The 72089-nt window shown below is 37.4% G+C and overlaps 1 protein-coding gene, 1 long non-coding RNA gene and 9 other non-coding genes across 11 annotated transcripts; all 11 read right to left on the bottom strand.

The window, feature by feature from the left end:
- Positions 1 to 14176: 14176 nt before the first annotated feature.
- On the bottom strand, positions 14177 to 14250 carry TRNAT-AGU. Its single transcript has one exon. It is a non-coding gene; the product is annotated as a tRNA-Thr (tRNA).
- A 1331-nt stretch (positions 14251 to 15581) lies between these two features.
- TRNAT-AGU lies at positions 15582 to 15655 on the bottom strand. The gene has a single exon. It is a non-coding gene; the product is annotated as a tRNA-Thr (tRNA).
- Positions 15656 to 32895: 17240 nt separating this feature from the next.
- On the bottom strand, positions 32896 to 32969 carry TRNAI-AAU. The gene has a single exon. It is a non-coding gene; the product is annotated as a tRNA-Ile (tRNA).
- Positions 32970 to 34340: 1371 nt separating this feature from the next.
- Positions 34341 to 34414, bottom strand: TRNAM-CAU. Its single transcript has one exon. It is a non-coding gene; the product is annotated as a tRNA-Met (tRNA).
- A 2961-nt stretch (positions 34415 to 37375) lies between these two features.
- TRNAT-AGU lies at positions 37376 to 37449 on the bottom strand. Its single transcript has one exon. It is a non-coding gene; the product is annotated as a tRNA-Thr (tRNA).
- A 16089-nt stretch (positions 37450 to 53538) lies between these two features.
- On the bottom strand, positions 53539 to 53612 carry TRNAT-AGU. The gene has a single exon. It is a non-coding gene; the product is annotated as a tRNA-Thr (tRNA).
- Positions 53613 to 54955: 1343 nt separating this feature from the next.
- On the bottom strand, positions 54956 to 55029 carry TRNAT-AGU. The gene has a single exon. It is a non-coding gene; the product is annotated as a tRNA-Thr (tRNA).
- Positions 55030 to 56444: 1415 nt separating this feature from the next.
- TRNAT-AGU lies at positions 56445 to 56518 on the bottom strand. Its single transcript has one exon. It is a non-coding gene; the product is annotated as a tRNA-Thr (tRNA).
- Positions 56519 to 60707: 4189 nt separating this feature from the next.
- On the bottom strand, positions 60708 to 61068 carry LOC109149956. The gene is made up of 3 exons (XR_002049055.1): positions 61036 to 61068; positions 60847 to 60945; positions 60708 to 60757 (listed from the first exon to the last, which is right to left on the bottom strand). It is a non-coding gene; the product is annotated as an uncharacterized LOC109149956 (long non-coding RNA).
- Positions 61069 to 62724: 1656 nt separating this feature from the next.
- LOC109149923 lies at positions 62725 to 64377 on the bottom strand. The gene has a single exon (XM_019297914.1). The coding sequence runs from the start codon at positions 64375 to 64377 to the stop codon at positions 62725 to 62727; it is 1653 nt and encodes a 550-aa protein (XP_019153459.1).
- A 3033-nt stretch (positions 64378 to 67410) lies between these two features.
- On the bottom strand, positions 67411 to 67484 carry TRNAN-AUU. The gene has a single exon. It is a non-coding gene; the product is annotated as a tRNA-Asn (tRNA).
- Positions 67485 to 72089: the final 4605 nt, after the last annotated feature.

Here is a 72089-nt window from a genome sequence, read left to right as displayed (position 1 = left end):
AGTGGCTAAACTCATTCCATACTTACAAATAGCAACCTAGTACTTGCGCTTTCATTAGGCAACAATTTCTACAACATTTTTCTGTATAGTGAATAATACTTACAAAAAACAACTCATTATTCCTAGGTTATAATGTAATGCTCTTGTTAAGCATTGAACTCATGACATCTCACTTACTAAACAGGTGCCGTAACCAACTGAGCAACAAGAGCTAGATAACACTTTTTCTATAGGTGACAATTTTTCTAAAAAGAATTTTGGTTGTCTTAGTAATAAGATTCATGGGACCAAAGAATTAAAATAAAAACAGAGAAGTAGGGGCTAAACTCATTCCAGTTGCAACCTAGTACTTGCTAGGCTATAATGTAAATGCTCTTATTGAGAGTTCTACTCAAGACCTCCCACTTACTAAACGGGTGCTCTAACCAACTGAGCTACTAGAGCAAGATATCACTTTTTCCAAAAGTGACAATTTTTCTAAAAAGAATTTTGGTTGTCTTAGTAATAAGATTCATGGGACCAAAGAACTAAAATAACAACAGAGAAATGATCCAATAGTTATCAATTGGGAGTAAACCGCATGCCAGTTACAACCGTTATCAATTAGGGGAAAAACTCATGCCAGCTTCAACCTAGTACTTGCGTTCAGCTTTCATTAACTACAATTTTGACAACATTACTGTTAAACACTCTACTGTACAGTATTTATAAGATATATCAAGTTAATAGATATATAATTATTGTATAATTAATTATTAGAATTTAATTATGAACTATAATAAACAATCTTACGGGTAATATTCGAAATTAAAAGTAGTTTAAATCTAATTTCTAATCTAAAAAAATATGGAGTAATAATTTCTATATACTTAAAAAAAAAAAACAACAAGCTATTCTTGTGCTATAATGTAGTGCTCTTATTGAGAGTCCAATTCAAGACCTCGCTTACAAAACGGGTGCTCAAACCAACTGAGGTACAAGAGCTAAATAACACTTTTTTTTTTTTTTTTCAAAATTGACCATTTTTCTAAAATGAATTTTGGTTGTGTTTAATAGTAACATTCATGGGACCAAAGAAGTACCGGGAAATGTCCCCCATGTTACCAAGTTGTCATTTAGGGGTAAAACTCTCAACACCACTCTACTAATCATTCAAGGTACATCCGAAATTAAATGTTGTTATGTTGTAATTTATAATATGGAGTAAAACTTTCTATATACTAAATAGTACTTATAACTAGCAACTCACTAGACCTAGTATATAATTTAATGCTCTTGTTACAAGTCGAACTCAACACCTCTCGCTTTCTAATCCGATGTTCAATCCAACTGAGCAAATAAGCTAGATAACAATTTTTCAAAAAGTTTCAATTTCTCTAAAATGAATTTTTGTTGTCTTAGAAATAAGATTCGTGGGCCCAAAGAACTAAAATAAAAACAATAGTAACTAAACTCATTCCATACTTACAAATAGCAACCTAGTACTTGCGCTTTCATTAAGCTACAATTTCAACAACATTTGAACATTTTTCTATGTAGTGAATAATACTTACAAATAAAATCTCATTAATGCTAGGCTATATTATAATGCTCTTGTTGAGAGTTGAACTCAAAACCTCTCGCTCGCTTACTAAATAGGTGCTCTAACCAACTGAGCTACAAGAGCTAGATAACAGTTTTTCTATAAGTGACAATTTTTCTGAAAAGAATTTTGGTTTTCTTAGTAATAAGATTCATGGGACCAAACAATTAAAATAAAAAATAGAGATGTAGGGGCTAAACTCATTCCAGTTGCAACCTAGTACTTGCTAGGCTATAATGTAATGCTTTTGTTGAGAGTTCTACACAAAACCTCTCACTTACTAAACGGGTGCTCTAACCAACTGAGCTACTAGAGCGAGCAAGATATCACTTTTTCCAAATGAGACAATTTTTCTAAAAAGAATTTTCTTTGTCTTACTAATAAGATTCATGGGACCAAAGAACTAAAATAACAACAGAGAAATGATCCAATAGTTATGAATTAGGAGTAAACCTCATGCCAGTTACAACCGTTATCAATTAGGGGAAAAACTCATGCCAGCTTCAACCTAGTACTTGCATTAAGCTTTCATTAACTACAATTTCGACAATATTACTGTTAAACACTCTACTGTACAGTATTTATAAGATATATCAAGTAAATAGATATATAATTAACTATTAGAATTTAATTATGAACTATAATAAATAATCTTACGGGTAACATTCGAAATTAAAAGTAGTTTAAATCTAATTTCTAATCTAAAAAAATATGGAGTAATAATTTCTATATACTTAAAAAAAAAAAAAAAAAAAACTAACTATTCTTGTGCTATAATGTAGTGCTCTTATTGAGAGTCCAATTCAAGACCTCGTTTACTAAACGGATGCTGTAACCGATTGGGGTACAAGAGCTAAATAACACTTTTTTTTCTAAATTGACCATTTTTATAAAAAGAATTGTTTTTTGTGTTAATAGTAACATTTTTTGGACCAAAGAACTACCGGGATATGTCGACCAAGTTACCAAGTTGTCATTTAGGGGTAAAACTCTCAACACCACACTACTAATCATTCAAGGTACATCCAATATTAAATGTTGTTGAGTTCTAATTTATAATATGGAGTAATACTTTCTATATACTAAATAATACTTATAACTAGCAACTCACTAGACCTAGTATATAATTAAATGCTCTTGTTACATGTCAAACTCAACACCTCTCGCTTACTAATTGGGTGTTCAATCCAATTGAGCTACAAAGCCAGATAACACTTTTCCCAAAAGTTTATATTTTTCTAAAATGAATTTTGGTTGTCTTAGAAATAAGATTCATAGTCCCAAATAGCGACCTAGTACTTGCGCTTTCATTAAGCTACAATTTCAACAACATTTGAAAATTTTTCTATATAGTGAATAATACTTACAAATAAGTATCAACTCATTATTCCTATGCTATAATGTAATGCTCTTGTTGAGAGTTGGACACAAAACCTCCCACTTACTAAATGGGTGCTCTCACCAACTGAGCTACAAGAGCTAGATAACACTTTTTCTATAAGTGACAATTTTTAAAAAAAGAATTTGGGTTTTCTTAGTAATAAGATTCATGGGACCAAAAAGCTAAAATAAAAACAGAGAAATAGGGGCTAAACACATTCCAGTTGCAACCTAGTACTTGCTAGGCTATGATGTAATGCTCTTGTTGAGAGTTCACTCAACACCTCCGACCTACTAAACGGGTGCTCTAACCAACATAGCTACTAGAGCGAGCAAGATATCACTTTTTCCAAAAGTGACAATTTTTCAAAAAAGAATTTTGGTTGTCTTAGTAATAAGATTCATGGGACCAAAGAACTAAAATAACAACAGACAAATGATCCAATAGTTATCAATTAGGAGTAAACCTCATGCCAGTTACAACCGTTATCAATTAGGAGCAAAACTCAAGCCAGCTTCAACCTAGTACTTGCATTCAGCTTTCATTAACTACAATTTCGACAACATTACTGTTAAAGACTCTACTGTACAGTATTTATAAGATATATCAAGTCAATAGATATATAGTTATTGTATAATTAATTATTAGAATTTAATTATGACCCATAATAAATAATCTTACGGGTAACATCCCAAATGAAAAGTTGTTTAAATCTAATTTCTAATCTAAAAAAATATGGAGTAATAATTTCTATATACTTAAAAAAAAAAAAAAAAAAACTAACTATTCTTGTGCTGTAATGTAGTGCTCTTATTGAGAGTCTAATTCAAGACCTCGCTTACTAAACGAGTGCTCTAACCAACTGGGATACAAGAGCTATATAACACATTTTATTTCAAAATTGACCATTTTTCTAAAAAGAATTTTGGTTGCGTTAATAGTAACATTCATGGGACCAAAGAAGTACCGGGAAATGTCCCCCAAGTTACCAAGTTTTCATTTAGGGGTAAAACTCCCAACACCACTCTACTAATCATTCAAGGTACATCCGAAATTAAATGTTGTTGAGTTCTAATTTATAATATGGAGTAATACTTTCTATATACTAAATAATAATTATAACTAGCAACTCACTTGACCTAGTATATAATTCAATGCTCTTGTTACATGTCGAACTCCACCCCTCTCGCTTACTAATCGGGTGTTCAATCCAACTGAGCTACAAAGCTAGATAACACTTTTTGCAAAAGTTTCAATTTTTCTAAAATGAATTCTTGTTGTCTTAGAAATAAGATTCATGGTCCCAAAGAACTTAAAAACAGAGAAATAGTGGCTAAACTCATTCCTTACTTATAAATAGCAACCTAGTACTTGCGCTGTCATTAAGCTACAATTTCAACAACATTAGAACATTTTTCTATATAATGAATAATACTTACAAATAACAACTCATTATTCCTAGGCTATAATGTAATGCTCTAGTTTAGAGGTGGACTCAAGACCTACCACTTACTAAATGTGTGCTCTAATCAACTGAGCTACAGGAGCGAGATAACACTTTTTCAATAAGTGACAATTTTTATAAAAAGAATTTTGGTTTTCTTAGTAATAAGATTCATAGGACCAAAAAGCTAAAATAAAAACAGAGAAATAGGGGCTAAACTCATTCCAGTTGCAACCTAGTACTTGCTAGGCTATAATGTAATGCTCTTGTTGAGAGTTCTCATCACGACCTCCATCTTACTAAACGGGTGCTCTAACCAACTGAGCTACTAGAGCAAGATATCACTTTTTCCAAAAGTGACAATTTTTCTAAAAAGAATTTTTGTTGTCTTAGTAATAAGATTCATGGGACCAAAGAACAAAAATAACAACAGAGAAATGATCCAATAGTTATCAATTAGGAGTAAACCTCATGCCAGTTACAATCTTTATCAATTAGGGGCAAAACTCATGCAAGCTATAACCTAGTACTTGCATTCTGCTTTCATTAACTACAATTTCGACAACATTACTGTTAAACACTCTACAGTACAGTATTTATAAGATTTATCAAGTCAATAGATATATAATCTTTGTATAATTAAATATTAGAATTTAATTATGAACTATAATAAAGAATATTACGGGTTACATCCGAAATTAAAAGTTGTTTAAATCTAATTTCTAATCTAAAAAAAATATGGAGTAATAATTTGTATATACTTAAAAAAACAACTAACTATTCTTGTGCTATAATGTAGTGCTCTTATTGAGAGTCGAATTCAAGACCTCGCTTACTAACGGGTGCTCAAACCAACTGCTGTAGAAGAGCTAAATAACACTTTTTTTTCAAAATTCACCATTTTTCTAAAAAGAATTTTGGTTCTGTTAATAGTAACATTCATGGGACCAAAGAACTACAGGGAAATATTCCCCAAGTTACCAAGTTGTCATTTTGATGTAAAACTCTCAACACGAAATTAAAAGTTGTTGAGATCTAAGTTATAATACGGAGTAATACTTTCTATATACTAAATAATACTTATAACTAGCAACTCACTAGACCTAGTATATAATTTAATGCTCTTGTTACACGTCGAACTCAACAACTCTCACTTACTAATCGGGTGTACAATCCAACTGAGCTACAAAGCTAGATAACAATTTTTCCAAAAGTTTCAATTTCTCTAAAATGAATTTTTGTTGTCTTAGAAATAAGATTCATGGGCCCAAAGAACTAAAATAAAAACAATAGTAACTAAACTCATTCCATACTTACAAGTAGCAACATAGTACTTGCTCTTTCATTAAGAAACCATTTCAACAACATTTTTCTATATAGTGAATAATACTTACAAACAGCATCTCATTATAGCTACGCTATAATTTAATGCTCTTGTTGAGAATTGAACTCCAGACCTCCCACTTACTAAACATGTGCTCTAACCAACTGAGCTAAAAGAGCTAGATAAGACTTTTTCTATAAGTGACAATTTTTCTAAAAAGAATTTTGGTTGTCTTAGTAAGAAGATTCATGGGACCAATGAACTAAAATAACAACAGAGAAATGATCCAATAGTTATCAATTAGGAGTAAACCTCATGCCAGTTACAACCGTTATCAATTAGGGGCAAAACTCATGCCAACTTCAACCTAGTACTTGCATTCAACTTTCATTTACTACAATTTCGACAACATTACTGTTAAACACTCTACTGTACAGTATTTATAAGATATATCAAGTCAATAGATACATAATTATTGTAAAATTAATTATTAGAATTTAATTATGAACTATAATAAATAAACTTACGGGTAACATCCGAAATTAAAAGTTGTTTAAATCTAATTTCTAATCTAAAAAAATATGGAGTAATAATTTCTATATACTTAAAAAAACAAAAAAAAAACAACTAACTATTCTTGTGGTATAATGTAGTGCTCTTATTGAGAGTCCAATTCAAGACATCGCTTACTAAACGGGTGCTCTAAGCAACTGAGGTACAAGAGCTAAATAACACTTTTTTTCAAAATTAACCATTTTTCTAAAAAGAATTTCGGTTGTGTTAATAGTAACATTCATGGGACCAAAGAACTACCGGGAAATGTCCCCCATGTTACTAATCATTCAAGGTACATCCGAAATTAAATGTTGTTGAGTTCAAATTTATAATATGTAGTAATACTTTCTATATAATAAATAATACTTATAACTAGCAACTCACTAGACCTAGTATATAATTTAATGCTCTTTTTACATGTCGAACTCAACACCTCTTGCTTACTAATCGGGTGTTCAATCCAACTGAGCTACAAAGCTAAATAACACTTTTTCCAAAAGTTTCAATTTTTCTGAAATGAATTTTTGTTGTCTTAGAAATAAGATTCATGGTCCCAAAGAACTTAAAAACAGAGAAATAGTAACTAAACTCATTCCATACTTACAAATAGCACCATAGTACTTGTGTTTTCATTAAGCTACAATTTCAACAACATTTGAACATTTTTCTATATAGTGAATAATACTTACAAATAACAACTCATTATTCATAGGCTATAATATAATGTAATGCTCTTGTTGAGAGTTGGACTCAAGCCCTCCAACTTACTAAATGGGTGCTCTAACCAACTGTGATATAAGAGCTAGATAAAACTTTTTCTATAAGTGACAATTTTTCTTAAAAGAATTTTGGTTTTCTTAGTAATAAGATTCATGGGACCCAAAAGCTAAAATAAAAACAAAGAAATAGGGGCTAAACTCATTCCAGTTGCAACCTAGTACTTGCTAGGCTATAATCTAATGCTCTTGTTGAGAGTTCTCATCAAGACCTAAACGAGTGCTCTAACCAACTGAGCTACTAGAGCAAGATATCACTATTTCCAAAAGTGGCAATTTTTCTAAAAGGAATTTTTGTTGTCTTAGTAATAAGATTCATGGGACCGAAGAACTAAAATAACAACAGAGAAATGATCCAATAGTTATGAATTAGGAGTAAACCACATGCCAGTTACTGTGAGTGTTATTAATAATTATTGTTATTATTATTATAGTCTATGGTTGTTAGTTTGTGGTGTTAGATTAAGTCTAATTTAATAGCCTAGTAGATAGGAGAGTTTAGAGGTAGACTTTTATATACACTCCTGTAATCCTATCTACTAGTTACTGAATAGATTTTGAATTCCCATCTGGTGTCAGCCTAATCGATCCAAAACTCTTTTCTCTCTCCTCCAAAATCGAAAAACCACCGTACCCAAAATTCCCATGTCGTCGAACTCCTCCCAACGCTCTCCCATTCCCGCCGATGGTCCTTCCTCGGCCGGATCAAATCCATTAGCGGGAGCGCTCCACTTTATCTCAATGAAACTCAATTCCCGGAACTTCTTATTCTGGAAGACTCAGATCATTCTGTTCCTACGGGGGCAGGAATTGGAGGGTTTCATTGATGGAACCCACCCGTGTCCGCCGGCGATGATGACCACCACAGACGGCGACTCTGGTTCCGACGCGACAACCGCCACCCCGGCGCCGAATCCGGCGTACAAGCAATTGGTGCGCCAAGATCAATCCATTTTGTCCCTGCTGATCTCGGCGATGTCGGATGAGGTTCTCCACCTCGCAGTCGGCCGGTCCACCGCGGCGGAGGTGTGGCACTCGATGTGCACGGCTCTTGGATCTACGACTCAGGCGAGATGCCTGAACCTGCTTGGACAGTTCCAGGCTCTTCGACAAGGCAACGCCTCTCCCACGGAATATCTCGGCCGGGCAGAGCTGTTGGTAGAAGCTCTTGCACAAGCCGGACAGTCGCTCACCATGTCCGAACAGAATTTATATGTTCTCCGTGGATTGCGACCTGAGTATCGTTCGTACGCGGCTGCTCTCACCGCCAACGCCCCGGTGTCTTTGCCTCAATTAGCCGATTATTTACAGGCTGCTGATTTTATACTTGCAGATGAATTCAGCACTGGTGGTAGCAATGGAGGACCGCCACTACGTTTTATGCTGGCCGGAATTCGCAGCAGAACAGCCGCAACACTGCTGGGCAGAACGGTGATGGCGGAGGCCGGAATCACCGCGGCAGCCGGGGCGGGCGCAACCAGCGCGGAGGTCGAGGTGGTCGCGGTGTGCCGAAGTGCCAAATCTGCAGGGCTCAGGGGCATACTGCGGTGTATTGCTACAAAAGATACACCACGCAACCGCCGGCCCAGGTGCATGTCGCGGTCTCGGGAGAACTGCCGACGTCCACCGCTCCACTGCCCGAAACATGGTACCCCGATACAGGCGCTACAGAACATGCGACTCCTGATGCAGGCATGCTGACCACCTCGGATGAATACAATGGCCCGGACACACTTCGGGTCGGGAATGGTACAGGTTTAGTAATCTCTCGGGTTGACCATGCATCAATCTCGTCCGAGTCCAAACAGTTGTTTCTGTCAAATGTGTTACATGTCTCTAATTTAACTGTCCCATTATTGTCTGTTCAGAAATTTGCCACTGAAAATCATGTGTTTTTTGAATTTCACTCAAATTGTTTCATTGTGAAGGATTCCAACACCAAGGCAATATTGCTTAAAGGTCCCACCTCCGGAGGTCTATACAAGTTACCCGTATCCCGGAGTCATTTTGCGTTCGTCACGTCTTGTGCTTCGCCAACGATATGGCATCGCAGGCTTGGTCATCCTCACCGTGTCGTCCAGAATAAAGTTCTAAAACACTGTCCAGTTCAGCACAATAATGTCAGTTTAGAGTCATGTACTGCTTGCCATCTTGGCAAATCTTGTCATTTTCCTTTGCATAGAATTGATAAATCAAGTGAAAATGTACTAGATTTAGTTTATATGGATATTTGGTGTCCTGCTCCAATTATCTCGTCTAGTGGCTTTCGGTACTTTTTGTTGTTCGTAGATGATTATTCTCAATTCACCTGGTTTTATCCATTAAGGGTAAAATCAGACATCTATAAAATATTTAATTTGTTTCGTGTCTTGGTAGAGCGGCAATTTTCGCGCTCTATCAAATCTATACAGTCCGATCTAGGGGGTGAGTATCGCAAATTGCATACCACCTTTGAGAGTCTCGGGATAAATCACCGTCAATCCTATGCATATACGCACAAACAAAATGGAAGGGTTGAGCGCCGCAACCGACACATTGTCGAAATGGGCTTGGCTCTTCTTGCTCAAGGGTCGGTCCCACAACAGTATTGGGATTTTGCCTTTGAGACTGCAACGTGCTTAATCAATTATCTACCCTCTTCTGCTATAAACTTTGAAAGCCCATACTATAAACTCTACAAAAAGCTCCCTCTATATCAATTCTGCATGCTCCGACTGTCGACCATTAGACGAAGGTTAAGCGGGTTCTCCGGTATATTAAGGGGATTCTACACTATGGGTTACATCTGACTACCTCTTCCACAGCTACTATTCATACTTATTCGGACTCCGACTGGGCCGGGTGTCCTATTGACAGAAAAAACACGAGTGGTTATGCGGTTTTTCTTGGGTCTAATCTCATATCCTGTCTATCCGGAAACAGCGCACTGTCGCCCGTTCTTCGACTGAAGCTGAGTATAAAGCCCTTGCCGATGTCGCTGCTGAGGTAACTTGGGTCGTTTCGCTGCTGCGTGAACTAGGACTGCACACCGGTGAGCCAGCTACGTTGTGGTGTGATAACTTAGGGGCTACGTATTTGTGTGCGAATCCTGTTTTCCATGCCAGGACGAAGCACGTGGAGATCGACTATCATTTCGTGCGTGACAAAGTTGCAACAGGGGACTTCAAGGTCAACTTCATATCAACCAAGGACCAGCCAGCTGATATCTTCACCAAACCGCTTACAGGTCCGAGGTTCACTGCATTACGGGACAAGCTTCATGTTGTTTCTCACCCTTCCGCTTGAGGGGGTGTGTGAGTGTTATTAATAATTATTGTTATTATTATTATAGTCTATGGTTGTTAGTTTGTGGTGTTAGATTAAGTCTAATGTAATAGCCTAGTAGATAGGAGAGTTTAGAGGTAGACTTTCATATACACTCCTGTAATCCTATCTACCAGTAACTGAATAGATTTTGAATTCTCATCGTTACAACCTTTATCAATTAGGGGCAAAACTCATGCCAGCTACAACCTAGTACTTGCATTCAGCTTTCATTAACTACAATTTCGACAACATTACTGTTAAACACTCTACTGTACAGTATTTATAAGATACATCAAGTCAATAGATATATAATCATTGTATAATTAAATATTAGAATTTAATTATGATCTATTATAAATAATCTTATGGGTTACATCCGAAATTAAAAGTTGTTTAAATCTAATTTCTAATCTAAAAAAATATGGAGTAATAATTTCTATATACTTAAAAAAACAACTAACTATTCTTGTGCTATAATGTAGTCCTATTATTGAGAGTCGAATTCAAGACCTCGCTTACTAAACGGGTGCTCCAACCAACTGATGTAGAAGAGCTAAATAACACTTTTTTTTTTCAAAATTGACCATTTTTCTAAAAAGAATTTTGGTTCTGTTAATAGTAACATTCATGGGACCAAAGAACTACAGGGAAATGTCCGCCAAGTTACCAAGTTGTCATTTAGATGTAAAACTCTCAACACGAAATTAAAAGTTGTTGAGATCTAAGTTATAATATGGAGTAATACTTTCTATATACTAAATAATACTTATAACTAGCAACTCACTAGACCTAGTATATAATTTAATGCTCTTGTTACATGTCGAACTCAACACCTCTCGCCTACTAATCGGGTGTTCAATTCAACTGAGCTACAAAGCTAGATAACAATTTTACCAAAAGTTTCAATTTCTCTAAAATGAATTTTTGTTGTCTTAGAAATAAGATTCATGGGCCCAAAGAACTAAAATAAAAACAATAGTAACTAAACTCATTCCATACTTACAAGTAGCAACCTAGTACTTGCTCACATTTTTCTATTTAGTGAATAATACTTACAAACAGCATCTCATTATAGCTAGGCTATAATTTAATGCTCTTGTTGAGAGTTGAACTCCAGACCTCCCACTTACTAAACAGGTGCTATAACCAACTGAGCTAAAAAAGCTAGATAACACTTTTTCTATAAGTGACAATTTTTCTAAAAAGAATTTTGGTTGTCTTAGTAATAAGATCCATGGGACCAATGAACTAAAATAACAACAGAGAAATGATCCAATAGTTATCAATTAGGAGTAAACCTCATGCCAGTTACAACCGTTATCAATTAGGGGCAAAACTCATGCCAACTTCAACCTAGTACTTGCATTCAGCTTTCATTAACTACAATTTCGACAACATTACTGTTAAACACTCTACTGTACAGTATTTATAAGATATATCAAGTCAATAGATACATAATTATTGTATAATTAATTATTAGAAATTAATTATGAACTATAATAAATTAACTTACGGGTAACATCCGAAATTAAAAGTTGTTTAAATCTAATTTCTAATCCAAAAAAAATATGGAGTAATAATTTCTATATACATAAAAAAAAAAAAAAAAAAAAAAAAAAACTAACTATTCTTGTGGTATAATGTAGTGCTCTTATTGAGAGTCCAATTCAAGACATCGCTTACTGAACGGGTGCTCTAAGCAACTGAGGTACAAGAGCTAAATAACACTTTTTTTTTTTTTCAAAATTAACCATTTTTCTAAAATGAATTTTGGTTGTGTTGATAGTAACATTCATGGGACCAAAGAACTACCGGGAAATGTCCCCCATGTTACCAAGTTGTCATTTAGGGGTAAAACTCTCAACACCACTCTACTAATCATTCAAGATACATCCGAAACTAAGTGTTGTTGAGTTCAAATTTATAATATGTAGTAATACTTTCTATATACTAAATAATACTTATAACTAGCAACTCACTAGACCTAGTATATAATTTAATGCGCTTTTTACATATCGAACTCAACACCTCTCGCTTACTAATCGGGTGTTCAATCCAACTGAGCTACAAAGCTAAATAACACTTTTTCCAAAAGTTTCAATTTTTCAAAAATGAATTTTTGTTGTCTTAGAAATAAGATTCATGGTCCCAAAGAACTTAAAAACAGAGAAATAGTAACTAAACTCATTCCATACTTACAAATAGCACCCTAGTACTTGTGCTTTCATTAAGCTACAATTTCAACAACATTTGAACATTTTTCTATATAGTGAATAATACTTACAAATAACAACTCATTATTCCTAGGCTATAATATAATGTAATGCTCTTGTTGAGAGTTGGACTCAAGCCCTCCAACTTACTAAATGGGTGCTCTAACCAACTGTGATACAAGAGCTAGATAACACTTTTTCTATAAGTGACAATTTTTCTAAAAAGAATTTTGGTTTTCTTAGTAATAAGATTCATGGGACCAAAAAGCTAAAATAAAAACAAAGAAATAGGGGCTAAACTCATTCCGGTTGCAACCTAGTACTTGCTAGGCTATAATGTAATGCTCTTGTAGAGAGTTCTCATCAAGACCTCACACCAACTGAGCTACTAGAGCAAGATATCACTTTTTCCAAAAGTGACAATTTTCTAAAATGAATTTTTGTTGTCTTAGTAATAAGATTCATGGGACCAAAGAACTAAAATAACAACAGAGAAATGATCCAATAGTTATCAATTAGGGGTAAACCACATGCCAGTTACAACCTTTATCAATTAGGGGCAAAACTCATGCCAGCTACAACCTAGTACTTGCATTCAGCTTTCATTAACTACAATTTCGACAACATTACTGTTAAACACTCTACTGTACAGTATTTATAAGATACATCAAGTCAATAGATATATAATCATTGTATAATTAAATATTTGAATTTAATTATGATCTATAATAAATAATCTTATGGGTTACATCCGAAATTAAAAGTTGTTTAAATCTAATTTCTAATCTAAAAAAATATGGAGTAATAATTTCTATATACTTAAAAAAAAAAAAACAAACTAACTATTCTTGTGCTATAATGTAGTGCTCTTATTGAGAGTCAAATTCAAGACTTCGCTAAAATAACGGGTGCTCTAACCAACTGGGGTACAAGAGCTAAATAACACACTTTTTTTTCAAAATTGACCATTTTTCTAGAAGTAATTTTGGTTGTGTTAACAGTAACATTCATGGGACCAAATAACTACAGGGAAATGTCCCCCAAGTTACCAAGTTGTCATTTAGGTGTAAAACTCTCACCACTCTACTAATCATTTACCAAGTTGTCATTTAGGTGTAAAACTCTCACCACTCTACTAATCATTTACCAAGTTGTCATTTAGGTGTAAAACTCTCACCACTCTACTAATCATTTAAGTTACATTCGAAATTAAATGTTGTTCAGATCTAATTTATAATATGGAGTAATACTTTCTATATACTATATAAGACATATAACTAGCAACTCACTAGACCTAGTATATAATATAATGCTCTTGTTACATGTCGAACTTACCTCTCGATTACTAATCGGGTGTTCAATCCAACTGAACCACAAAGAAAGATAACAATTTTTTCAAAAGTTTCAATTTCTCTAAAATGAATTTTTGTTGTCTTAGAAATAAGTTTCATGGGCCCAAAGAACTATTCCATACTTACAAATAGCAATCTAGTACTTGCGCTTTCACTAAGCTACAATTACAACAACATTTTCCTATATAGTAAATAATACTTACAAATAGCATCTCATTATTGCTAGGCTATAATCTAATGCCTATTTCTTGTTGAGAGTTGAACTCAAGACCTCCCGCTTACTAAACGGGTGCTCTAACCAACTGAGCTACAAGAGCTAGATAACACTTTTTCTATAAGTGACAATTTTTCTAAAAATAATTTTGGTTTTCTTAGTAATAAGATTCATCGGACCAAAGAATTAAAACAAAAACAGAGAAGTAGGGGCTAAACTCATTCTTGTTGCAACCTAGTACTTGCTAGGCTATAATGTAATGCTCATTGAGAGTTCTACTCAAGACCTCCCACTTACTAAACGGGTGCTATAACCAACTGAGCCACAAGAGCGAACAAGATATCACTTTTTCCAAACGTAACAATTTTTCTGAAAAGAATTTTAGTTGTCTTAGTAATAAGATTCATGGGACCAAAGAACAAAAATAAGAACTGAGAAATGATCCAATAGTTATCAATTAGGAGTAAACCTCATGCCAGTTACAACCGTTATCAATTAGGGGCAAAACTCATGGCAGCTTTAACCTAGTACTTGCACTCAGCTTTCATTAACTACAATTTCGACAACATTACTGTTAAACACTCTACTGTACAGTATTTATAAGATATATCAAATCAATAGATATATAATTATTGTATAATACATTATTTGAATTTAATTATGAACTATAATAAATAATCTTACGGGGAACATCCGAAATTAAAAGTTGTTTAAATCTAATTTCTAATCTAAAGAATTATGGAGTAATAATTTCTATATACTTAAAAAAAAACAACCACTAACTATTCATGTGCTATAATGTAGTGCTCTTATTGAGAGTCCAAATCACGACCTCGCTTACTAAACGGGTGCTCTAACAAACTGAGGTACAAGAGCTAAATAACACTTTTTTTTTCAAAATTGACCATTTTTCTAAAAATAATTTTGGTTGTGTTAATAGTAACATTCATGGGACCAAAGAACAACAGGGAAATGTCCCCCAAGTTACCAAGTTGTGATTTAGGGGTAAAACTCTCACCACTCTACAAATCATTAAAGTTACATCCGAAATTAAATGTTGTTGAGATCTAATTTATAATATGGAGTAATACTTTCTATATACTAAATAATACTTGTAACTAGCAACTCACTAGATCTAGTATATAATGTAATGCTCTTGTTACATGTCGAACTCACCTCTCGCTTACTAATCGGGTGTTCAATCCAACTGAACCACAAAGCTAGATAACAATTTTTCCAAAAGTTTCAATTTCTCTAAAATGAATTTTTGTTGTCTTAGAAATAAGATTCATGGGCCCAAAGAACTATTCCATACTTACAAATAGCAACCTAGTACTTGCGCTTTCACTAAGCAACAATTTCAACAACATTTTTCTATATAGTAAATAATACTTACAAATAGCATCTCATTATTGCTATGCTATAATAATCTAATGCTCTTGTTGTGAGTTGAACTCAAGACCTCCCGCTTACTAAATGGGTGCTCTAACCAACTGAGCTACAAGAGCCAGATAACACTTTTTCTATAAGTGACAATTTTTCTAAAAGGAATTTTGGTTTTCTTAGTAATAAGATTCATTGGACCAAGGAATTAAAATAAAAACAGAGAAGTAGGGGCTAAACTCATTCCAGTTGCAACCTAGTACTTGCTAGTATATAATGTAATGCTCTTGTTGAGAGTTCTACTCAAGACCTCCCACTTACTAAACGGGTGCTATAACTAACTGAGTGACTAGAGCGAGCAAGATATCACTTTTTTCAAAAGTGACAATTTTTTTCAAAAGAATTTTGGCTGTCTTAGTAATTAGATTCATGGGACCAAAGAACTAAAATAACAACAGAGAAATGATCCATAGTTATCAATTAGTAGTAAACCTCATACCAGTTACAACCGTTATCAATTATGGGCAAAACTCATGCCAGTTTCACCCTAGTACTTGCATTCAGCTTTCATTAACTACAATTTCGACAACATCCTTCTATATATTAAAGCCATATAGCCATGGCCAATCAAATTGCAGTATTTTCCCGCCTTGTGTGAACACATTTTTTTATAAATAGAAATAAATAAAGATAGAGATTTGTCCGATATCCTCTACTAAGGAAAGAATATTCTAGAAAGCAGTTTATTTATTAATAAGTTGTTTATATTTCCAAAGAAAAAATAATGACCAAATATTATTTTCAAGGAGTCTTTTCAGTTTTCAATGAGTCTTTTCAATTGTTTAGATAGTAATATATATAGCGCCATTTGGGTGTTCAGATTTTGAAGAGCTTTATATATATGAATGAATGGTGCAAGGCGGTGGCCAAACTCACGGAAGGGAGCTAAAGAATCTGAGACGGCTGCGAGCGTTAGAAGGACGACGCGGAGAGAAAGATAACAGAGACGAGCTATATGCTAGAACGAGGGAGCAGGTGGAGACGTTGGTGGTCGCCGGCCGCTTTGTTCTGGGCGTCTCACTTCTGGCAGTCAAGATTAGAGTATGGTGAGAGTCAGAGGCAAGAGGGTGAGAGACTGAGAGTGAGAGAGGTGAGAGGGTGAGAGTCTCCTCTGGCAGTGGTGTGAGAAGATGCGGTGATAGAAAGGCTGTTTCGATGCATGGCAAGGGGTGGTGGTCCAAGACGGCAAGGATGAACACTCAATGATTGTGCAGATTGGAAATACATAAAGGTTTAAAGGAAGTGGTTTTTTTTTTTTTTAATTGAAGCATAACAAATGAGAGCAAGGGAGATACATTTTCAACATTACCAAGATGAAAACAAATAGGTTCATGTACAAGTGGGGATTTGGCTGCAGCGTATGGCCATGGATAAATATGATAGAAGTTCTTCTCTAACTGCACTGGTTTGTTCAGGTATGATCATCTTGAATCTACAATAGACTCATCATCAAGGAAGATAATTTAGATGAGATATTTTATTTATTTATTTTTTTTTTAGGTAATCTGGAAAGTCATCTTCAAGAAAGGTAGTCTATTTTTATTTCACTGCTTTTTTTAAGATTCATGTTTATATGTATATTATATGTATATTAATAATGTTTGCTATAAGAATTTTTCCTTTGGTGTGTAGTTCCATAAAAAATCACAATGCTATTCCATCTCTTTTGAAGCCCTAGGGCCATTTATCTGATATTTATCCTAAAACTTGGTTTTATGTAGTTTATAATTTCATATTTTCTGTGATGGGTTACTGTTTTTGTTTTTTTTTTTTGTTTTTTTTGTTTTTTTTTTTTTTGAAAATGGGTTGCTGGTTTTTAGTTTTAGGTTTTATTATTATTTGTTTGGGTGTCTGCCTCTATCTCCTTTGTCTACCTTAAAGTGTGCAATCATGGAAGCCGAGCACCATAGATGAGAACCAGTTTTACGACTAAAAATGTTGTATATTAAAAATCTTTAATAATTTGTATTTTTTCAAAAATAATAATTTTACTTTCTTTATCGTTTTGATAATATTATTCATCTAGCTAATTTATTTTAATTTCGAATATTTTCAGTTGTATTTCTATAATTAGACTGATATTATATTAGTTTTATATTATGTCCTAATACAATTTATATTAATTAATTTTTGAAACTCTTCATTATTGTTTTCAAAAAAAGAAACTCTTCATTATTCAATGTGTATTGTTATTTGTATTACCAATGTATGTTAATAGCCGTGATTAATAGTGATGGCCTGATGGAAGAATCCCTAGGCTGCATCATTTAATTATACTACTTGATTATTCAGTCTCCAATAACAACCAATTAATGTATTCTCTTCAAATAGGATTTGAACTAAATATACAGACTGAAATCATTATAAATACATGTAAAGAGAATACTTTCAGGGTTTCGACTTGGTTTCATATTACAGTTGGGCAGAAAATATGATGTAATGGGTAAGAGTATTTAATTTGGATTATATATATATATATATATATATATATATATATATATATATATATATATATATATATACACACACGCATAAAATATTGATGTTACTCATTTAAAAAATAGATTTTGATACAAAATATGTTATATTTAAAGTTTAATCTGTTGAATATATTATATTTAACTGCATTAGAAAGATAATAGTGGTACTGGGTATTAATTGTATAGTATTAGCATGTATATAGTTTTATATTTTTTTTTTTAATGTTTTTTTTTTGTTTGTTTAAGTATTCTTCGTGTTTGTTATAACAATTGGGTTAATAATTTCTTTACTTTTTATACTCTAAACAAATTAAAACATTTATGATCTACATTAATTTATTTAATTTCAAGTCATTTTTGAGAATTTAAAAATAAAAAATGAATTAATATAATAAACCAACTATTACAGTATTACTTTAACCAACCATTTGATTGATTTCTGCATTATTTGTATGAAAAAAAAAATATTATTATACATCTTTTTTTACATTGAAAAAAATAATATAAGCAAGTTATATTGCATACGTTATATTATTTTTGAACTTTATATCCATAATTATGAATAGTTTTAGAAACGGTCCCAATATTTTACTTCTTACACATTATGCATTTTTGGGCTCAGAAAATGAAAATATCCAAGGACAGTCAATTTATTTGCATGAGCATATGGATATCGGTAATCGCATCAATTCTCAAAATGATGACATGCCAATTCAAGGTGTACAATTGAACACTGCGACAAGCAATGAGTATCCAAATGGTCTCAAAATTTTTAACATGTGGCGACTCTACTGTTTGTTTGAACACTACACAAAATGTAATTAACAAATAAATTTTCAATAATATGTAATACTTTTGAATTTTCAATATCATAACCTATTTTTAATAGTATTCTGTATTTATGTAATACTAATTTTACATCTTACAATGCATTCAGTTTATAAAAAATATTTATACTTCAATTATAATAAGACTAAGAATATACATCTTACAATATTTCTAATTTTTAGTCCGTGCATCGCATGGGTGAAATACTAGTTACTGTTAAACACTCTACTGTACAGTATTCATAAGATATATCAAGTCAATAGATATATAATTATTGTATAATTAATTTTTAGAATTAAATTATGAACTACAATAAATAATCTTACCGGTAACATCCGAAATTAAAAGTTGTTTAAATCTAATTTCTAATCTAAAAAATTATGGAGTAATAATTTCTATATACTTAAAAAAAAAACAACTAACTATTCTTGTCCTATAAGGTAGTGCTCTTATTGAGAGTCGAATTCAAGACCTCGTTTACTAAACGGGTGCTCTAACCAACTGAGGTACAAGAGCTAAATAACACTTTTTTTTCATAATTGACCATTTTTCTAAAAAGAATTTTGGTTCTATTAATAGTAACATTCATGGGACCAAAGAACTACAGGGAAATGTCCCCCAAGTTACCAAGTTGTCATTTAGGTGTAAAACTCTCACAAGTTACCAAGTTGTCATTTAGGTGTAAAACTCTCACTACTCTACTAATCATTCAAGTTAAATCCCAAGCTAAATGTTGTTGAGATCTAATTTTCAATATGGAGTAATACTTTCTATATACTAAATAATACTTATAACTAGCAACTCACTAGACGTAGTATATACATAATTTAATGCTCTTGTTACATGTCGAACTCAACACCTCTCGCTTACTAATCCGGTGTTCAATCCAACTGAGCTATAAAGCTAGATAACAATTTTTCCAAAAGTTTCAATTTCTCTACAATGAATTTTTTTTGTCTAAGAAATAAGATTCATGGGCCCAAAGAACTAAAATAAAAACAGAGAAATAGTAACTAAACTCATTCCATACTTACAAGTTACAAATAGCTACCTAGAATAATACTTAAAAACAGCATCTCGTTATTGCTAGGCTATAATCTAATGCTCTTGTTTATAATTGAAATCAAGACATCCCGCTTACTAAACAGGTGCTCTAACCAACTGATCTACAAGAGCTAGATAACACTTTTTCTATAAGTGACAAATTTTCTAAAAAGAATTTTGGTTATCTTAGTAAGAAGATTCATTGGACCAAAGAATTAAAATAAAAACAGAGACGTAGGGGCTAAACTCATTCCAGTTGCAACCTAGTACTTGCTAGGCTATAATGTACTGCTTTTGTTGATCGAGAGTTCTACTCAAGACCTCCCACTTACTAAACGGGTGATATAACCAACAGAGCGACTAGAGCGAGCAAGATATCACTTTTCCAAAAGTGACAATTTTTCTAAAAAGAATTTTGCCTGTCTTGGTAATAAGATTCATGAGACCAAAGAACTAAAACAACAACAGAGAAATGATCCAATAGTTATCAATTCGGAGTAAACCTCATGGAAGTTACAAACGTTATCAATTAGGGGAAAAACTCATGCCAGCTTCAACCTAGTACTTGCATTCAGCTTTCATTAACTACAATTTCGACAACATTACTGTTAAACACTCTACTGTACAGTATTTATAAGATATATCAAGTCAATAGATATATAATTATTGTATAAATAATTTTTAGAATTTAATTATGAACTATAATAAATAATCTTAGGGGTAACATCCGAAATTAAAAGTTGTTTAAATTTCATTTCTTATCCAAAAAATTATGGAGTAATAATTTCTATATACTTAAAAAAAAACCACAACTAACTATTCTTGTGCTATAATGTAGTGCTCTTATTGAGAGTCCAATTCAAGACCTTGCTTACTAAACGGGTGCTCTAACCAACTGAGGTACAAGAGCTAAAAAACAATTTTTTTTTTTCAAAAATGACCATTTATCTAAAAAGAATTTTGGTTGTGTTAATAGTATCTTTCATGGGACCAAAGAACAAAAGGCAAATTTCCCCCAAGTTACCAAGTTGTCATTTAGGGGTAAAACTCTCACCACTCTACTAATCATTTAAGTTACATCCGAAATTAAATGTTGTTGAGATCTAATTTATAATATGGAGTAATACTTTGTTTATACTAAATAATACTTGTAACTAGCAACTCACTAGACCTAGTATATAATGTAATGCTCTTGTTACATGTCGAACTCACTTCTCGCTTACTAATCGGGTGTTCAATCCAACTGAGCCACTAAGCTAGATAACAATTTCTCCAAAAGTTTTAATTTCTCTAAAATGATTTTTTGTTGTCTCAGAAATAAGATTCATGGGCCCAAAGAACTAAAATAAATACTTACAAATAGCAACCTAGTACTTGCGCTTTCATTAAGAGACAATTTGAACAACATTTTTCTATATAGTGCATAATACTTACATATAGCATTGCAGTATTGCTAGGCTATAATGTAATGCTCTTGTTGAGAGTTGAACTCTAGACCTCCTTATTAAATGGGTCTTCTAACCAACTGAGCTACAAGAGCTAGATAACAATTTTTCTATAAGTGACAATTTTTCAAAAAAGAATTTTGGTTATCTTAGTAATAAGATTCATTGGACCAAAGAATTAAAATAAATTAAAAACAGAGAAGTAGGGGCTAAACTCATTCCAGTTGCAACCTAGTACTTGCTAGGCTATAATGTAATGCTCTTGTTGAGAGTTCTACTCAAGATCTCCCACTTACTAAACGGGTGCTATAACCAACTGAGCGACTAGAGCGAGCATGATATCAGTTTTTCCAAAAGTGACAATTTTTCTAAAAATAATTTTGGCTGTCTTATCTTAGTAATAAGATTCATGGGACCAAAGAACTAAAATAACAACAGAGAAATGATCCAATAGTTATCAATTACGAGTAAACCTCATGCCAGTTACAACCGTTATCAATTAGGGGCAAAACTCATGCCAGCTTCAACCTAGTACTTGCATTCAACTTTCATTAACTACAATTTTGACAACTATACTGTTAAACACTCTACAGTACAGTATTTATAAGAAATATCAAGTCAATAGATATATAATTATTGTATAATTAATTTTTAGAATTTAATTATGAACTATAATAAATAATCTTACGGGTAACATCCGAAATTAAATGTTGTTTAAATCTAATTTCTAATCTAAAAAATTATGGAGTAATAATTTCTAAATACTTGAAAAAAAAACAACAACTAACTATTCTTGTGCTATAATGTAGTGCTCTTATTGAGAGTCCAATTCAAGACCTCGCTTACTAAACGGGTGCTCTAACCAATTGAGGTACAAGAGCTAAATAACACTTTTTTTTTTTCAAAATTGACCATTTTTGTAAAAAGAATTATGGTTGTGTTAATAGTATCATTCATGGGACCAAAGAACAACAGGCAAATGTCCCCCAAGTTACCAAGTTGTCATTTAGGGGTAAAACTCTCACCACCATACTAATCATTTAAGTTACATCCGAAATTAAATGTTGTTGAGATCTAATTTATAATATGTAGTAATATTTTCTATATACTAAATAATACTTGTAACTAGCAACTCACTAGACCTAGTATATAATGTAATGCTCTTGTTACATGTCGAAATCACCTCTCGCTTACTAATCTGGTGTTAATCCAACTGAGCCACAAAGCTAGATAACAATTTCTCCAAAAGTTTCAATTTCTCTAAAATGAATTTTTGTTGTCTTAGAAATAAGATTCATGGGCTCAAAGAACTAAAATAAAAACAGAGAAATTGTAACTAAACTCATTCCATACTTACAAATAGCAACCTAGTACTTGCGCTTTCATTAAGCTACAATTTCAACAACATTTTTCTGTATAGTGAATAATACTTACAAATAGCGTCTCAGTATTGCTAGGCTATAATGTAATGCTCTTGTTGAGAGTTGAACTCTAGACCTCTCGCTTATTAAATGGGTCCTCTAACCAACTGAGCTACACGAGCTAGATAACACTTTTTCTATAAGTGACAATTTTTCTAAAAAGAATTTTGGTTATCATAGTAATAAGATTCATTGGACCAAAGAATTAAAATAAATTAAAAACAGAGAAGTAGGGGCTAAACTCATTCCAGTTGCAACCTAGTACTTGCTAGGCTATAATGTAATGCTCTTGTTGAGAGTTCTACTCAAGATCTCCCACTTACTAAACGGGTGCTATAACCAACTGAGCGACTAGAGCCAGCATGATATCAGTTTTTCCAAAAGTGACAATTTTTCTAAAAAGAATTTTGGCTGTCTTATTTTAGTAATAAGATTCATGGGACCAAAGAACTAAAATAACAACAGAGAAATGATCCAATAGTTTTCAATTAGGAGTAAACCTCATGCAAGTTACAACCGTTATCAATTAGGGGCAAAACTCATGCCAGCTTCAACCTAGTACTTGCATTCAGCTTTCATTAACTACAAATTCGACAACATTACTGTTAAACACTCTACTGTACAGTATTTATAAGATATATCAAGTCAATAGATATATAATTATTGTATAATTAATTTTTAGAATTTAATTATGAACTATAATAAATAATCTTACGGGTAACATCCGAAATTAAAATTTGTTTAAATCTAATTTCTAATCTAAAAAATTATGGAGTAATAATTTCTAAATACTTGAAAAAAAAATAACAACTAACTATTCTTGTGCTATAATGTAGTGCTCTTATTGAGAGTCCAATTCAAGACCTCGCTTACTAAACAGGTGCTCTAACCAATTGAGGTACAAGAGCTAAATAACACTTTTTTTTTTTTTCAAAATTGACCATTTTTGTAAAAAGAATTATGGTTGTGTTAATAGTATCATTCATGGGACCAAAGAACAACAGGCAAATGTCCCCCAAGTTACCAAGTTGTCATTTAGGGGTAAAACTCTCACCACCATACTAATCATTTAAGTTACATCCGAAATTAAATGTTGTTGAGATCTAATTTATAATATGTAGTAATATTTTCTATATACTAAATAATACTTGTAACTAGCAACTCACTAGACCAAGTATATAATGTAATGCTCTTGTTACATGTCGAAATCACCTCTCGCTTACTAATCTGGTGTTAATCCAACTGAGCCACAAAGCTAGATAACAATTTCTCCAAAAGTTTCAATTTCTCTAAAATGAAATTTTGTTGTCTTAGAAATAAGATTCATGGGCTCAAAGAACTAAAATAAAAACAGAGAAATTGTAACTAAACTCATTCCATACTTACAAATAGCAACCTAGTACTTGCGCTTTCGTTAAGCTACAATTTCAACAACATTTTTCTGTATAGTGAATAATACTTACATATAGCGTCTCAGTATTGCTAGGCTATAATGTAATGCTCTTGTTGAGAGTTGAACTCTAGACCTCTCGCTTATTAAATGGGTCCTCTAACCAACTGAGCTACACGAGCTAGATAACACTTTTTCTATAAGTGACAATTTTTCTAAAAAGAATTTTGGTTATCTTAGTAATAAGATTCATTGGACCAAAGAATTAAAATAAATTAAAAACAGAGAAGTAGGGGCTAAACTCATTCCAGTTGCAACCTAGTACTTGCTAGGCTATAATGTAATGCTCTTGTTGAGAGTTCTACTCACGATCTCCCACTTACTAAACGGGTGCTATAACCAACTGAGCGACTAGAGCGAGCATGATATCAGTTTTTCCAAAAGTGACAATTTTTCTAAAAAGAATTTTGGCTGTCTTAGTAATAAGATTCATGGGACCAAATAACTAAAATAACAACAGAGAAATGATCCAATAGTTATCAATTAGGAGTAAACCTCATGCCAGTTACAACCGTTATCAATTAGGAGCAAAACTCATGCCAGCTTCAACCTAGTACTTGCATTCAGCTTTCATTAACTACAAATTCGACAACATTACTGTTAAACACTCTACTGTACAGTATTTATAAGATATATCAAGTCAATAGATATATAATTATTTTATAATTAATTTTTAGAATTTAATTATGAACTATAATATATAATCTTACGGGTAACATCCGAAATTAAAAGTTGTTTAAATCTAATTTCTAATCTAAAAAATTATGGAGTAATAATTTCTAAATACTTAAAAAAAAAACAACAACTAGCTATTCTTGTGCTATAATGTAGTGCTCTTATTGAGAGTCCAATTCAAGACCTCGCTTACTAAACGGGTGCTCTAACCAATTGAGGTACAAGAGCTAAATTACACTTTTTTTTTCTTTTCAAAATTGACCATTTTTTTAAAAAGAATTTTGGTTGTGTTAATAGTAACATTCATGGGACCAAAGAACAACAGGGAAATGTCCCCCAAGTTACCAAGTTGTCATTTAGGGGTAAAACTCTCACCACTTTACTAATCATTTAAGTTACATCCGAAATTAAATGTTGTTGAGATCAAATTTATAATATGGAGTAATACTTTCTATATACTAAATAATACTTGTAACTAGCAACTCACTAGACCTAGTATACAATGTAATGCTCTTGTTACATGTCGAAATCACCTCTCGCTTACTAATCGGGTGTTAGTCCAACTGAGCCACAAAGCTAGATAACAATTTCTCTAAAAGTTTCAATTTCTCTAAAATGAATTTTTGTTGTCTTAGAAATAAGATTCATGGGCTCAAAGAACTAAAATAAAAACAGAGAAATTGTAACTAAACTCATTCCATGCTTACAAATAGCAACCTAGTACTTGCGCTTTCATTAAGCTACAATTTCAGCAACATTTTTCTGTATAGTGAATAATACTTACAAATAGCGTCTCAGTATTGCTAGGCTATAATGTAATGCTCTTGTTGAGAGTTGAACTCTAGACCTCTCGCTTATTAAATGGGTCCTCTAACCAACTGAGCCACACGAGCTAGATAACACTTTTTCTATAAGTGACAATTTTTCTAAAAAGAATTTTGGTTATCTTAGTAATAAGATTCATTGGACCAAAGAATTAAAATAAATTAAAAACAGAGAAGTAGGGGCTAAACTCATTCCAGTTGCAACCTAGTACTTGCTAGGTTATAATGTAATGCTCTTGTTGAGAGTTCTACTCAAGATTTCCCACTTACTAAACGGGTGCTATAACCAACTGAGCAACTAGAGCGAGCATGATATCAGTTTTTCCAAAAGTGACAATTTTTCTAAAAAGAATTTTGGCTGTCTTAGTAATAAGATTCATGGGACCAAAGAACTAAAATAACAACAGAGAAATGATCCAATAGTTATCAATTAGGAGTAAACCTCATGCCAGTTACAACCGTTATCAATTAGGGGCAAAACTCATGCCAGCTTCAACCTAGTACTTGCATTCAGCTTTCATTAACTACAAATTCGACAACATTACTGTTAAACACTCTACTGTACAGTATTTATAAGATATATCAAGTCAATAGATATATAATTATTGTATAATTAATTTTTAGAATTTAATTATGAACTATAATAAATAATCTTACGGGTAACATCCGAAATTAAAAGTTGTTTAAATCTAATTTCTAATCTAAAAAATTATGGAGTAATAATTTCTAAATACTTAAAAAAAAAAACAACAACTAACTATTCTTGTGCTATAATGTAGTGCTTTTATTGAGAGTCCAATTCAAGACCTCGCTTACTAAACGGGTGCTCTAACCAATTGAGGTACAAGAGCTAAATTACACTTTGTTTTTTTCAAAATTGACCATTTTTCTAAAAAGAATTTTGGTTGTGTTAATAGTAACATTCATGGGACCAAAGAACAACAGGGAAATGTCCCCCAAGTTACCAAGTTGTCATTTAGGGGTAAAACTCTCACCACTTTACTAATCATTTAAGTTACATCCGAAATTAAATGTTGTTGAGATCAAATTTATAATATCGAGTAATACTTTCTATATACTAAATAATACTTGTAACTAGCAACTCACTAGACCTAGTATATAATATAATGCTCTTGTTACATTCGAACTCACGTCTCGCTTACTAATCGGGTGTTCTATTAAGATTCATGGGCCCAAAGAACTATTCCATACCTACAAATAGCAACCTAGTACTTGCGCTTTCTCTAAGCAACATTTTGAACAACATTTTTCTATAATGTGAATAATAATACTTACAAATAGCATCTCATTATTGAGAGGCTATAATCTTATGCTCTTGTTTAGAGTTGAACTCAAGACCTCCCGCTTACTAAACAAGTGTTCTAACCAACTGAGCTACAAGAGCTAGATAACACTTTTTATATAAGTGACAATTTTTCTAAAAAGAATTTTGGTTTTCTTAGTAATAAGATTTATTGGACCAAAGAATTAAAATAAAAACAGAGAAGTAGGGGCTAAACTCATTCCAGTTGCAACCTAGTACTTGCTAGGCTATAATGTAATGCTCTTGTTGAGAGTTCTACTCAAGACCTCCCACTTACTAAACATGTGCTATAACCAACTGAGGGACTAGAGCGAGCAAGATATCACTTTTTCCAAAAGTGTCAATTTTTCTAAAATGAATTTTGGCTGTCTTAGTAATAAGATTCATGGGACCAAAGAACTAAAATAACAACAGAGAAATGATCCAATAGTTATCAATTACGAGTAAACCTCATGCCAGTTACAACCGTTATCAATTAGGGGCAAAACTCATGCCAGCTTCAACCTAGTACTTGCATTCAACTTTCATTAACTACAATTTTGACAACATTACTATTAAACACTCTACTGTACAATATTTATAAGATAAATCAAGTCAATAGATATATAATTATTGTATAATTAATTTTTAGAATTTAATTATGAACTATAATAAATAATCTTACTGGTAACATCCGAAATTAAAAGTTGTTTAAATCTAATTTCTAATTTAAAAAATTATAGAGTAATAATTTCTATATACTTAAAAAAAAAAAAAAAACAACTAACTATTCTTGTGCTATAATGTAGTGCTCTTATTGAGAGTCCAATTCAAGACCTCGCTTACTAAACAGGTGCTCTAACCAATTGATGTACAAGAGCTAAATTACACTTTTTTTTTTTCAAAATTGACCATTTTTCTAAAAAGAATTTTGGTTGTGTTAATAGTAACATTCATGGGACCAAAGAACAACAGGGAAATGTCCCCCAAGTTACCAAGTTTTCATTTAGGGGTAAAACTCTCACCACTTTACTAATAATTTAAGTTACATCCGAAATTAAATGTTGTTGAGATCAAATTTATAATATGGAGTAATACTTTCTATATACAAAATAATACTTGTAACTAGCAACTCACTAGACCTAGTATATAATGTAATGCTCTTGTTACATGTCGAACTCACCTCTCGCTTACTAATCGGGAACTATTGCATAATTACAAACAGCAACCTAGTACTTGCGCTTTCACTAAGCTACAATTTGAACAACATTTTTCTAAATAGTGAATAATACTTACAAATAGCATCAAATTATTGAGAGGCTATAATCTAATGCTCATGTTGAGAGTTGAACTCTAGACCTCCCCCGCTTATTAAACGGGTCCTCTAACCAATTGAGCTACAAGACCTAGGTAACACTTTTTCTATAAGTGACAATTTTTCTAAAAAGAATTTTGGTTATCTTATTAATAAGATTCATTGGACCAAAGAATTAAAATAAAAACATAGAAGTAAGGGCTAAACTCATTCCAGTTGCAACCTAGTACTTGCTAGGCTATAACGTAATGCTCTTATTGAGATTTCTACTCAGGACCTCCCACTTACTAAATGGGTGCTATAACCACTGAGGGACTAGAGCGAGCAAGATATCACTTTTTCCAAAAGTGCCAATTTTGCTAAAATGAATTTTGGCTGTCTTAGTAATAAGATTCATGGGACCAAAGAACTAAAATAACAACAGAGAAATGATCCAATAGTTATCAATTACGAGTAAACCTCATGTCAGCTACAACCGTTATCAATTAGGGGCAAAACTCATGCCAGCTTCAACCTAGTACTTGCATTCAACTTTCATTAACTACAATTTTGACAATATTACTGTTAAACACTCTACTGTACAGTATTTATAAGATATATCAAGTCAATAGATATATTTTTTTTTTGAAAGCTACTGGCTCTATTACATTGTAGTATCTGTTCATATACTTTCTCAATCTACTGAAACACAAAAAACCAATAACGCCTCCACTGAGGCTTGAACTCATAATCTTCCAAATGGAAGTCCAACCCGGGTACCATTAGACCACATAGTCCTGGTGGGTAGTAAATAGATATATAATTATTGTATAATTAAGTTTTAGAATTTAATTATTAACTATAATAAATAATCTTACGGGTAAAATCCGAAATTAAAAGTTGTTTAAATCTAATTTCTAATCAAAAAAATTATGGAGTAATAATTTCTATATACTTAAAAAAAAAAAAACAACAACTAACTATTCTTGTGCTATAATGTAGTGCTCTTATTGAGAGTCCAATTCAAGACCTCGCTTACTAAACGGGTGCTCTAACCAATTGAGGTACAAGAGCTATATAACACTTTTTTTTTTTTTCAAAATTGACCATTTTTCTAAAAAGAATTTTGGTTGTCTTAATAGTATCATTCAAGGAACAAAGAACAACACGGAAATGTCCCCCAAGTTACCACGTTGTCATTTAGGGGTAAAACTCTCACCACTATACTAATCATTTAAGTTACATCCGAAATTAAATCTTGTTGAGATCTAATTTATAATATGGAGTAATACTTTCTATATACTAAATAATACTTGTAACTAGCAACTCACTAGACCTAGTATATAATGTAATGCTCTTGTTACATGTCGAACTCACCTCTCGCTTACTAATCGGGTGTTCAATCCAACTGAGCTACAAAGCTAGATAACAATTTCTCTAAAATGAATTTTTGTTGTCTTAGAAATAAGATTCATGGGCCCAAAGAACTAAAATAAAAATAGAGAAATTTTAACTAAACTCATTCCATACTTACAAATAGCAACCTAGTACTTGCGCTTTCATCAAGCTACAATTTCAACAACATTTTTCTATATAGTGAGTAATACTCACAAATAGCATCTCATCAGTATTGATAGGCTGTAATGTAATGCTCTTGTTGAGAGTTGAACTCTAGACCTCCCCCGCTTAATTAACGAGTCCTCAAACCAATTGAGCTACAAGAGCTAGATAACACTTTTTCTATAAGTGACAATTTTTCTAAAAAGAATTTTGGTTATCTTAGTAATAAGATTCATTGGACCAAAGAATTAAAATAAAAACAGAGAAGTAAGGGCTAAACTCATTCCAGTTGCAACCTAGTACTTGCTAGGCTATAATGTAATGATCTTGTTGAGAGTTCGACTCAAGACCTCCCACTTACTAAACGGGTGCTATAACCAACTGAGGGACTAGAGCGAGCAAGATATCACGTTTTCCAAAAGTGCCAATTTTTCTAAAAAGAATTTTGGCTGTCTTAGTAATAAGATTCATAGGACCAAAGAACTAAAATAACAACAGAGAAATGATCCAATAGTTATCAATTACGAGTAAACCTCATGCCAGTTACAACCGTTATCAATTAGGGGCAAAACTCATGCCAGCTTCAACCTAGTACTTGCATTCAACTTTCATTAACTACAATTTTGACAACATTACTGTTAAACACTCTACTGTACAGTATTTATAAGATATATCAAGTCAATAGATATATAATTATTACATAATTAATTTTTAGAATTTAATTATGAACTATAATAAATAATCTTACGGGTTACATCCGAAATTAAAAGTTTTTTAAAACTAATTTCTAATCTAAAAAATTATGGAGTAATAATTTCTATGTACTTAAAAAAAAAAAAAACAACAACTAACTATTCTTGTGCTATAATGTAGTGCTCTTATTGAGAATCCAATTGAGTACCTCGCTTACTACACGGGTGCTCTAACCAATTGAGGTACAAGAGCTAAATAACACTTTTTTTTTTTCTCAAAATTGACCATTTTTATAAAAAGAATTTTGGTTGTCTTAATAGTATCATTCATGGGACCAAAGAACAACAGGGAAATGTCCCCCAAGTTACCAAGTTGTCATTTAGGGGTAAAACTCTCACCACTCTACTAATCATTTAAGTTACATCCGAAATTAAATGTTGTTGAGATCTAATTTATAATATGGAGTAATGCTTTCTATATACTAAATAATACTTGTAACTAGCAACTCACTAGACCTAGTATATAATGTAATGCTGTTGTTACATGTCGAACTCACCTCTCGCTTACTAATCGGGTGTTCAATCCAACTGAGCCACAAAGCTAGATAACAATTTCTCCAAAAGTTTCAATTTCTCTAAAATGAATTTTTGTTGTCTTAGAAATAAGATTCATGGGCCCAAAGAACTAAAATAAAAATAGAGAGATTGTAACTAAACTCATTCCAAACTTACAAATAGCAACCTAGTACTTGCACTTTCATTAAGCTACAATTTCAACAACATTTTTCTATATAGTGAATATAATACTCACAAATAGCATCTCAGGATTGCTACGCTATAATGTAATGCTCTTGTTGAGTGTTGGACTCTAGACGTCCCGCTTATTAAACGGGTCCTCTAACCAACTGAGCTACAAGAGCTAGATAACACTTTTTCTATAAGTGACAATTTTTCTAAAAAGAATTTTGGTTATCTTAGTAATAAGATTCATTGGACCAAAGAATTAGAATAAAAAAAGAGAAGTAAGGGCTAAACTCATTCCAGTTGCAACCTAGAACTTGCTAGGCTAAAATGTAATGCTCTTGTTGAGAGTTCTACTCAAGACCTCCCACTTACTAAACGGGTGCTATAACCAACTGAGGGACTAGAGCGAGCAAGATCTCACTTTTTCCAAAAGTGCCAATTTTTCTAAAAAGAATTTTGGCTGTCTTAGTAATAAGATTCATGGGACCAAAGAACTAAAATAACAACAGAGAAATGATCCAATAGTTATCAATTAGGAGTAAACCTCATGCCAGTTACAACCGTTATCAATTAGGGGCAAAACTCAAGCCAGCTTCAACCTAGTACTTGCATTCAACTTTCATTAACTACAATTTTGACAACATTACTGTTAAACACTCTACTGTACAGTATTTATAAGATATATCAAGTCTATAGATATATAATTATTGCATAATTAATTTTTAGAATTTAATTATGAACTATAATAAGTAATCTTACGGGTTACATCCGAAATTAAAAGTTTTTTAAATCTAATTTCTAATCTAAAAAATTATGTAGTAATACTTTCTATGTACGTAAAAAAAAAAACAACAACTAACTATTCTTGTGCTATAATGTAGTGCTCTTATTGAGAATCCAATTCAAGACCTCGCTTACTACACGGGTGCTCTAACCAATTGAGGTACAAGAGCTTAATAACACTTTTTTTTCTCAAAATTGACCAATTTTATAAAAAGAATTTTGGTTGTCTTAATAGTATCATTCATGGGACCAAAGAACAACAGGGAAATGTCCCCCAAGTTACCAAGTTGTCATTTAGGGGTAAAACTCTCACCACTCTACTAATCATTTAAATTACATCCGAAATTAAATGTTGTTGAGATCTAATTTATAATATGGAGTAATACTTTCTATATACTAAATAATACTTGTAACTAGCAACTCACTAGTCCTAGTATATAATGTAATGCTCTTGTTACATGTCGAACTCACCTCTCGCTTACTAATCGGGTGTTCAATCCAACTGAGCCACAAAGCTAGAAAACAATTTCTTCAAAAGTTTCAATTTCTTTAAAATGAATTTTTGTTGTCTTAGAAATACGATTCATGGGCCCAAAGAACTAAAATAAAAATATAGAAATTGTAAGTAAACTCATTCCATACTTACAAATAGCAACCTAGTACTTGCGCTTTCATTAAGCTACAATTTCAACAACATTTTTCTATATAGTGAATATAATAATACTCACAAATAGCATCTCAGTATTGCTACGCTATAACGAATGCTCTTGTTGAGAGTTGAACTCTATACCTCCCGCTTATTAAACGGGTCCTCTAACCAACTGAGCTACAAGAGCTAGATAACACTTTTTCTATAAGTGACAATTTTTCTAAAAAGAATTTTGGTTATCTTAGTAATAAGATTCATTGGACCAAAGAATTAGAATAAAAAAAGAGAAGTAAGGGCTAAACTCATTCCAGTTGCAACCTAGTACTTGCTAGGCTATAATGTAATGCTCTTGTTGAGAGTTCTACTCAAGACCTCCCACTTACTAAACGGGTGCTATAACCAACTGAGGGACTAGAGCGAGCAAGATATCACTTTTTCCATAAGTGCCAATTTTTCTAAACAGAATTTTGGCTGCCTTAGTAATAAGATTCATGGGACCAAAGAACTGAAATAACAACAGAGAAATGATCCAATAGTAATCAATTACGAGTAAACCTCATGTCAGTTACAACCGTTATCAATTAGGGGCAAAACTCATGCCAGCTTCAACCTAGTACTTGCATTCAACTTTCATTAACTACAATTTTGACAACAATACTGTTAAACACTCTACAGTACAGTGTTTATAAGATATATCAAGTCAATAGATATATAATTATTGTATAATTAATTTTTAGAATTTAATTATGAACTATAATAAATAATCTTACGGGTAACATCCGAAATTAAAAGTTGTTTAAATCTAATTTCTAATCTAAAAAATTATGGAGTAATAATTTCTATATACTTAAAAAAAAAAAAAAACAACAACTAACTATTCTTGTGCTATAATGTAGTGCTCTTATTGAGAGTCCAGTTCAAGACCTCGCTTACTAAACGGGTGCTCTAACCAATTGAGGTACAAGAGCTAAATAACACTTTTTTTTTTCAAAATTGACCATATTTCTAAAAAGAATTTTGTTTGTGTCAATAGTAACATTCATGGGACCAAAGAACAACAGGGAAATGTCCCCCAAGTTACCAAGTTGTCATTTAGGGGTAAAACTCTCACTACTCTACTAATCATTTGAGTTACATCCGAAATTAAATGTTGTTGAGATCTAATTTATAATATGGAGTAATACTTTCTATATACTAAATAATACTTGTAACTAGCAACTCACTAGACCTAGTTTATAATGTAATGCTCTTGTTACATGTCGAACTCACCTCTCGCTTACTAATCGGGTGTTCAATCCAACTGAGCCAGAAAGCTAGATAACAATTTCTTCAAAAGTTTCAATTTCTCTAAAATGAATTTTTGTTGTCTTAGAAATACGATTCATGGGCCCAAAGAACTAAAATAAAAATAGAGAAATTGTAAGTAAACTCATTCCATACTTACAAATAGCAACCTAGTACTTGCGCTTCCATTAAGCTACAATTTCAACAACATTTTTCTATATAGTGAATATAATACTCACAAATAGCATCTCAGTACTGCTACGCTATAATGTAATGCTCTTGTTGAGAGTTGAACTCTAGACCTCCCGCTTATGAAACGGGTCCTCTAACCAACTGAGCTACAAGAGCTAGATAACACTTTTTCTATAAGTGACAATTTTTCTAAAAAGAATTTTGGTTATCTTAGTAATAAGATTCATTGGACCAAAGAATTAGAATAAAAAAAGAGAAGTAAGGGCTAAACTCATTCCAGTTGCAACCTAGTACTTGCTAGGCTATAAAGTAATGCTCTTGTTGAGAGTTCTACTCAAGACCTCCCACTTACTAAACGGGTGCTATAACCAACTGAGGGACTAGAGCGAGCAAGATATCACTTTTTCCATAAGTGCCAATTTTTCTAAACAGAATTTTGGCTGCCTTAGTAATAAGATTCATGGGACCAAAGAACTGAAATAACAACAGAGAAATGATCCAATAGTAATCAATTACGAGTAAACCTCATGTCAGTTACAACCGTTATCAATTAGGGGCAAAACTCATGCCAGCTTCAACTTAGTACTTGCATTCAACTTTCATTAACTACAATTTTGACAACAATACTGTTAAACACTCTACAGTACAGTATTTATAAGATATATCAAGTCAATAGATATATAATTATTGTATAATTAATTTTTAGAATTTAATTATGAAGTATAATAAATAATCTTACGGGTAACATCCGAAAATAAAAGTTGTTTAAATCTAATTTCTAATCTAAAAAATTATGGAGTAATAATTTCTATATACATAAAAAAAAAAACAACAACTAACTATTCTTGTGCTATAATGTAGTGCTCTTATTGAGAGTCCAGTTCAAGACCTCGCTTACTAAACGGGTGCTCTAACCAATTGAGGTACAAGAGCTAAATAACACTTTTTTTTTTCAAAATTGACCATTTTTCTAAAAAGAATTTTGTTCGTGTCAATAGTAACATTCATGGGACCAAAGAACAACAGGGAAATGTCCCCCAAGTTACCAAGTTGTCATTTAGGGGTAAAACTCTCACCACTCTACTAATCATTTAAGTTACATCCGAAATTAAATGTTGTTGAGATCTAATTTATAATATGGAGTAATGCTTTCTATATACTAAATAATACTTGTAACTAGCAACTCACTAGACCTAGTATATAATATAATGCTCTTGTTACATGTCGAACTCACCTCTCGCTTAATAATCGGGTGTTCAATCCAACTGAACCACAAAGAAAGATAACAATTTTTCCAAAAGTTTCAATTTCTCTAAAATGAATTTTTGTTGTCTTAGAAATAAGTTTCATGGGCCCAAAGAACTATTCCATACTTACAAATAGCAACCTAGTACTTGCGCTTTCACTAAGCTACAATTTCAACAACATTTTTCTATATAGTGAATAATACTTACAAATAGCATCTCATTATTGCTAGGCTATAATCTAATGCTCTTGTTGAGAGTTGAACTCAAGACCTCTCGCTTACTAAACGGGTGCTCTAACAAACTGAGTTACAAGAGCTAGATAACACTTTTTCTATAAGTGACAATTTTTCTAAAAACAATTTTGGTTTTCTTAGTAATAAGATTCATTGGACCAAAGAATTAAAATAAAAACAGAGAAGTAGGGGCTAAACTCATTCTAGTTGCAACCTAGTACTTGCTAGGCCATAATGTAATGGTCTTGTTGAGAGTTCTACTCAAGACCTCCCACTTACTAAACGGGTGCTATAACCAACTGAGGGACTAGAGTAAGCAAGATATCACTTGTTCCAAAAGTGCCAATTTTTCTAAAAAGAATTTTGGCTGTCTTAGTAAAAAGATTCATGGGACCAAAGAACTAAAATAACAACAGAGAAATGATCCAATAGTTATCAATTACGAGTAAACCTCATGCCAGTTACAACCGTTATCAATTAGGGGCAAAACTCATGCCAGCTTCAACCTAGTACTTGCATTCAACTTTCATTAACTACAATTTTGACAACATTACTGTTAAACACTCTATTGTACAGTATTTATAAGATATATCAAGTCAATAGATATATAATTATTGTATAATTAATTTTTAGAATTTAATTATGAACTATAATAAATAATCTTACGGGTAACATCCGAAATTAAAAGTTGTTGAAATCTAAATTCTAATCTAAAAAATTATGGAGTAATAATTTCTATATACTTAAAAAAAAAAAAAAAACAACAACTAACTATTCTTGTGCTATAATGTAGTGCTCTTATTGAGAGTCCAATTCAAGACCTCGCTTACTAAACGGGTGCTCTAACCAATTGAGGTACAAGAGCTAAATAACACTTTTTTTTTTCAAAATTGACCATTTTTTTCTAAAAAGAATTTTGGTTGTGTTAATAGTAACATTCATGGGACCAAAGAACAACAGGGAAATGTCCCCCAAGTTACCAAGTTGTCATTTAGGGGTAAAACTCTCACCACTCTACTAATCATTTTTTTTTTTTTCGAATGGTACTAGCTCTATTATATTGTAGTATCTGTTCATATACTTTCTCAACCTACTGAAACACAAAGAGCTAATAACGCCTCCACTGAGGCTCGACCTTACAACCTTCCAAATGGAAGTCCAACCCGGATACCATTAGACCACATAGTCCTGGTACTCTACTAATCATTTAAGTTACATCCGAAATTAAATGTTGTTGAGATCTAATTTATAATATGGAGTAATGCTTTCTACATACTAAATAATACTTGTAACTAGCAACTCACTAGACCTAGTATATAATGTAATGCTCTTGTTACATGTCGAACTCACCTCTCGCTTACTAATCGGGTGTTCAATTCAACTGAGCCACAAAGCTAGATAACAATTTCTCCAAAAGTTTCAATTTCTCTAAAATGAATTTTTGGTGTCTTAGAAATAAGATTCATGGGCCCAAAGAACTAAAATAAAAATAGAGAGATTGTAACTAAACTCATTCCATACTTACAAATAGCAACCTAGTACTTGCACTTTCACTAAGCTACAATTTCAACAACATTTTTCTGTATAGTGAATAATACTTACAAATAGCATCTCATTATTGCTAGGCTATAATCTAATGCTCTTGTTGAGAGTTGAACTCAAGACCTCCCGCTTACTAAACGAGTGCTCTAACAAACTGAGCTACAAGAGCTAGATAACACTTTTTCTATAAGTGACAATTTTTCTAAAAATAATTTTGGTTTTCTTAGTAATAAGATTCATTGGACCAAAGAATTAAAATAAAAACAGAGAAGTAGGGGCTAAACTCATTCTAGTTGCAACCTAGTACTTGCTAGGCTATAATGTAATGGTCTTGTTTAGAGTTCTACTCAAGACCTCCCACTTACTAAACGGGTGCTATAACCAACTGAGGGACTAGAGCAAGAAAGTTATCACTTTTTCCAAAAGTGCCAATTTTTCTAAAAAGAATTTTGGTTGTCTTAGTAATAAGATTCATGGGACCAAAGAACTAAAATAACAACAGAGAAATGATCCAATAGTTATCAATTACGAGTAAACCTCATGCCAGTTACAACCGTTATCAATTTGGGGCAAAACTCATGCCAGCTTCAACCTAGTACTTGCATTCAACTTTCATTAACTACAATTTTGACAACATTACTTGATGGTTTTTGGGTTTTCGGGCCCAAGGAGGTCCAACACAACCTTAAGCTGGAGGATACACCTTTCACAAAAAGTCTAGATTTTTAGTGAAGTATGATGCTCAATAGTGCTCTCTATTCCCTCTCCGGGTTCTCCAATCTGCCTCTTACAAGGGTGGAGGAGCCCTCTTTATAGTGGCTCCTCTTCTACTGACTTAAAGGCCCATGATGGCCGACTTAAAGTTTACATTCAATGTGTCGAGCCGTTGGGCGACGTTACGGACTTTGCCAACGGCTCTCTCTGGCTAGTAACTGGCGGACCGAGTCCGACCTTTAATGCCTCAACGGCTCCTTGCCTTGACTGCTCTGAAGGCTCCCTCAACGGCTCTCTGGACCGAGTCTTCTCCTGGGCTTGACCTGGGTCGACTCCTCGTCCCCGTTTGGCATTGGGCCGTCCTTCCGGGCTCTGAGATGGGCCTCCTTCTTCAGACCTGGGCCGAGTCCTGGACCCGGCCCATGCATTCTTTCTGGGTCTCTTTTCTTGGGCCGGGGTTCTCACCCCATCAACTAGTCCCTCACTTTTCCATACCCGGTCCGCCAACCTGGGTTTGGAAAAGTAGTAACCGCCTCCTTCTCACCGAATCCGTGCCTTGAATGACCCAGGATTGGCCCAGATTATTCGCTATCTCCCGGATCTCGCGGGACCGTTCTGATCTCCTCGGCCTGGCCTGGCACCTATAAATGACCTTGGCCGTTCTTCTCTTAACTTTCTAATTCCTCATGGGTCGCTCACCACTGAAAGGGAAGCGAATTGACTTTGGATCGCCCCAGCGCCCCTTGCCTTCGAAACGGACTCGGCCTGAGAGGGAGCCTAGAAGGGAAGCTCCCCGTCCGACTCCACAGAGATCACCTGTTGGCGCTGCCTCCATGGCTCTTCATCCGCCGACTCCTGCTCGTCGTGAAGCCGCTCCGACTTCTCGCCCTTCTCTTCCTCCGGGGACTGCTCGAGTAACTTCCCCAGGCGGGACCGTTGTTGACGTGCCTGTCCCAGAGCAGCTGACCTTCCGTATGACCTTTTCTATTCCTCTGGATGACTTGGACGGTCCGGTTACAGGGCTAATGAACGAGGAAGACTTTGCTCGTTATCAGGAGATGTACCCGGACGGCGAAGAGCTGGTTGCGCCACCACTCATGCCGGCGTTCTAGGACTCGCTTTGCCCACCCCCTCCTGGACCATCGGGAGGGTTCTTTGGAAGCGACTCCTCCTCCCCGAGTGAGTGATCTTTGTGAACAGGGGTCGGCCGGATTCTCTAGAGGGGTAGTTCTTTTAGGAGCACTTGCTTACTCTGTAATAAGCTCCTTGTAACCTGCACCTTCTTTATTTTATAATAAAATATTTTCGGCCTTCCGTTTTCATCTTTTTCAGTATATTTAGTGCACTCGTCCGTCCCAATTGTTGAGGAGTCGGCCGCGATGTCGAGTCCTCCCTCCGCTTGACACCTGTAAAATCTCGCTTCCCAGGGCGAGCCAGGCTTTTTTTCAGTTTAGCGTGCGAATCTCACCCTTCCCGAGCTAATTGGATGGGATTAGTCTCTGACAGAGATTCGCGCTGCCCATCCAATCCGGCTCAGTTATGTCAGTTACGATTCCCTCCGTGATTTGCGCCTCGGTCGTCGCTCTCTCGAGGCTCTATATAAGGGCTCTTGGTAGTTCTGTGCTTTCTCACCATTTTACATCTCAAAACCTCAAGCTATGAGTTTCAGGGACGGTGATCGTCGTTGGTCCATCCGTAATGAGGAGCATGCCCGGCAGGAGGAGCTCCGGCGGAAGAGGGCGGCTAGCGGAGGGCACCTGGTGGGCGACTCCGCTTCTGATCCCATCGTGGTGCCTCCAGACATGCTTGATCTGATGGTCGTGGAGCCGGAGGAGGACGAGATGGAGCCCATGATAGAAGATCCAGAGCCAGAGGAGGACCTAGACTGGGAGGCTCCTCCGCTTTTTGGCGTGGCCATGTCACCGAGTGCTCTGGGGAGGCCCCTGCAGATGGTTGTAGATGGGAAGCCTGCTGTGTATCTGGATGAACTGCCCGAGCCCGAGCCTGAGCCGAGTCCGTTGCCTTTCCGCCCCCACTACTACTTGGAGGGTCCGCAGCCGGTGCGTCACGCGGAGGAGGAGGAAGTTAAGTCCTAGGCCCGTCTTTTCTGTGTAATGCTTGTGGCCGAGTCCTCGGCCTTGTACCCCTGTCTTTATGGAATAAGATCTCGTTTTTACTTTTCGGTTCTTGGTTTTTGCGTGTTCCTTTGGCCAACTCTTGGTCATCATGACCGACTTGTAGACTCTGCCCGACCAAGCCCTGTGGGTGACGGATTCGGCAAATCCGTCGGCCGACCTTGCGACCTGAAGCTCGTCCGGGCCCCTCCATTTGGCCGGACCCAGCCGGGTCACTTCTAGAAACTTCTAGCGTGATCTGGATGGGCCCCCATAGCTTTTGCCTTGATGGGCCTTTGGCCTGGCAGGCCGGGTCATTGTCACTCAACCTCGGCCTAGGGTAGACGCGCCGCTTGCAGGCTAGCCCTAGGCCTGAACCGTCGTTCCGCCCATCGAGGCATTAAATGCGGCGTCCCTTCAACGTCTTGTCGCCTCCGATTCCCCCACTACGGAGGCGCCGCGTGGCAACCTCTTGGACTTCTTTCCCCCCTTAAAAGGCCGTTTCCTTCCATTCTTCTTCTTCAATTCTCCCACCAAGCTTCTGCTTTTCATCGTCTTCTCAGCCTCAACTCCAATCCGTAAGTAATGCCTTCCTCTTCTCATTCTTCTTCTTCCTCCCGTCGGCCGTCTTTTGACAACCCGGCGGGGACCTCTCCGTCATCTTCTTCTTCTTCTTCCGTCGTTCGCCGCCTGGAAATGCCGGCGGGCTTCCAGGCGGTGTCTTCTTCTTCGCTCTTAGCCCCTTCTTCTTCTGGGCCGGCCACTCCGATGAGCCCAGCCCCGTTGACTACGGTGGCTGCTTTGCCGGGCGGCGTTGTACGGCCGCGAGGCAAGTTTGACTCGGTTGTCCGGCCGTCCGGTCTTTCGTCGTTGGCCACAGCGGAGGACCTAGACATGGCCCGCTTTCTGCTTGGCCCTTTGGCCTTGGTCGTCGCGGCGGAAAGCCGGCCTATCCACGACCCGCCGGAGGGTTTTGTGGGTATCCACCTGCACTCGGTTGGATTCGGCTTCCGAGTGCCTCCACACCCATTTCTTTCGCTCCTCTTTCGGCATTATAACTTGGTCCCGGGCCAGTTAGTGCCTAATTCTCACCGACTCCTGACCAGCTTCATCCATCTCTGCCATTGGTGGCAGTGCGAGCCGGATTTGGACCTGTTCCGGTACCTCTTTACCGTGAACAAGGTCGGTTCTCACTCGCCCGGCTTCATCCAAGTCGCCGCCCGTCCGGGGCGACAACTTTTCGAGGGGTTGCCCGACTCGATAAAAGAGTGGAAGCCCCTTTATTTCTTCGTCCGGCCTTGCTCCTCTTCCTTCACCTTTCCGACCCTTTGGCTGGCGACTCTCTTCAAGCCCTGCTCTCGGCGCGCCGTCTTTACGGAGGATGCTGTCGTGGGCGGCGACTTCTTGAAGGGCTTCGGGCCGTACTCCGTCAAGTACTGGTCCCGAGTCCGGGCCATGGCCAAGCATGGCCTTCTGCCGGAGGGCGCCGCCACCGTAGGTAGCATCTTTTTCATCTCTTTCTCGACTTGCTTCTTATTTCCTACGGGAACCCTCACAAGTGAGTGGATTTCTTTTGCAGGTCCGTACGATTCCGACTCCTCCAGCTCCGGCGAGGCAATCGCACCGACCCCCGAGATGGCAAATAGAGCGGAAAAGATGAGGCGTCGCTTGACGCAACGCTCTACCGGTGCTGCCGCCGCGTCCTCTTCTCAGCCGTCGCCGGTGGTTCGACCGACTCCCCCACCTTCCCTCAATGTGGTTGACCTCACACCTTCGCCCGTGGTATCGCCCAGTCGGCAGCCGCCTCCTCCTTCTACTGAGAGTCCGAGTTCTAAGCGGCCTGCCGAGCATACGGAGGGGCCGACTCCGAAGAGGATCAGGCTGTGCCACGAGGTGGACGAGGATGCCCAAATCTGGATGGGCAACACCTCCGTTTGCAAGTGGTGCAAGGATGTCCTTCTGCCAAAGGATGTGGAGTCGACCCGTGCTCTTGGCGACGGGTTCATCATCGAGGCCTTGCTCCGTCAGTCGTATCGCGTAAGTTTTACCCATTCGGCCTTTTCCCTCTGTTTTACCCATTCGCAAGTGGTGTAAGTTTTTTATTTTCTGTTCGACCGACAGTTTGGTGTGCAGGACCTCGCCCTCCAGATGGAACTGGGCAATCGGTTCCAGGGCTTTAGGAATGATATGCGGGCCATGACCGCCAAACAGCGCCAGATAGAGGAAGCTCTCCTGGAAGAGCAGGTGAAGCAGCTCAAGATGGTGGAGGAGCACAACGCCGAGTTGCTGAGGGTTACCCGTCAGTGGGAGGAGGAGAGGGGCAGAGTGGCCACGATCGCCGCGACTTCTGTCGCAGATTATAAGAAGTCGGCGGCCTTCGAGGCGGATGTGCAGGCGGCGGTGGCAGCTCGGAGGAGAGAGGTGGCCAAGGAGTGGCTGGCGACCCCAGAGGGCGATGATTTCCTCCTAGACCTGGGCGAGCGGGATTACCGCCTCGGCTTCCGCGAGGCGCAGATGGAGATTTACGCCACCCTGTTGGCCCGCGACCCTTCGTTCACTCCCGAGAGCTGGGGTCTCAAGCCGGTGCTGGACGCTGATGGGCCGGCTGCGCCTACTGACCCGGCGACCCTTCCTGCGGCGACGCCTCCAGAGCTCGCCGAGTCCTTTCCTCAGGCCGAGGACCCTTCCTCTGTTCCCCTTGCTGGACCATCGGCGGGGGCGCAAGTTGAAGGGGTCGGTGTTGGTACCCCCCCTCCCCCCGTAGCCTAGGGTCTTTTTAGAATAGGCCCTCTTTTGTAAGGGCTGGCCTCCTTATCGGGCGTATTTTAATAAAAAAAACAGCTTTCCCTTCTCTTTTCACGGAGTTTGTCTTTGGGGCTCTTTTAATATTGGCATTCTTCTAAGGTTTTGAATCTTACTCAGTCGAGGCGACTCCTTTACGCTTCCTCCGAGAAACGACTAAGGGTCCGGACCCTTGTCTCCTAGCCATTTCTCGCCGAGTCCCTCAGTCGAGGCGACCTTTTAGGCTTTTTCTGTTCTCAGAAACGGTTTAGGGTCAGTGCCCCGTTGTTTCTATATATACTTGCCGAGTCCCTCAGTCGAGGCGACTCCTTTTGGCTTTTTCACGGAAACGTCTAAGGGTCTGGGCCCTTGTTTCCTATCTTTCTCTCGCCGAGTCCCTTAGTCGAGGCGACCTTTTAGGCTTTTTCTGTTCTCAGAAATGGTTTAGGGTCAGTGTGTAACACCCCTGATTTTCAAGACATTTAAAACTTAATAATAAAGGTAACATCTCATTAAATCCCAAAGCGTAACATAAGAGTACGGGGTGCTATGCCACACCTGGGCTAGAGAACCCAGGTGCACAGGCTGTCTAACTACTATCCTCTGAAATGTAAAGGCATAACATGGCACGCAGGCCGAAAGGGGAAACTATACTACTTCTACGCTCCAGTTCTAGCGCGCTCCAGTGCTCTAATCCTCTGTGCCTGAAAGCCAAATATATCTGTTCAGCGAGAGATGCTGGTAACCCACACCAACGCGTTGAAATACAATACATATAGAGATATATATAGATATACGAAAACCATTTTGAGCATGAAGATATATCCTACGAACTCTAGCTTTTAAAACCGGGAAGGACTCGACAGATAAGACCAGACACAAGTAACAGTTATAACAGTCATATGCAGTTCGCAATAGATAAGGCAAGGCATAAACAATGATCACCACCCATCATAATCAATCCCCAACATAAATCCCACAGTCACATTTCTCCAAGACACTCATAATCACAGCTCATCCATATCACAACACATAGCACACTTTGTTGGCGCCACAGGACCAATCGCATGCCCATACATGAGGGTCAGCGCATATAGCTCTGACACGGCCCCGCAGCACCCTGCCCCGTATCGCAACACGGAGGGGTCGATTGCAACCGATCGATGAACCGCAGCTCATCATAATGTTTGATCGCAACCAAACAGTGGACCGCAGCCCAAGAGAGTGTGTCATCTGACTGTGGCCAGGAATTCCCATCTGACTACAGCCAGCCTCTGAACCGCAGCTCAGGAAAGATGTCACCTGATTGCAGCCAGGAATTCCCATCTGACTACAACCAGCTTCTGGACCGCAGCCCAGGATACCGTCATCCGACTATAGCCAGGAATTCCCATCTGACTGTAGCCGGCTTCTGAACCGCAGCTCAGGATAACCAATCCGATCGCAACCGAATTGGGGCAACACGCACACATAACACATAACAAGCACATGCAGCCCACATTACACATTGGGAAGGGGGATAAAGCGTATAACAAAACCTATGCGTGATCCACCACATACTAAGAATAGTCCTAAGGGGTTCATACTTCTTCCACCTAGGTCAACGGGATACCAATTCAACTGGCATGCAATATAATAGACTCATAAACCTACGAACGGTACCCGAAACATCAAACTAGACATAGGCACGACAAACGGGGTCCGTTGGGACACCACGGGGATCGGGGAAACATCAAACGGGGAAGCCGGGGTCCCGAGGGGGGAAGGTTCCAGCGGGTAGCCGGTGGGTGGGGGTCACCCGCCGGCTGCCCGCCGGACAATACTGTTCCGGGCAGCGGGTCGCCGGCGGGCAGCTGCCCGCCCGCCTGCTGCCCGCTGCCGGAATAGTGTTCTCGGCCGTGGGTAGGTGGCGGGTCCCCTACCCCCCACCTACCCCCCACTGACTCTTTCATCAAGTTTTCGTCCCGGGAACCGTTGTGGAACCCGAAACCATGCTTAGACACTTTTCAACGTAATTAACGACAACACATAGACAATTAACGGATCAAATACGATAAACGAACGGCACATAACCTATCATGCTTTTCTAATCATAATCCACACCCAAACATGTGATTTCCCCACCCGATAATCCAAGAATAATAACATACGATACAACCTAGGGTTCTAATCACTTTTATATCACAAGAATACGATTCATCTTCTAATTGCAAGATTCGGTAAGAATAACACATGAACATCGATGATGCCAATTAATCACCAAGAACATCATAATCATCAAGAACAACACATAATCATCAAAATCCCAATTAATCATCAACAACATCATAATTATCAAGAAACTCCCAATATCAAGATTATCAAGATTCCCCATGGAATCATCAAATCAACATCAATAATAATTACCATGATTTCGCCATTCACAATAATATGGGGGAAACCCTAAGGGGAGATCATAGCTATGAAAATAGGTTTTGTTGAGACATGGGTTACCTCTTAGCCTTAATTCATTCCTTGGCTATGAAGGATCTTTCTTTAAGCTTTCTTGCTTTCTTGATTTCTTCTAAGGGGATTCTTGGAGCTCTCCTGGGGTGATGGGCGTTTATGCGTGTGGGAGGGGGTTTTAGGTGCTCCCTAAGTTTCCTATTTATAGATCCAAGGGTTTATTTAGAGTTTATTCCTATTGGGTTTAGGGGTTGGGTTTATATAATTGGGCCCACGGGCTATGGTGGCCTTTTTCCCTAATTAACCATTATAATTTATTCTTTCTCCTGGGTTATTAATTAATTAATTAATTAATCAGTTGGTTTTAGGGTCCGTAACACGGGGTGTTACACAGTGCCCCGTTGTTTCTATATATACTTGCCGAGTCCCTCAGTCGAGGCGACTCCTTTTGGCTTTTTCACGGAAACATCTAAGGGTCTGGGCCCTTGTTTCCTATCTTTCTCTCGCCGAGTCCCTCAGTCGAGGCGACCCTTTAGGCTTTTTCTGTTCTCAAAAATGGTTTAGGGTCAGTGCCCCGTTGTTTCTATATATACTTGCCGAGTCCCTCAGTCGAGGCGACTCCTTTTGGCTTTTTCACGGAAACGTCTAAGGGTCTGGGCCCTTGTTTCCTATCTTTCTCTCGTCGAGTCCCTCAGTCGAGCCGACCCTTTAGGCTTTTTCTGTTCTCAGAAACGGTTTAGGGTCAGTGCCCCGTTGTTTCTATATATACTTGCCGAGTCCCTCAGTCGAGGCGACTCCTTCTGGCTTTTTCACGGAAACGTCTAAGGGTCTGGGCCCTTGTTTCCTATCTTTCTCTCGCCGAGTCCCTCAGTCGAGGCGACCCTTTAGGCTTTTTCTATTCTCAGAAACGGTTTAGGGTCAGTGCCCCGTTGTTTCTATATATACTTGCCGAGTCCCTCAGTCGAGGCGACTCCTTCTGGCTTTTTCACGGAAACGTCTAAGGGTCTGGGCCCTTGTTTCCTATCTTTCTCTCGCTGAGTCCCTGGGACGATTGGCTGCAATCCACGCACTTTATTCAGATTTCTTGGAATCCTCGATCTCATACATGACCTATCATTGGCTACTGATAAAACTTTTTCAAATGTGTAGCATTCCATATGCGATCTATAAGCTTGCCTCCCATGGTCTCTAATTTGTAAGTTCCGGCCCGAACTACAGCCGCGATGCGGTACGTCCCTTCCCACTTGACCGCGAGCTTGCCTCCTTTGGTAGGCTGGCTGGCTTGTCGATCCCGTTGCACTAGGTCGCCAACCTGGAAGGTTCGTGGGCGAGTTCTGCGGTCGCGGTATCTTTTTACTGCCTGCTGGTACTCAGCCATTCGCGCACTCGCGGCTTCCCTTCTTTCTTCTAGAAAATTTTTCTCAATCTGCAGGCTCTCCTCATTTGCTGCGTCCGAGTAGGTGCGAACCTGGTGGGTGGGTTCGACCACTTCGACAGGAACCTTGGCCTCAAAGCCGTATGCGAGCGAGAATGGACTCTCTCCCGTCGCCCGCCGCGGGGTAGTGCGATAGGCCCATAGGACTCGATCAAGCTCGTTCGCCCAGTTTCCTCGGACGTCTTCGAGTTTCTTCCGGATCCCATCGACCAAGGTTCGGTTCACATTCTCAACCTGCCCATTTGCTTGGGGGTAGGCCACCGACACCTTGGTATGCTTAATGCCGTGTCGGCGGCAGAATTCGGCGAATGCCCGGCAATCAAACTGTCGCCCGTTATCGCTGACGATGTGCTCGGGCAAACCGAAGCGACAGATCACCTTTTTCCACAGAAAACGTCGACACTGGTACTCGGTGATGGTAGCCAAGGGTTCCGCCTCTACCCACTTGGTGAAGTAATCGATGGTCACGACGCAAAACTTCAATCCTCCCGGGGCGACGGGTAATGGTCCCAACAGGTCTATTCCCCACTTGGCGAAGGGAATGGCAGTGGTGACTGGTGTATAGAAGGTGGCTGGCCGAGTGTCTTTCCTGGCGAATGCCTGACAAACGCCACATTTGGACATCCGTTCAACACAATCTCGTATCATGGACGGCCAGTAATACCCTTGAACGACCAATTTTCGGGCGAGCGTGTGAGCACCCTGGTGCGCAGCGCAAATGCCTCTGTGAGCTTCATCCATTACCTTCTCGACCTCAGGCTTAAGTAGGCATTTCAACAGGGGTCCTCCGAACGATTGTTTATATAGGTCTTCGCCAACGATCCGGAAGGAGGGGGCTTTCCGCCGAATCCTCGCTGCGACTGCCGGGTCAGTTGGCAACTCGCCCGTTTCCTTGAATCGCCGGATGTCATCTATCCAGAACATCTCCGGGTTTTCCTCTCGATCCCACCCTTCGGTGTTTACTTGCTGGACACCTAGCGGCGCCTCTTCAACACTCGGCCGACTTAACTCCTCCTTCTGGAAAATCTTTATTAAGCGGTCAGGCACCCCTTCCAAGGCGATTTTAGACAAGATGTCGGCCTCTACATTGTCCGCCCGGGATATGTATTCTATCTCATAAGCTCCGAACCCCTTCAACATCTTAATGGCACATTCTTTGTACAACGCCATCCTCGCGTTCTTAGCTTCGCACGTACCCGAGATCTGCCCGACTACTAGCCGAGAGTCGGTTTTGACTCGTAGCCGTTCGACTCCCAGATCCTTGGCGAGTCGAAGGCCGTTCAACACTGCTTCGTACTCGGCCTCGTTATTCGATGCAGAGAACAGGTACCTTAAGTCGTAATACAGCCGAAATCCCTCCGGAGTGATGAGCACAATGCCGCCTCCGCAGTGCTGTCGACTTGATGCTCCATCCACATGCATCTCCCACCATTCGCCCGGATTGCTCTCCGAGGCGTGTTCCTTCTCCTCCTCACTCGCGGTACACTCGACCAGAAAGTGGGCCAAAGCTTGGCCTTTGATGGAGGGCCTGGGTTGGTACTCGATCCCGTATTGAGTCAACTCGACGGCCCACTTTACCAGCCGGCCGGAGGACAAGGGGTTCCGTAGCACACTCCCGAGTGGCTGATCCGTCAGGACCCGGACGGTATGGGCTTGGAAGTAAGGCGCCAACTTACGCACAGTGACCACCAAGGCATACACGATCTTTTCCAGGGCGGTGTACCGTGTCTCGGCAGCTTTCAGTGAGCGGCTTACATAGTAAACCGGGTGCTGGACTCGGTCCTCCTCTCGAACCAACACCGAACTTACCGCTTTTGCGGAGGCGGCGAGGTACAACAGTAAGGGCTCGCCCTCCTGGGGGGTAGACAGTACTGGGGGAGTCGACAGATATCGTTTTAGTTCCTCGAACGACTGTTGGCATTCGACAGTCCAAGCGAATCCCTCTTTCTTCTTCATGGCTTCGAAGAAAGGTGCAGTCTTATCCGCCGATTTGCTCAGAAAACGGCTGAGAGCGACCAGTCGTCCAGTCAAGCGTTGTAGGTCCTTGATAGTAGTAGGAGGCTACATGTCGAGGATGGCTTGTACTTTCTCTGGATTAGGCTCAATGCCCCGCTTGGTGACCATGTAGCCCAAAAACTTACTGCCCTGGATGGCGAACGCACACTTCTTGGGGTTCAATCGGAGGTTGTACTTTATCATTATTTTAAAGCAATCGGCTAAATCTTCCGCGTGCTGGTCCTCTTCTCGACTCTTGACGAGCATGTCGTCGACGTATGCGGCCATCGATTTTCTTAGCAGGTGGTGGAACAACCGGGCGACCATTCGGGTGTATGTAGCCCCGGCATTTTTGAGTCCGAATGGCATGACTCGATAGCAATAAACTCCGTCCGGAGTTAGGAAGGCGGTCTTCTCCTCGTCCGCCGGGTGCATGAATATTTGATGGTACCCTCTGAAGGCGTCCATAAAACTGAGCAGCGCCGACCCGGCCGTCTCGTCGACTAACTGGTCGATTCGGGGCAGAGGAAACGGATCTTTTGGGCATGCTTTGTTAAGATCCGTGTAGTCTACACACATTCGCCACGTCGGGGGCTTGGGCACAAGGACCACGTTAGCCAACCATTCCGGGTACTTGACCTCACGGACGTGCCCGGCTGTTAATAGCGTGCTGACTTCTTTCTTCACAAACTCCCTCCGGTCGTTGGCCAAGTACCGTTTCTTTTGCACGACCGGCCGGTGTTCCGGGTCTACGGCGAGTCGATGCGATATGATCGATCGATCTACGCCGGGCATATCTTCCGGGCCCCAGGCGAAAACCAGTCGGTGCTCTTGGAGTACTCTCGTGATTTCCCCCTTTGATTTCTCCGAGAGGCCGACTCCGATTCTCACTCGCCTGCTCGGCTGTGCTGGGTCGATCTCAATTTCCTCTAGCTCGACGGCCGGCTCTGGGCGAGGTATCACTGTTTTCTTAGGGGGCCTCTCGTGGACCTGCATCTCACGCTTGCCCATTCCTCTACATGCTTGCAGATAGCAGTCGCGGGCGACCTTGCGGTCACAACGCACCGTTCCTATTCCGTTCGGCGTGCGAAACTTTAGGCATAAATGTTCGATTGAGATCAGGGCCCCGAGGTCTTCCAAACCCGGGCGGCCGAGTATGGCGTTGTGTGAGCAGGCTAGATCGACCACGATAAACTTCATGCTCAACTGTTGTACGTCCGGGTAGCTGCCGATTTCCACAGGAAGAGTGATGGACCCTTCCGCCTCCACCGAGTCCCCGGTGAAACCGGTGAGAGGGGTGTTCACGGGTCTGAGCTGTTCTCTAGTCAGCCCCATCTTGGTAAAGGTCTCCAGGTACAGTACGTTGACGCTGCTCCCGGTGTCGACCAGGATTCGGCGAACGACCACTCCGTCGATGTCCATGGCGATGACCAACGCGTCTCGGTGCGGGGTTTCCCCGGCTGGCAGGTCCTTATCGGTGAACACGATGGGCTCCCGACATACCTTTTTGGAGCTCTATTCTCGACCATAGACTGTTCCGACATATAGCTGCCGAGCCCAGGCTTTTCGAGTGTTCGCGGAATCGCCGCCTTCCGGCCCGCCGACTATCATGTTAATGACCGGCTTCTGGCGCCATTGGGCTTCGTCCTCTTCGGAAGCCGGCTGCTTGCCTCGGCTGTTTTCGGCGTCGGCGGCGGGTCCCTCGCCTCCTCGACTGGTCGACCTTCGCTTCCATTGGTTAGGGGCGGCGTCCCTTGCTGGATGATCCCCTCCATGATCTTCTTTAGATAGTAGCATTCTTCCGTGCTGTGAGTATAAGTTTTGTGATAGCGACAATATTTAGAAGTCTTACCAGTATCCTCGTCTACTGCACGGTCGTCAATCGGCGGAGGCGGAGGCGGGGCGACTGCCTGTACTTCGTGGACCGGTCGCTCTGGAACCGGTCGATAGGTGTGAACGACGGGGCGGTCATACGGTCGCCTGACCTCGGGTCGCCGGGCTGCATCCGAGCGCCTGTCTCTCGTTTCCACCCGCGTCCTTTTTCCGCTGGCGGACCCACCGACCTCGCGCTGCCGTTTATGCTTCATGGCCTGCTCTGTGTTGGCCCTCTTGTTGGCCATCTGGACAGCCTCCGCGTATGTCGCCGGGCGGTTGTCCCTTAGGTCTCGATACAGCTGTCCGGATCGCAACGATTCAATGAAGAAGGTGAGCGCTGTTTGGTCCTCCACCTCTTCTATTGACTGGATCTCCTTTTTCCAGCGAGCAAGATAGGCTTTCAAGGACTCGCCTTCATCCTGATGGATGTCGCCTAAGTGCGTCAGATCCTTCTGTGGCTTGATGTTAGCGGCATAGTGGCTCATGAAGCGGTCTGCCAGTTCCTCAAAGCTGTGAATCGACCCTGGGGGACCTACAAGCCATCTTTGGGCGGGCCCCTTCAGCGTGGGTAAGAAGGCACGGCACATGACCGGATCCCGCATTCCTAGGACTTGCATCTTAGCTTGGTAACTCAATAGATGCTCTCGCGGGTCGCCTGATCCGTCGAATGTGGCTTGCTCAGGGAATTTAAAGTCGCTCGGTATCTTAAAGGCCATAACCTCGTCTGAGAAGGGTAAGGCGGTCAGCAACGTACGTCCTGGGGATTTGGTTTTTCCCTCCATCCGTTCTTTCAGATTTCGTACCTCCTGTACTAGGTTGGCCACTTCGATCCTCTCCCGGGTGCGATTTCCCGTGGATTCCGTGCTTTCGCCGACTTCAGACTCAGCCGGTTGGACGGGGTTGCGAGGAGGTTGCTCCACGCGACGAGTCTCAGTCCTGGCTCTTTTGGTTCGGCTCTTCCCTCGTGTAGCTTGTCGGTCGCGGGCGACCAACGGAGCACGACTGGGCTCCTTCCGGCCTAATCGCTCTCTTGCCGACCGACGTCCGACGCTGGACCTAGCCGGGAATGAACGGATTGCACCGGTTGGCTTTCAGCCCGTCGACTCAATTGCCGGTTGTCCGGCCTCTGAGGCGGTTGCAACTCGCGTTGCAGCTGGCGAGTGATGGACTGTTCTCTCACTCCTAGGCTCGCTTCCGCGCAGGCGCGTCCGATTGCAAGCAACTGCTCCGGGGTGAGAAGCACTTGAGGTAATTGCGGGTTTCTCAGCGGCGTCGGCGGCGGTGTCGTCTCGTTTTCATGGCTTCGGGCATTTCTCCTATTCAGCTGGTTTCTCAAGTCGGCCTCTCGTCCGTTGTCTTGATGGCTCGACTGTTCCTCGCTTCCAGCCATGTCTGGAGTCTGCCTGATTCAACTATTGTTCCTCGGACTCGCCTTACTCAAGAGGACACGTGACTCTTCGGTTCGATCCCCACAGACGGCGCCAGTGATGGTTTTTGGGTTTACGGGCCCAAGGAGGTCCAACACAACCTTAAGCTGGAGGATACACCTTTCACAAAAAGTCTAGATTTTTAGTGAAGTATGATGCTCAATAGTGCTCTCTATTCCCTCTCCGGGTTCTCCAATCTGCCTCTTACAAGGGTGGAGGAGCCCTCTTTATAGTGGCTCCTCCTCTACTGACTTAAAGGCCCATGATGGCCGACTTAAAGATTACATTCAATGTGTCGAGCCGTTGGGCGACGTTACGGACTCTGCCAACGGCTCTCTCTGGCTAGTAACTGGCGGACCGAGTCCGACCTTTAATGCCTCAACGGCTCCTTGCCTTGACTGCTCTGAAGGCTCCCTCAACGGCTCTCTGGACCGAGTCTTCTCCTGGGCCGGACCTAGGTCAACTCCTCATCCCCGTTTGGCATTGGGCCGTCCTTCCGGGCTCTGAGCTGGGCCTCCTTCTTCAGACCTGGGCCGAGTCCTGGACCCGGCCCATGCATTCTTTCTGGGCCTCTTTTCTTGGGCCGGGGTTCTCACCCCATCATTACTGTTAAACACTCTACTATACAGTATTTATAAGATATATCAAGTCAATAGATATATAATTATTGTATAATTAATTTTTAGAATTTAATTATGAACTATAATAAATAATCTTACGGGTAACATCCGAAATTAAAAGTTGTTGAAATCTAATTTCTAATCTAAAAAATTATGGAGTAATAATTTCTATATACTTAAAAAAAAAAAACAACAACTATCTATTCTTGTGCTATAATGTAGTGCTCTTATTGAGAGTCCAATTCAAGACCTCGCTTACTAAACGGGTGCTCTAACCAATTGAGGTACAAGAGCTAAATAACACTTTTTTTTATCAAAATTGACCATTTTTTTCTAAAAAGAATTTCGGTTGTGTTAATAGTAACATTCATGGGACCAAAGAACAACAGGGAAATGTCCCCCAAGTTACCAAGTTGTCATTTAGGGGTAAAACTCTCACCACTCTACTAATCATTTAAGTAACATCCGAAATTAAATGTTGTTGAGATCTAATTTATAATATGGAGTAATGCTTTCTATATACTAAATAATACTTGTAACTAGCAACTCACTAGACCTAGTATATAATATAATGCTCTTGTTACATGTCGAACTCACCTCTCGCTTACTAATCGGGTGTTCAATCCAACTGAACCACAAACAAAGATAACAATTTTTCCAAAAGTTTCAATTTCTCTAAAAAGAATTTTTGTTGTCTTAGAAATAAGTTTCATGGGCCCAAAGAACTATTCCATACTTACAAATAGCAACCTAGTACTTGCGCTTTCACTAAGCTACAATTTCAACAACATTTTTCTATATAGTGAATAATACTTACAAATAGCATCTCATTATTGCTAGGCTATAATCTAATGCTCTTGTTGAGAGTTGAACTCAAGACCTCCCGCTTACTAAACGGGTGCTCTAACAAACTAAGCTACAAGAGCTAGATAACACTTTTTCTATAAGTGACAATTTTTCTAAAAAGAATTTTGGTTTTCTTAGTAATAAGATTCATTGGACCAAAGAATTAAAATAAAAACAGAGAAGTAGGGGCTAAACTCATTCTTGTTGCAACCTAGTACTTGCTAGGCTATAATGTAATGGTCTTGTTTAGAGTTCTACTCAAGACCTCCCACTTACTAAACCGGTGCTATAACCAACTGAGGGACTAGAGCAAGAAAGATATCACTTTTTCCAAAAGTGCCAATTTTTCTAAAAAGAATTTTGGTTGTCTTAGTAATAAGATTCATGGGACCAAAGAACTAAAATAACAACAGAGAAATGATCCAATAGTTATCAATTACGAGTAAACCTCATGCCAGTTACAACCGTTATCAATTTGGGGCAAAACTCATGCCAGCTTCAACCTAGTACTTGCATTCAACTTTCATTAACTACAATTTTGACAACATTACTGTTAAATACTGTACTGTACAGTATTTATAAGATATATCAAGTCAATAGATATATATTTATTGTATAATTAATTTTTAGAATTTAATTATGAACTAAAATAAATAATCTTACGGGTAACATCCGAAATTAAAAGTTGTTTAAATCTAATTTCTAATCTAAAAAATTATGGACTAATAATTTCTATATACTTAAAAAAAAAAAAAAAACAACAACTAACTATTCTTGAGCTATAATGTAGTGCTCTTATTGAGAGTCCAATTCAAGACCTCGCTTACTAAACGGGTACTCTAACCAATTGAGGTATAAGAGCTAAATAACACTTTTTTTTTTTTTTTTCAAAATTGACCATTTTTCTAAAAAGAATTTTGGTTGTGTTAATAGTAACATTCATGGGATCAAAGAACAACAGGGAAATGTCCCCCAAGTTACCAAGTTGTCATTTAGGGGTAAAACTCTCAGCACTCTACTAATCATTTATGTTACATCCGAAATTAAATGTTGTTGAGATCTAATTTATAATATGGAGTAATACTTTCTATATACTAAATAAAACTTGTAACTAGCAACTCACTAGACCTAGTATATAATATAATGCTCTTGTTACATGTCGAACTCACCTCTCGCTTACTAATCGGGTGTTCAATCCAACTGAACGACAAAGAAAGATAACAATTTTTCCAAAAGTTTCAATTTCTCTAAAATGAATTTTTGTTGTCTTAGAAATAAGTTTGGGCCCAAAGAACTTTTCCATACTCTTACAAATAGCAACCTAGTACTTGCGCTTTCACTAAGCTACAATTTCAACAACATTTTTCTATATAGTGAATAATACTTACAAATAGCATCTCATTATTGTTAGGCTATAATCTAATACTCTTATTGAGAGTTGAACTCCAGACCTCCCGCTTACTAAACGAGTGCTCTAACCAACTGAGCTACAAGAGCTAGATAACACTTTTTCTATAAGTGACAATTTTTCTAAAAAGAATTTTGGTTTTCTTAGTAATAAGATTCATTGGACCAAAGAATTAAAATAAAAACAGAGAAGTAGGGGCTAAACTCATTCAAGTTGCAACGTAGTACTTGCTAGGCTATAATGTAATGCTCTTGTTGAGAGTTCTACTCAAGACCTCCCACTTACTAAACGGGTACTATAACCAACTGAGGGACTAGAGCGAGCAAGATATCACTTTTTCCAAAAGTGCCAATTTTTCTAAAAAGAATTTTGGCTGTCTTAGTAATAAGATTCATGGGACCAAAGAACTAAAATAACAACAGAGAAATGATTCAATAGTAATCAATTACGAGTAAACCTCATGTCAGTTACAACCGTTATCAATTACGGGCAAAACTCATGCCAGCTTCAACCTAGTACTTGCATTCAACTTTCATTAACTACAATTTTGACAACAAAACTGTTAAACACTCTACTGTACAATATTTATAAGATATATCAAGTCAATAGGTATATAATTATTGTATAATTAATTTTTAGAATTTAATTATGAACTATAATAAATAATCTTACGGGTAACATCCGAAATTAAAAGTTGTTTAAATCTAATTTCTAATCTAAAAAGTTATGGAGTAATAATTTCTATATACTTAAAAAAAAAAAAAAAAAAAAAACAGCAACTAACTATTCTTGTGCTATAATGTAGTGCTCTTATTGAGAGTACAATTCAAGACCTCGCTTACTAAACGGGTGCTCTAACCAATTGAGGTACAAGAGCTAAATAACACTTTTTTTTTTCAAAATTGACCATTTTTCATAAAAGAATTTTGGTTGTGTTAATAGTAACATTCATGGGACCAAAGAACAACAGGGAAATGTCCCCCAAGTTACCAAGTTCTAATTTAGGGGTAAAACTCTCACCACTCTACTAATCATTTAAGTTACATCCGAAATTAAATGTTTTTGAGATCTAATTTATAATATGGAGTAATACTTTCTATATACTAAATAATACTTGTAACTAGCAACTCACTAGACCTAGTATATAATATAATGCTCTTGTTACATGTCGAACTCACCTCTCGCTTACTAATCGGGTGTTCAATCCAACTGAACCACAAAGAAAGATAACAATTTTTCCAAAAGTTTCAATTTCTCTGAAATGAATTTTTGTTGTCTTAGAAATAAGTTTCATGGGACCAAAGAACTATTCCATACTTACATTTCTCTGAAATGAATTTTTGTTGTCTTAGAAATAAGTTTCATGGGACCAAAGAACTATTCCATACTTACAAATAGCAACCTAGTACTTGCGCTTTCACTAAGCTACAATTTCAACATCATTTTTTTATATAGTGAATAATACTTACAAATAGCATCTCATTATTGCTAGACTATAATCTAATGCTCGTGTTGAGAGTTGAACTCAAGACCTCCCGCTTACTAAACGGGTGCTCTAACCAACTGAGCTACAAGAGCTAGATAACACTTTTTCTATAAGTGACAATTTTTCTAAAAAGAATATTGGTTTTCTTAGTAATAAGATTCATTGGACCAAAGAATTAAAATAAAAACAGAGAAGTAAGGGCTAAACTCATTCCAGTTGCCACCTAGTACTTGCTAGGCTATAATGTAATGGTCTTGTTGAGAGTTCTACTCAAGACCTCCCACTTACTAAACGGGTGCTCTAACCAACTGAGGTACAAGAGCTAAATAACACTTTTTTTTTTCAAAATTAACAATTTTTCTAAAAAGAATTTTGGTTGTGTTAATAGTATCATTCTTGGGACCAAAGAAGAACAGGGAAATGTCCCCCAAGTTACCAAGTTGTCATTTAGGGGTAAAACTCTCACCACTCTACTAATCATTTAAGTTACATCCGAAATTAAATGTTGTTGAGATCTAATTTATAATATGGAGTAATACTTTCTATATACTAAATAATACTTGTAATTAGCAACTCACTAGACCTAGTATATACCGTAATGCTCTTGTTACATGTTGAACTCACCTCTCGCTTACTAATCGGGTGTTCAATCCAACTGAGCCACAAAGCTAGATAGCAATTTTTCCAAAAGTTTCAATTTCTCTAAAATGAATTTTTGTTGTCTTAGAAATAAGATTCATGGGCCCAAAGAACTAAAATAAAAATAGAGAAATTGTAACTAAACTCATTCCATACTTACAAATACTGAAATGCCCCCCAAGTTACGAAGTTGTCATTTAGGGGTAAAACTCTCAACACCATTCTACTAATCATTCAAGGTGCATCCGAAATCAAATGTTTTTGACATCTAATTTATAATATGTAGTAGTAATTTTAATATCATTGGTAGTAAGTATGAAATTAGATATGCAGTTGATGGATGTAGTAACAACTTACCTTTCTGGGTCACTTGATGCTAATATATACATGAAAATACCCGAGGGTATTCAAAATTCCAATATGAGGGATAAAGATCGAAACATGTATCGCATCAAACTTCAAAGGTAATTATATGGCTTGAAGCAATCTGGTAGAATGTGGTATAACCATTTGAGTGAATTCCTCTTGAAGAAGGGATATGTTAAAAATGATATTTGCCCTTGTATATTCATTAAGAAGTCATCTAATGGCTTCTGCATTATATCTGTCTATGTCGATGACATGAACATTATTGGGACAAAGGAAGACCTTATAGAAACATGTTCATGCTTAAAAGCAGAATTCGAAATGAAAGACTTGGGATAAACCAAGTTCTGCCTCGGCCTGCAGATCGAGCATCTTCCAAATGGAATTTTCATTCACCAAGCCAACTACATTAATAAATTATTGGAGAAATTCTATATAGATAAATCTCATCCCCTTAGCACCCCAATGGTGGTCCGGTCCCTTGAAGCGGAAAAGGACCCATTTTGACCTAAGGAGGATAATGAGGAGGTTCTAGGACCTGAAGTTCCTTACCTAAGTGTTATTGGAGCCTTGCTTTACCTGTCTAATTGCACAAGGCCTGATATTGCATTTTCAGTGAATTTACTTGCTAGATTTAGTGCCTCTCCAACCAGAAGACATTGGAGTGGAATAAAGCATATCTTTAGATATCTCCAAGGGACAAAAGACCTTGGTCTTTATTTTGAAAACAACCAGGACATTACTTTGACAGGGTATTCAGACGCTGGTTATATGTCTGACCCTCATACTGCTAAATCGCAAACTGGTTATGTTTTTCTTTGTGGAGGTACAGCTATATCTTGGAGGTCCATTAAACAGACCTTAGTTGCTACCTCATCTAATCACTCGGAGATAATTGCTTTATATGAAACCGCACGCGAATGCGTATGGTTGAGATCACTAATACAGCATATCCATTGCTCATGCGGAACAATGAGCAATGTTGATTCCCCGACAGTCCTATGTGAGGATAATGCAGCATGTGTTGCACAAATGAGTAATGGGTACGTTAAAGGAAGCCTTACTAAACATATCACTCCTAAATTCTTTTACCCACATGAACTCCAGAAGAGTGGTGAAATACTCATTGAAAAGGTTCGCTCTAGTGAAAATCTGGCAGATCTGTTCACTAAGTCCCTGCCTACATCCACTTTTGAGAAGTATATGTTTATAAAATTGGGATGCGTAGGCTAGGAAGACTGTTGTCTTCAGGGGGAGCGATAAACTCGGTCTAGGAGACTTTTAAATCTTGAAGATGATGCCCAGTAGGCTTATGGTTATACTATTTTTCCGTTAGCTAAGATTTTTTTTCCCACTGGTTTTTTCTTAAGCTAAGGTTTTTAACGAGGCAACCGATGCAACACATGATTGATACTACATGTACTATTTTCCTTGACTAGGTTTTTCCCACAGGGTTTTTTCTAGCGAGGTTTTTAAAGAGGCATGAGTATAATTATTTAATGGCCAAGGGGGAGTGTTGTAAATATTTATATTTATGTCCATTAAACTATTTAGACCTTTCAATTGCTTAGCCTATAATCATGTATTGATGTTGTGTACTTGAAAGGTTGTATATGATCACTATATAAGTGAGTGAAGGTTGAAATGTTTTATATGATCACTATATAAGTGAGTGAAGGTGAATGAAAGACTACACACTTATATGAATGTTAAGCTATAGCTTGGTGTTCTTCTTCCCCTTCCTTTTCCCCCTCTATGCACCTACAAACACCCATACATATACATACGCAATTCCGGGTGTATAACCGTGCAAGCATCACGCGAGAACCAAAAGCGAATAGGCCAAAACTTAACACTATATACTAAATAATACTTAAAACTAGCAACTCACTAGACCTAGTATATAATTCATTTCTCAACACCTCTCGCTTACTAATCGAGTGTTCAATCCAACTAAGCTACAAAGATAGATAACACTTTTTCCAAAAGTTTCAATTTTTCTAAAATGAATTTTTGTTGTCTTAGAAATAAGATTCATGGTCCCAAAGAACTTAAATAAAAATAGAGAAATAGTGGCTAAACTCATTCCATACTTACAAATAGCAACCTAGTACTTGCGCTTTCATTAAGCTACAATTCAAACAACATTTGAACATTTTTCTATATAGTGAATAATACTTACAAATAACAACTCATTATTCCTAGGCTATAATGTAATGCTCTTGTTGAGAGTTGGACTCAAAACCTCCCACTTACTAAACGAGTGCTCTAACCAATTGAGCAACAAGAGCTAGATAACACTTTTTTCTATAAGTGACAATTTTTCTAAAAAGAATTTTGGTTATCTTAGTAATAAGATTTATGGGACCAAAGAGCTAAAATAAAAACATAGAAAGAGGGGCTAAACTCATTCCAGTTGCAACCTAGTACTTGCTAGGCTATAATGTAATGCTCTTGTTGAGAGTTCTCATCAAGACCTCCTTCTTACTAAACGAGTGCTCTGACCAACTGAGCTACTAGAGCAAGATATCACTTTTTCCAAAAGTGATAATTTTTCTAAAAAGAATTTTGGTTGTCTTAGTAATACGATTCATGGGACCAAAGAACTAAAATAACAACAGAGAAATGATCAAATAGTTATTTAGGGGTAAAACTCTCACCACTCTACTAATCATTTAAGTTACCACTAGTACAAAATTGCAGATAGGCAACCATTGTAAAAGACAATAGGCAACCATTGTACAATGGTCGCCTATGAAAGGCTCACCTAAAGGCATCGACTTTACGCTACCATTGTGAAATGGTTGCGCATTGTTAGTAATACACGACCGTTCTTGACAAAGAACGGTCGCGTATTGTATTTTTTTTTATTCGAAGGGAATATGCGACCATTTTCACTCTAGAAATGGTCACGTTTTCCCTTATTATTTTTTAATTATTTATTTAATTTAATTAAAATTCCTAATTTTTTTTATAATTCCTGTACCTGTTACAGCTCACTCAAATCCTATCAACATTACTCCACAATACAATTTATCTATCAACACACTTTAAAACAATACCTTTAACATACAATGCAAATACTATCATCAAATTAAACACAATGCAAAATATACTATCATCAAAATACAATATATAGGACTTAAAATCCTCATACTTTAATACAATTATATCAAATAATGCCCAACTCAATACTATCATAAAAAACAAAATACATTCTATCAATAAAATAAAAGTTATAAGCACTCGGAAAAGAAGAACTTTGACAAATGCTCCCGAAGCTCATTTATGTCATCGATAGAATACGGACTATCGCTTTCAAATGCCTACAAAAAATTAAATTAATAAAATTATTAAGTATGTTAATTAATAAAATATAACTTAACTATACATAGTTCCATTTAAATTCACTTACCCCATCCAAATTATCAACAGATGAATATTTTGTCACGATGTCATACATGTATCGCATGACATAATATCCACACTCATGACCTCCCGGTTGGATCGGGCACTACAAAATACATATATTATTTTACTAATTTAAACAACTTAATGTAATTCAAAATATCACACTAAATTTAAATTCAATTTTCATACATACTTTTCATGGCTTCCAGTTGATGCTCTTAACCCGTGCACTCGTAGGAACAGAGTGAAATGCCCTATAATAATTATAAGCATATACATAAAAATTTATAAATAATAGCATAGTTGCTAAAATACTAATATAAATAATAATAAAGTATTTACTTACAAATTCACAGAGCCTTTAATTAAACCTATGTTGCGATTAGAAGGCAATGGATCCAAGATACATACGCTTTTTGACCGTATGCAAATCACGAAAAGTAACCAATGAGAGCTACATTTAAAAACACAAATATATATTAAAATTTAATATCTAATACTCCAAATATAAAGTTATGAGTTATATTAATAAAATATAAAAACAATTTTCTTACTCTTGATGATATGGTGCTAAAATAAAGTTTTTATCTTTGTGCTGCTCCATGACGTGGATGAAATATGATGTAACTTTGCTGGAACTGCTTTTAAGCATAGTGTGGCAAATCTGAGTCGGACAGACAAACCCGATTGACCTAATGTCATACTCATTGCAGAACTGATTAAGAAATCTGAAAATTAAGAAATAATGAATACGAAATTTTACTAAATATAGGTAAACATATATATATATATAATATAGTAATAATTAAAAAAAAAAACTTACAGTATAAACACTTGTATGATTGAGACATTATGCCAATTCATCATCATCAAAAACGCTATATCCTTCACCATCACAAAAATAGAAGTTGTGTTTTTATGATGGAAGATAGCTTTATCCAGCTCCAACTCAATACAGTCTTTACCAAGTGGAAAGCTTGTCAACAAATCCACTAAACACTTGCAATTGTCCCCCAATTGCGGTAAGACATCATCACCAACAATGGGAGCTCGTGCACCAGTAGTAGATAAATCAACACTTTGATCTTTTGGTTTCATATTTTGTTTTGATGAACTCTACAAATATAAAATTGTAAGTTTACTAGCCCCTTTTAAATATAAATAACGAAAACTAACTTAATTAATAACTAAATAAAAGAATGAATCCTCTTCTAAAGTCACTAAATGCATAGGCCATTGTGCTAAACTGCCTACTATATCTGCTATAGTGACATATTTTTTATCTGGAAAGGGGTGAGTAAAGTGTCCTCTACCCTTAATCACTTCATCCACCAAAAGTTTGACACAGTTATACAACAATGGTTGGTGATCCACCAAAGTCTCGTCAGTACTTGGGTGAACCATACCCTTTGCAACATCAATTGGTGTTCCATTGAGACATATTGCTAGTAAACACCTTTTTGTACTCTATTATTCAAAATTGTGTGTTAATCTTTATCTAACAAGAAATAATTTTTTGATATATGAAATAACTTTTAATATTACCTGAATTGTTGTAACTGGATATGTGTCAACTGAATGACAACTGCTACGAGTAGGGGGTGGATCACGAAGCGGTGGATCAGGTAAGACCCCTCCTGAAAATAGATGTGTCCCCGATATGTTCTTCATCAAAAACTTGAGTTGTTGGTCCATTGTTTCAATCTTGGGATTCATCTTTGCTTCCACCTCCATTATTGTATTTTGCCTACATTTCTCTAATATTTGTTGGACAACAGCTTCTGAGTAAACCCCACTCGATGTGTTTTGTTTCCGATTTGGTCTACCAAACACTTCTTGGATGGTAGAGTATGATCCAATTGCTCTTACAGAACCTGAATTATCATGATAAATGCTCCCAATATGGTAGATCCCAAAATATAGACCTCTTCTTCCAAGGAGTCGTTTGACTAGTCTTACAAGTCTTACCAAAATCAACATCAATATTCTTAACACGTTCATAAATAGTATCTCCAGATAAAGGTAAACGAGCAACTCGAGTCTCAAGATTTCCATTAAAAGCCTTTCTCTTCTTACGATAAGGATGACCCGTAGGGAGAAATGTCCTGTGGCTCATGAACACATTCTTTTTACAGTTACTCAACCATAGACTGGGAGTTTCATCTTCACAAATTGGGCATGACTTAGCTCCTTTAGTAGTATAACACGATAGGTTACCATAAGCTGGGAAATTATTTATTCTGCAAAAAGTCATTGCACGTAAGGTAAATCTGCTTCGAGTATAAGCATCATACATCGGCACACCTCCATTCCTCAAAATCTTTAAATCCTCAACAAGTGGCGCTAGATATACATCAATGTCATTTCCTGGTTGTTTAGGCCCCGATATCAACAACCACAACATGATGTATTTTCTTTTCATACACAACCAAGGAGGAAGATTGTAAACTACTAAAAGAACAGGCCAAGTACTATGTCGACTGCTCATGTTACCATGAGGATTCATTCCATCAGTACACAGTCCAAGGCTAAGATTTCTATTTTCAGAACCGAAATCAAGCCACCTCCTATCAATATTTCTCCATTGAGGTGAATCAGCTGGATGTCTTAGTTTTCCATCTTCTTTTCTTCCAATAGCATGCCATTGCAAATTTTTTGCCTCTCTTGGATTAGCAAACATGCGTTTAAATCTTGGTATTACGGGTAAGTACCATAATACTTTGGCTGGGGGACCTTTCTTATTCTTACATGCATCTTTGTTTTTATAACGTGATGCTCCACACTTTGGACACACATGCAAGTCTTTGTAATCTTTCCAATACAAAATACAATCATTTGGACATGCATGTATCCTCTCAATGTCCATACCCAAAGGACACAACATTTTTTTTGCTTCGTAAGTTGAATTAGGAAGTTCATTGTCACCTGGAAGCATGTCTTTTATTAGTTCTAATAATCCCGTGAAACTCTTATCACTCCATCCATTTTTTGCTTTTAAATTATATAATTTAAGCACTCCAGATAACTTAGTAAATTTAGTACTTCCAGGGAACAACGGTTTTTCACCATTGTCAAACAAACATTTAAATTCAGGAGGCATTTCACTAAAATCTTCCTGCACATCACGCATCATTTCATCTATTCGATCATTATCTTCATCATTCTCATCATTGCTAACATGAGATGCATTATTCTTCTCATTATCTTCAAGAGTTTGACAATTTTCTTTAGTTTTACCGTGTGCATGAGTTTCACTATCTATATAAGTTTCCTTAATTACACTTGTACTAGGAATTAAGCTTTCACCTTGCCATATCCATCTTGTGTATCCTTCCTTAAAACCACGACGTATCAAATGACTCTTCACTTCATCAGAACTACGATATCTTTTAAAATTCTGACAATCGCAACACGGGCACACAATAAAGTCATCCCCCTTTTTACTCATATTTTCTTCAGCACATTGTATAAACTCTTGAACCCCTTGCATATATGGGAATGTAGTGCATTTTCCGAACATCCAACTCCTATCCATATCTGTGAATTCATAAAATACTACTCTTAAGTACTAATCAGATATGGATACGCAATGGTTACTTAATTGTCTTTGGGGAATGCTCACCAAAATCAAGTATGACTAAGATTATAATTTGTTGCATGTTGAGCAATCAAATGCAGTCATTCAACTTAGCATAACAGATGTTTACAAGTAATGAAGAGGATTGCCTAATAGCATTATAACGGCATGTCAATTCTAATATTTGGGGCATAGGAATAGATGGAATACTTACTTGCAGCAGATAATCACTGGTTGAGGTTTCAGAGCCTTAGGTCCATTTTGTATCGCTCTCTTGTGACGAGAAACCTGCATTATTGAATGTATACCACCAAATAAATGTCAACTGAAATAAGAGATAGAAGACTGTTAGAACTTTTGACCGTTAGTAGCCCATCTATTACCAAATAAAGGGCAGTTATGGTCATTGGTTAAGTGAATGCATCACATGCTGCAAGGCATATAAAAAAAAATAAAAAATCAATAGCCTATATTACTTTCTTCTGTTTCTAGTATGAGTTAGAGTACTAAAATTATTATCAAGAGATATTCATATTTCAATTTTCAATTACACATTTGAACAAGTAACCAAAAAAATCTATTTCTAAACCTTCCTAAAGGAATGAGAATGAAAGCATTCCTGAATGGTTTATTGCTAAACATTTCCGTATGATTGAGGGTTCGGCTTAAGTGTATTTCCTCCCCTCATCTTTGCTGATCTCCTATGAACTGCATTCCTTGATAAATTGCAACAAATTGCAATTGCAACAAATATCTGCTGATTTCCGTATGATTCTTTGCTGAATGCAAATTGCAACAAATTAAGACATTGAGCAACAAACAATCCAGCTTCAAAGAATCAGAACATCTCAACAAAGTTTTAAGGCAAACTGAATTTAAAAAATTATTTAAGAAAACTAATGCACAAGAATCTAACATTGTTATCAAATTCCTTATTTTAATTTTTTTCTTCTCTTCGTATGAGATATATAGGGAGAGCAAATGATGAGACTAAGAAAGTTTTGATTCCATTCAATTCCATACTTACAGTTATAATAACTTAGGGCGGGTTCACTCAACCACAAGTATTCAACAAATATGGAAAATTGAACTCAAGAGGGCTCAAAAGACTTTCACACTAGCTCAATCAAGATTTAGCTACACTCTTGGAGTTCAAGTTTGAGTCGAGTTGAAACAGCATTTTACTGTATGCCATTCAAGAACTAGTATGTTAACAACTAGCAAAATCTCTCTGCTAAAAGCCTAAAATACAAGCATCAAATACACTTTCTAAAAGGCATTATATAATGGAAACTCAGCTTGATTTAAAGGAATTTGCAATTCAACTCAAGGTCTGGCGCTAATAGAAGTAGCTTACTTTCCTAGTAGCGAAGGAAAAGGGCAGGGCTGCTGGTATTCTCACCCAATTCATACCGGATTGTACTTAAAACCCATCTAGACTATCCAAATCAAATATCACACTACTGGAAATTCTGAAATTTTCGACCACCTGAAAATGATCTTAAATTAAGTTGATACCAAAAAGTCCAAAAAGTGGTCGGAAATAGCAACAAAGGTTTTTCCGGATACCAAAAGTGGTCGGAAATAGCAACAAAGGTTTTTCCGGATACCAAAAGTGGTCGGAACAAGTTTCAACTTGATTTAAGATCACTTTCAGGTGGTCGGAAATTTCAGAATTTCCAGTAGTGTCAATTTGTTTGTTTATTTTGACGGTAAATTAGTGGGGGGTGGTGGATTGCGCTCTGATTTGTACATCCATGAGGCTTCACCTTAGCCAACTAAGCCAGTGTCATTGATACAACAGGCCTCACCTGCCCGTAAACTCTTCTAAATCAGGAAACAGAACATACATTCAAATCCTAACAGTGAATACACCAGTTATGCAAACACCCTGATATGAATCTCTTGGTGAAGAACAAATAAGTCTCCAGCCTATTGACCAAAGGACCCAGTTAAACTGGTTCGAGAGGATAAACAGATATGGGGAGAATTCAAGCTAAACAGATATGGGAGGATAAACAGCCTAAATAATTACAATCATATGTACACAGTACACAAATACCTAGATATGGCAGTGGCGCGGCAGTGGTGCGGCGTCGGGAAAGGGAGGCGGTAGTGGCGTCGGCTAGGGGCGGCAGTGGCCCCGGCGGGCCGGGGATGGCGACTTGGCTGTGGCGGTGCGTCGTGGTGTGGGCGTGCGACGGTTGCTGTGCGTGTGGCGGTGCGTCGCGGTGGTCTCCGCCAACGGCGTGGTGGCGGTGGGTCGCCGGGCGAGAGCGTCGAGGTCGGAGATTGATCGCGTGGTTGCCGGAGAGAGCAGCGTCGATGGAGTATTGTCGATATGTCTTCTGATTAAATAGATCTAGGGTTAATCTTAGGCAAGGCAACCATTTCTAATAGAAATGGTTGCCTATTACAAAACAAGTTCTATTTTAAGGCAACCATTTCTATTAGAAATGGTTGCCTATTAAAAATTAATTTTTTTTAAAATAAATACAAAATACAATGGGCAACCATTACAGCTAACAATGGTGGCGGATTATTGATCACTTATTTACAATTTTTGGGCTAAGATTAGACAACCATTCTTTCAACAATGGTAGCCTATCGTCAATCTTCTATGTTCAATTTTGTACTAGTGTACTAGAAACTCACTAGACCTAGTATATAATTTAACGCTCTTGTTACACGTCGAACTCAACACCTCTTGCTTACTAATCGGGTGTTCAATCCAACTGAGCTACAAAGGTAGATAACAATTTTTCCAAAAGTTTCAATTTCTCTAAAATGAATTTTTGTTGTCTTAGAAATTAGATTCATGGGCCTAAAGAACTAAAATAAAAAGAGAGAAATAGTGACTAAACTCATTCCATACTTACAAATAACAACCTAGTACTTGCGCTTTCATTAAGCTAAAATTTCGACAACATTTTTCTATATAGTGAATAATTCTTTCAAATAGCATCTCATTATTGCTATGCTATAATGTAATGCTCTTGTTGAGAGTTGAACTCAAGACCTCCTGCTTAATAAACGGGTCCTCTAACCAACTAAGCTACAAGAGCTAGATAACACTTTTTCTATACGTGACAATTTTTCTAAAAAGTTTTGGTTTTCTTAGTAATAAGATTCATGGGACCAAAGAATTAAAAAAAAACCGAGAAATAGGGGCTAAACTCAGTCCAGTTGCAACCTAGTACTTGCTAGGCTATAATGTAATGCTCTTGTTGAGAGTTCTACTCAAGACCTCCCACTTACTAAACGGGTGCTATAACCAACTGAGGGACTAGAGCGAGCAAGATATCACTTTTTTCAAAAGTGCCAATTTATCTAAAAAGAATTTTGGTTGTCGTAGTATTAAGATTCATGGGACCAAAGAACTAAAATAACAACAGAGAAATGATCCAATAGTTATCAATTAGGACCAAACCTCGTGCCAGTTACAACTGTTATCAATTAGGGGCAAAACTCATGCCAGCTACAACCTAGTACTTGCATTTAGCTCTCATTAACTACAACTTCAACAACATTACCGTTAAACATTCTACAGTACAGTGTTTATAAGATATATCAAGTCAAAAGATATATAATTATTGTATAATTAATTATTAGAATTTAATTATGAACCATCATAAATAATCTTATAGATTACATCCGAATTTAAAAGTCGTTTAAATCGAATTTCTAATCTAAAAAAAATGTGGAGTAATAATTTCCACATACTTACAAAAAAAGACTAACTATTCTTGTGCTATAATGTAATGCTCTTATTGAGAGTCGAATTCAAGACCTCGCTTACTAAACTGGTGCTCTAACCAACTGAGGTACAAGAGCTAATTAACACTCTTTTTCAAAATTGACCAGTTTTCTAAAAAGAATTTTGGTTGTGTTAATAGTAACATTCAGGTGAGCAAAGAACTACAGGGAAAAGTCCCCAAGTTACCAAGTTGTCATTTAGGGGTAAAACTCTCGACAACAGTACTGCGAAACACTACTAATCCTTCCGAATTTAAATGTTGTTGAGATCAAATTTATAATATGGTGTAATACTTTCAATATACTAAATAGTACTTATAAATAGCAAGTCACTCAACGTAGTATATAATTTAATACTCAATGCTCATGTGTTGAACTCAAAACCTATCGCTTATTAATCAGATGTTCAATCCAACTGAGCTACAAAACTAGATAATACTTTTTCCAAAAGTTTAAATTTTTCTAAATGAATTTCTGTTGTCCTCATTCCATACTTACAAATAGCAACCTATTACTTGCTCTTTCATTAAGCTACAATTTAAACAACATTTTTCTATATAGTGAATAATACTTACAAATATCAACTCACTATTCCTAGGTTATAAGCTTACTAAACGAGTTCTCTAACCAACTGAGCTACAAGAGCTAGATAACACTTATTCCATAAATGATAATTTTTCTTAAAAGAATTTTGGTTTTCTTAGTAATAAGATTCGTGGGACCAAAGAACTAAAATAAAAACAGAGAAGTAGGGGCTAAACTCATTCCAGTTGCAACCTAGTACTTGCTAAGCAATAATGTAATACTCTTTTTGAGAGTTCAACTCAAGACCCCCCGCTTACTAAACGGGTGCTCTAACCAACTGAGCTACAAGAGAAAGATAGCACTTTTTCCAAAAGTGACAATTTTTCTAAAAAGAATTTTGGTTGTCTTAGTAATAAGATTCATGGAACCAAAGAACTAAAATAACAACAGAGAAATGTTCCTATAGTTATCAATTAGGGATAAACCTCAGGCCAGTTACAACCTTTATCAATTAGGGGCAAAACTCATGCCAGTTGCAACCTAGTACTATCATTCATCTTTCATTAACTATAATTTCGATGTTAAACACTCTACCGTTCAGTATTTATAAGATTTATCAAGTCAATTGATATATAATTATTTTAAAATTAATCATTGGAATTTAATTATGAACTATAATAAATAATCTTTCAGGTTACATCCGAAAATAAATTTGTTTAAATCTAATTTCTATTCTGAAAAAAATGTGGAGTAATAATTTCTATTTACATACAAAAAAACAACTAACTATTCTTGTGCTATAATGTAGTGCTCTTATTGAGAGTCGAATTCAAGACCTCGCTTACTAAACGGGTGCTTTAACCCACTGAGGTACAAGAGCTAAATAACACTTTTTTTCAAAATTGTCCCTTTTTTAAAAAGAATTTTGGTTGTGTTTAAAGTAACACTCAACAAGTTACCAAGTTGTCGTTTAGGGGTAAAACTCTCAACAAGAAATTAAATGTTGTTGAGATTTAATTTGTAATATGGAGTAATACTTTCTATATATACTAAATAATACTTATAAATTACAACTCACTACACCTAATATATAATTTAATGCTCTTGTTAGATGTCGAACTGAAAACCTCTTGCTTACTAATCAAGTGTTCTATCCATGCAACCAACTAATCAAAAAACAGAGTAATAAAGGCTAAACTCATTCGATACTTACAAATAACAACCTAATACTTGCGCTTCCAGTTGTAATGCTCTTGTAAAGAGTTGAACTCAAGACCTCTCACTTACTAAACGGGTTATCTAACCAACTGAGCTACAAGAGCTAGATAACACTTTTTCTATAAGTGACAATTTTTCTAAAAAGAATTTTTGTTTTCTTAGTAATAAGATTCATGGGACCAAAGAACTAAAATAAAAACAAGAAATAGGGCTAAACTCATTCCAGTTGCAACCTTGTAATGCTGTAATGTAATGCTCTTATTAATAGTCGAACTCAAGACCTCCCGCTTACAAAATTGATGCTCTAACCAACTGAGCTACAAAAACTATATAGTTCTTTTTCCAAAAGTGATAATTTTTCTAAAAAGAATTTTAGTTGTCTTAGTAATAAGATTCATAGGTCTAAAGAACTAAAATAACAACAGAGAAATGACCCAATAGTTATCAATTAGGCGCAAAACTCATGCCAATTGCAACCGTTATAAATTAGGGGCAAAACTCATGCAATTACAACCTAGTACTTCCATTCAGCTTTGATTAACTACAATTTCAACAACATTACTGTTAAACACTCTACTGTAGAGTATTTGCAAGATATATCAAGTCAATGTATATATAATGGTTGTATAATTAATTATTTGTTATAAAATTGTGCACCTGTAAATTTATGGGTGTGGCGTAGCACTTTCCCGATTTAAGAGATTAACTTCCGCTTGTTTAATGATTAATGTTTAGACTGTTTATCTCTTATTTAAGCTTTTAAATTTTTGTAAAATCGGGGGTGTTACACTAAAACTAGGTGTCTTTGACACTTATCAGTAAGAAAATGGTTGTTGAGAAGTTGAAAAGAGGAATGGGTTTAATGCCCTTGGTATAAAAGTTCTATAGTGGATACCCAACCTAGCTGGTACCTAGGTTCAATGGGACAACTAAATTATGTAATGGAGCATGTCACCGTGGGGGTCTCGGACTCCCTACCACCCCTCGTTGGAATAGTGACTCCCGTATGAAGCTAGCACGTTGACGCTTTAATGATTCGAATGTCGGTTGACATGTGTGCGTATGCGGGATACTCTGAAAAGAATCAACTATGTAAGAGAGAAGTGAGGGTTGCTTCAAAGGAGAATTGATGGGCACAATTCTTTAGAAACTCTCGCAGAACCGGGAACGGTGACCCACGACCGAAACAGGCACAGTCATGAGAGCAGAACATGGTTGGGAGGTTTCTGTGTGAGATATGTCATCGTCTACACAAACGACAGTCGTTTCAAAGACATCGCGTTCTACCGTACAACCAGTAGAGTAAACATATCTTCACGAGGGAAGGTTCAAAGGGTAACACCTACCAATCCTATGCAGGGATCGACCGTTGAACACAATTGTTTCCGATTTCAAAATACCCTGAAAATCAACTTTTCATTCGTGTGGGGGATTGTTGTTAATGTATCATTAAAATGGCATTTTAAGTGGCTATTTTGTGGTACAATTATTAGTGGGGTCTACTACCGATTTGGGTCAGGTCAAAGTGGATTCGGGTTCTTCACAGTGAGACGAAGAGATTGATATATTGTACGCTCAAAACGGATAATGGATGAATGAGAAATTGAGTCTCAATGTAGACCCATTTGAGTTGGAGAAATGAAGGGAAAAAGAATGAGCTTTTGTCCCACATTGGTTTGGGAAGTAGTTTGCACCACTATTTATACAAGAGTCTCTCTAAGGCTTATTGAATTGTATAGCATAGAGGTTCTTTCTCGCGCGTAGCACTTGATTCAGGCTTGTCTGGAAATTGGCCAGCTGTAACACAACACTCTCACAAGCCAACACGGGAACACATCCCAAGAACAACACGACTCACCAAAGAGTTAAGGCATGAACTATCATCACTCAATAATAGATCAAAACCCGACAAGTACAACGCGAAAGAATAAGACGCACACAACCAGCCACGCATGTCTTTGTGACTACACACGTCACAAGAGAAGAACATACAACACCGGCTACAATAGCCCTCATGACATCACCTATCACGAGTTGGTATGCATGTCGTATGCCCTGTTCCAACTTTATGGCTACCCTCAACCTTGTTTCTTCTTTCCAACCACAACCTCCAAGACCCCTGAACTTCTTAGCCCAACCTTTTCCCTCTTGGGACCGTCGTCCCCCACCAA

This window comes from Ipomoea nil, unplaced genomic scaffold, assembly GCF_001879475.1.
Source record: "Ipomoea nil cultivar Tokyo-kokei standard unplaced genomic scaffold, Asagao_1.1 scaffold2165, whole genome shotgun sequence".
Classification (NCBI taxonomy): Eukaryota; Viridiplantae; Streptophyta; class Magnoliopsida; order Solanales; family Convolvulaceae; genus Ipomoea; species Ipomoea nil.
Note: the sequence above shows the minus strand (reverse complement) of the source record. Positions and strands in the feature narration are given on the sequence as shown.

Coding starts and splice junctions, on each gene's coding strand:
- LOC109149923 (XM_019297914.1), bottom strand. CDS start 64,377: ATGGATAGGAGTTGGATGTTCGGAAAATGCACTACATTCCCATATATG.